Raw genomic sequence first — 72,089 nt, 5'->3', positions numbered from 1 at the left:
GTACCAGCAGGATGTGAAGGATGGGAAAGTTAAACCCAACCATGCAGGTATTTACACTATCTTATCTAATAACTCACCCCATTCATATTTGTTGTGACTTGCAGGGACTAAGAAGAAGTGAGAATGTGGAGCAAGGAAGAATAAACTTGATCATGGGGAATAGGAAAGCTTCACCTGTCACCAAGATTGGAGTTTATACTTTATCGCTAAGTAGTGGGTTTAGTTTAGATTTGAATAAATGTTGTTATTCGCCAAGAATGGCAAGAAATATTATTTCCTTTCATGCTTTGTACAAACAAGGGTTTACCTTTTCATTTAATAATAAAGTTGGTTCTATTGATGCTTTCTTTAATAATGTTTTTTATTTTAGAGCATTACCCTGTGATGGTGTGTATGAAGCTGTATCTGTTGTAGATAATTTAGGAAATAATGTTTTGTGTATTGATTCTACTAATAATAATAACTTGGATAAAGCATCATTATGGCATTGTCGTCTTGGACATATAAGCAAGAAACGCATAGGCCAACTCCAAAAGGATGGAGTCTTGGAGTCGTTTGACCTAAAGTCAAATGATAGTTGCGAATCATGCTTACTTGGAAAAATGACAAAGTCACCCTTCACAGGCTCGTGTGAGAGGGGTGAAGGTTTGTTGGACCTTGTACACACGGATGTGTGTGGACCATTCAAACATGCCACAAGGGATGCTAATCGTTATTATTTGACTTTCACTGATGATTACAGTAGATATGGATATGTCTACTTAATCAAGCATAAGTCAGAGACTTTCGAGAAGTTTAAGGAATTTAAACAGGAAGTCGAGAATCAATTGGGCAGGAACATTAAGATGCTTCGATCCGATCGAGGAGGTGAGTATCTTAGTTCAGAGTTCCTCGACTATCTTAGGGAATGTGGGATTGTCTTACAATTGACACCTCCCAGGACACCACAATTGAATGGTGTGGCTGAGAGGCGTAATCGAACCTTGTTGGATATGGTTCGTTCCATGATGAGTCGAGCTACGCTACCAATCTCATTCTGGGGGTATGCCTTAGAGACTGCCGCCCATATTCTTAATCTAGTCCCTACAAAGAAAGTTGCCAAAACTCCTCACGAGATGTGGACTGGTAAAGTACCTAAGCTAGACCACATCAAGATCTGGGGTTGCGAGGCTTTCGTGAGACGCGAGACTCATGATAAGCTCGAACCTCGAAGCAAGAGGTGTATTTTCATCGGCTACCCACAACAATCCTTTGGTTACCTCTTCTACAGACCTAGTGATAATGTGGTCTTTGTAGCAAGAAGAGGAGTTTTTCGAGAGAGAGAATTTATAAGCCAAGGAGACAGTGGGAGGCAAATTGATCTTGAAGAAATTCAAGAGTCGAGCGGTGAAGGAACTTCAAACACTAGCCCTCAACTTGAGGAGGAAACTCCTGTTGAGCCAGCTGATGTGCCTGTACCTCTTAGGCGTTCCACGAGAGTTAGGAATGCACCTGAGCATTATTATGGCTTCCATATTACTGCAGAAGGTGAGACACTTATTAGTGATGAGACACTAGTAGGTCTGGATGAACCTAACAGCTACACGGAAGCCATGGCAGGCCCTGACGCTGCCAAGTGGAAAGAGGCAATGGATAGCGAGATACAATCCATGTATGACAATCAAGTTTGGAACTTGGTTGAAAATGTACCAGGTCGTAAGACAGTGGGGTGCAAATGGATCTTCAAGAAGAAGACCGACATGGACGGTAATGTACACACTTATAAGGCACGACTGGTAGCAAAAGGTTATTCTCAAACTCTGGGAGTTGATTATGATGAAACCTTTTCACCAGTGGCCAAGATAAAGTCTATTAGGGTTCTGTTAGCCATTGCTGCATTTCATGATTATGAAATATGGCAAATGGATGTCAAAACCGCTTTCCTTAATGGAAAGTTGGCTGAGGATGTTTACATGGTTCAGCCAGAGGGTTTTGTCAGTACAGAGTACCCCAATAGAGTGTGTAAGCTCGAGAAATCCATTTATGGATTGAAACAGGCACCTCGCAGATGGAATCTTTGCTTTGATGAGAAAGTCAAGGAATTTGGCTTTTCAAGGAGTGAAGATGAATCTTGCATCTATATCAAGGCTAATGGGAGCATAGTCAGTTTTTTGGTACTGTATGTGGATGACATACTACTCATAGGAAATGACATCCCAACCTTGCAGGAAGTAAAGTCCTGGCTTGGGAAGTGTTTCGCTATGAAGGATCTTGGTGAAGCTGCCTATATCCTAGGGATAAGGATTTTGAGAAACAGGAGTAAAAGACTAATTGGACTTAGTCAAAGCACCTACGTGGACAAAGTGTTGAAAAGATTCAACATGCATAACTCCAAGAAAGGTGAGTTACCTATTCAGAGTAATGCCAGATTGAGTAAGACACAAAGCCCTAGCACTGAGGCTGAGATAGCAGAAATGAGTCGAATACCTTATGCTTCAGCTGTAGGATCGATCATGTATGCTATGACGTGTACTCGACCTGATGTAGCCTTTGCTTTAAGCATGGTTAGCAGGTATCAGGGGAACCCTGGCAAGGAACACTGGACTGCGGTAAAGAATATCCTCAAGTACCTGCGAAGGACTAAGGACTGGGTCCTTACCCTTGGTGGGAGTGATGACTTGAGAGTTGTAGGGTATAGTGATGCTAGCTTCCAGACTGATAGGGATAATTTCCGCTCTCAGTCGGGCTGGATCTTTACCCTAAACGGAGGAGCAATTTCTTGGAAGAGTTCCAAGCAGGAGACAGTGGCTGATTCCACTTGTGAATCAGAGTATATAGCAGCAAGCGAGGCAGCAAAGGAGGCGATATGGCTAAAGAACTTCATCGGAGACCTTGGAGTTGTACCAGCTATAAAAGAGCCAATGGAGATTTTCTGTGACAGCAATAGTGTAGTTGCCTTAGCCAAGGAACCAAGGGATCATGGGAGATCCAGACACATCGACAGAAAATACCATTTTATCAGACATCGAATCGAAGAAGGACTCCTCGTGGCGAAGAGGGTATCATCGGATGAGAACCCAGCAGATCCCCTCACGAAGGGACTGAGTAGGGTTAAGCATCTCCAGCATGCTCGAAGCATAGGGCTGAAGGATGATATTAAATTTAGTAGTTAGGTAACCTCGAAATTTGTAAAGTGTAATTGACATTAGATGATGAATAAAAAGTGTTTTATTTATGAGTAAAGTGTTGCTATCTCTTGTCGATCGTTTACTATATTTCTTTTGCATGTTTTGACTTCCAGAATAATTATGTTTGGTATATCATATTATTCAAACCTCCACAGTCGGTCAAATGTCGGAAGTAGGTATGAATCAAGACTGTCATGATTGGTTGCAGAGGTCTAAGGTGTTGGACAAGGCTACAACAATCATGAGTGCTCATAAGTTCTGAGCATTGGACTCAACCCACGCTCACTGGAATCACTTCATGGAATTCTATCTCGAGTGATCGTGAGACGGTAATATCATATAAGTCTTCAAACCTAGAGATATGATTTGTTACTTACAAGTTGGTTATGCATTGATTGTACGAAAACGCATTGGTAACTCGATGTTATAAAACGTGCTTTTGTGTGTAATTCAATGAGTGGTAGAACAAACATATGAGTCGAAGTTTATCTGTTCCTCCTTGGATTAGAAGCTGATATCTGGGCCCCTCGATGATTTTGTTTTGACCTATGTACTGGGCCCGGTCAGAACTAAATTGATGTGTTCAGTTGAGTTCTATGTCAAACAAATCGGAAATCGGGAAACAAATGCTGGACAATAAGCAAGACAATGTTCCATGTATTTGTCCGGCTGATATCTAGAACAGAGGATTATATGATCACTTATCTAAATGGCGCGTTCTAGTTCAACAGAGTTTAAAGAGCTACGATTGCTGATCGGTTCCTGAAGTTATACTTGCAAATATAGTTACTAGACTTATCCAAGTAGGAGACTGTTGGATATAGTGTCTAAGCCCATAACTATATTTGGTATGTACTTGACCCGACCCGGCATGGTCCATTTGGGTTGCACTTCACCCGAACAATTTATGGATAATATTTGAGAATAGTACAAGTTATGATTTATTAATATATTATAAGTTCTAATATATTAATATAAGATCATATTATTTAATTAGTAGTGATCTATAATTAATCTAGGATTAATTTAGTGATCAAAGATATTACTAATTAAATATGGGCTTCTATATTTATATTGTGTGGGCTAATGCTTATTTAGAATGGGCTAGGCTTGGATGGAAAAGTCCATGGATACTCCATGGAGCTTTGACCCATGGATCTCATGGAAATGAAGAGACATGGGTATTAGGGTTTACATGGATGTAACCCTAATCCACCACACTATATAAAGGAGGCTTTGGTTCTTGAAATCATGCTAGTTGACACTTGTTGAGGTGAGGCCGATTTCAAGATAGTAGTATTTATTCTCTCAAAGTTCCAAGTTTGTGGTGATTTGTGATTTCCACTTGAGGCATCCACACTATTGGTGCTAGGCTCTAAAACTCCAAGCAATCAACTACAACTTCAAGGTAAGCATTTCTACTAGCTTTATTTGATTCATGTTCCCCATGCCATGCTAGTTAGGATATGAACCTTGGAAAAATAATTATTTGCATGTATCTTAGAAAAACATAGATCCAAGGTTTATTAGGGTTGCAGTACACTTAGGAAGTGTTAGAATGCTCAAAACCCAACAAAAATCTCCATGGACTATCCCTGGACTATCACATTAGTTTAGCCCATCCTAAATAACCATTGATCATTGGCCCACACTAAAAGAATCATCGATTTACATAATCAATCCCCATATATTAATTAGTCTTTTTTATCACAAAATTAATTCCAAATTAATTCTTGATCAATACTAGTTAAATAATATGATTTCATATTAATATATTATACTTGTAATATACTAATAAATCATAAATAACCTTATTCTCAAAAGTCCATCCTATCAAATTGCACTGATGAAGGCAACCCAAAAGGACCATGCTACAATCGTGTCAAGTACATCCGAGTTATAGTTATGGGCTTAGACACCAAATCCAATAACATACCCATCACCACGTCGGGAGTCGCACAAGCCTCCTCATCCGTCAACTGAAAAGCCATGCTCTTCACAACAGGTGCATTTGCCCGGCCCTGGTGGCCGTCAGTCATCTGAAGAGTTGTCGGAGCTGGTGTGACCTCGGTCCTGCTGCAGCCAAACTCAAACAATGGGCCTTCTTGTGGCCACTCTAATTGCAATGAAATCAAATCAAATCAAAGATCGGGGTGGTGGTGGTAGTAGCAGTTCAATCCCTGTTAATAAGACTTGTCTGGCCGCACTTGAAGCAGCTCGAACCACCCTCCCTACACGCTCCCTCGTGCATCTTGCTGCACTATCCACAACAGCTTCGGCCATGTTGGCTTCTCGTCCTAGAATCAGATACATTCGGCCTCTTTCCCGAACCCTCATCACTCGGCACATAATCTAGCCCCGCCCGATAAGCATAAAAGCACATAACATATATAAGAGTCACACATACATCTAGGATCCTAACATAACAAAATCATGGGCTGGAATTGGTTCCTTCGACCTGCTAATCATAGTGAGGATACTCACCTCGCACTGTTGAATCTCACGGATAAATCCCTGGTTGCTAGCCCGCTAAAAATCCCCGCGCTATAATCAAAAAACATCATCCAATTAATAATTGGATCCTGACTCATCCTAAGAGTCCAAACTAGGGTAAAAGACCTTTTCACCCTTCCCTAAACATGGCCTAAGGCCCAAGCCCAATCCAAATTGTCCAAAGGCCCAAGTACTAAAATAATCTCCCAAGGCCCACTATGGCCCAATTTTCCAAATTAGACCCAAACCCCTTCATGGGGCTTAAACCAAGGTCTAAAAATATACTTATCCCAAAACAATATTTTGATGGTCCAAAATAAAGCCCTAGACTTCTAAGGTCCAAAAATATGCCCGATATCGAAAAGCCCAACTTCCAAAGCCCACTGCTTAGTACATGGGGCGTACTCAGCTCGTACGCTAAGCGTACTCGCATGGAGGCTTGTACGTGCAGCATACCAGCTTGTTCGTCCATCGTACTCCTCATCTTTGCCAACCTTTTCTTATTCAGCACTTAATTAGTTAAGACTTCGACCCAAAACCTAGATCTGACTTCTCTAAGGTGGTTTATCACATAAAGTTGCCAACTTTATGTACATGCATGGCTTAATGGGGCTTTAGAGCTCAAAATAACTTAACGAAGGGTCTTACGACATGCATGAGTCCATAAAAACCTCCAAGCTTGCATTTTTATGAACAATGGGACCCTAAAATGCCCCTGGGTGTAACATCACCACGATCGGATCAAAGCATCTTTATCTTCCTGCCTAATTGATACTCCACTTCGTTCTTAAACTCTTTGAACTTTTCAAAGGTTTCCAACTTGTGCTTGATTAAGTAGACATATCCATATCTACTATAATCGTCGGTAAAAGTTACATAGAAGCGGTTAGCATCCCTTGTGGCGGATCTGAAGGGCCCACACACATCGGTGTGTATGATATCCAACAAACCCTCACCTCTTTCACAAGTACCAGTGAAAGGTGACTTGGTCATCTTTCCAAGCAAACAAGATTCGCATGTTTCATCCGATTTTAAGTCAAATGACTCCAACACTCAATCCTTTTGGAGTTGGGCTATGCGCTTCTTGTTGACATGTCCAAGACGACGATGCCACAAGCATGCTTTGTCCAAACCATTGGACGAATCAATATGTAACACATTATTTCCTAAGTTGTCTATAACCATCACAGTTTCATATATACCATTACAAGGCAATGCTTCAAAATAAAATTTATCATTATAAAAAGCATTAATAGAACCAATTTCATTGTTAAATGAAAACCTAAAACCTTGTTTATACAGACCATGAAAAGAAATAATGTTTCTCGCCATATCAGACGAGTAGCAACAATTGTTCAACTCTAACTCTAACCCATTACTAAGCAATAAAGAATAAACTGTTGGATAAGGTGTCTAAGTCCATAACTTATTTGGTATATACTTGACCCGATCGGCATGGTCCATTTGGGTTGCATCTCACCCGAACTATTTATGGATAATTTTATGAGAGTTATTCACATATGTTTCTTAATATATTATAAGTTATAATATATTAATATGAAGTTATGTTATTTAATTAGTCTTAGTCTTAAATTAATTATGAATTAATTTAGAGATTAAAAGGAAGAGTAATTAGATTATGGGCTATTGGTTTTATATGGTGTGGGCTAACACTCATTTGTTAATGGGCTAGGCTTATATGGAAGTCCATGGATGATCCATGGAGCTTTTAACCCATAGATCCTTGGAAAGGAAAGGTCATGGGTTATTAGGGTTTCACCCTAACCATGCACAATATATAAGCATGCTTATGTTGCATGAAATGGCCCCTAAGGGTTACTAGTGTGACTAGTGTAACTAGAAAGTAAGTGTGGTTTTGTGTGTGTGGCCGATTTTCTATGTGTGTATACACTCTCTCAAAGTTTTCCAAGAGTTTGTGGTGATTTGTGATTCCATTTGAGGCATTCACACTATTGGTGCTTGGCCCTCAAACTCCTTAGGAATCAAACTCATCATCAAAAGGTATGTAATCTCATCTAATTCTTTTATGTTTAAAAGTACCCCATGCCATGTTAGATAGGTTATGAACCTTGGAAAAATTATTATTTTGCATGTATTAGACAAACATAGATCCAAGGTTTATTAGGGTTGCATGCACACTTAGGAAGTGTTAGATTGCTCATAACCCAACAGTGGTATCAGAGCCTAGGCTTGCTTGTTTGATACTTGATGCAAAATAGTGAAAAAAGGTTGAAATTGTTGCTGTCTGGCTGATGGACTCGCCGAGTCCATGGGGGGACTCGCCGAGTTCAAGGCAAAATTCATCCTACTCGGCGAGTAGGTTCGTGCACTCGGCGAGTAGAATGATCATAATGCAGAATTTCAATTTTTGCTGCTGGAAATGGACTAGAAACATTACCCTAAATTGTTTTGGTGTTTTAAAACTTGTTTTAGTTGGTGTAATGGTTGTTCTAATCCATTTACAATAGCATATATCAAAATTCCATGATTTTTTATGTGTTCATATAATTCTTGAAATTTTGATGATCATGTTCATGTTCTTATGGATTTAGAAGATGATAGGAATTATTTGCTGAATTGTTTAGAATTAATTCTTGATCATTTATGTGTTTTAATGGAGTCCATAATTTGTCCTCAAGTTATGGATATCCAAAGGTCACTTTTATTTAACACACACTTAAAACACATAAGTTACATGAAAATGAAGAGTCTTCATTTTATGAACCTTTAATTCATAAGTTATGAAATGAAAAGTCTTGGATGGTTACAAAAGATGAAGAGTCTTGTCCTTAAGTTATGGAGGTTCAAGAGTCACTTCATTAATAAATATATAAATAAAGTGTAACCTTAATTAATTCCATAAGTTATAAAAATAAAGAAAAGTAATTCTTTTATTAGTTTAAAGTCTTCCATAACTTGTCCTCAAGTTATGGAACTTGAAGAGTTTTTGGATTAAAACTACTTTAAACACATAAATCATGGAATTAATTAGTTTTGAATAGTTTCAAAACTTGCCCTCAAGTTTTGGAATTTGGAAAAGTTTCACACACTTTAATAAACTTTAATTCCAACACTTAGAATTTTAAAAGTTAAAATTCAACACTTATACTATTTATAACATTAATGGTTAATTATTATATATATGTATAAGAACAAGTCGTTTTACCGTTATTAGGCCTCATTCACGAAGCCAGTCTATAAGGTGGGTATAAGGTTGTTGCCTATAAAATGGCGACTTAATGGGTGTCCACTCTCACCCACCGCTTGCTTGATCGGTGGAGGGTCGTTAGCCGAACGAGTAGGACAATGACTTTAAATTCTCATTAAAAGTATAATGATTATTATAAAGTAACTAAATATTTTTATTTAATTCCCAATCTTAGTTACTTTAGGAAAAATGTGAATTTGGTGCTAGCCCATGGAATTCACACTTTGTACCTTACCAAGTCGTTGGTGGAGCGTGTGTGGTTAACCGGCACACTAACTTGGACTAGTAAGGATCACGAAGGGTGACTTAATGTTTGTCATAGATCAATGGAGCGTGTGTGGTTAACTGGCACATTGATTGGGTGATAATATTAAGGGTGCCAAGTGAATTGGTATGGTTATTCACACCTTGTTTTGTGATCCTCGGCATCCCAGTCACAAAATTTGAGAGGGCACACTCGAGATTGAAACATACCATTGAAAAGTTCAATGAATCTCAAAAGATCTAGGAATTTCAAATCCAATTAAAACCTAATAAATTATTTCGTTTTTCATGGTGGAAATTGGTGAATCGTCATTCGCCTACCTTCAAATATTTTATAGCTTGGATTACGGCATCCCTCTTCCAAATTATAAAATATTGTGTTGGGTCCTAGCCTTAATATTTCATATTGGGTGTTATATTAAGGACTTTGAATCAACTAACTTGATTTTCTCCCATTATAGATGTCTGGTTCAGACAACTATGATCTTCCCAAATCTCTTGAAGATGGTGTCCCTCAACATCATGCTTCACTTCCTCCACCTCCTCCAATTATTCTCCCTCACCCACAAGTTCTTGAAAAGTTTAAAGTCACTCAATCCCTATTGGCAAGCATAGTCTATGTGTGCTCACATCTTGGAGATAAAGTCACATATTGACAAGCCGGGAGAGCTGGGTGTCAAAGTCCCGTGAAAGTTGGATGTTCAATCACTTTCTTAGTAACATAGTGAGTCTCTTTGGGACTACTATGAGACGGACTATGACATGACCCTTAATGATGTTATCTATTTGCTTGGTGTTGTGGAATCAACCATGATTTGGAACACCAGTAAAGCAAATTTGATTAAAAGAACAACTTCCCAAGTCTACATGGACATTGACAATGGTAGCATTGGATATCTAGAAAAGGATTTCTCTTCCCAATGGAAAGGGATCGGCCATAGTCAACTCGGTTGACCAAATGGTAAAGAGAAAGGCTAAGTCTGAGATAGTCTCATGTGCCATTACCAAAGGGTCCATGTGTTTTGTTGCCAAAGGAAGGGGCATTGGTTGCGAAGCTGCCCTATTCACCTGAAAGGTCATAAGGTTGATCAAGTCAAGAGGTTTGACTCTACTTCGGGTAAAGTCCACTGTCTAACTCTATTAAGTTCCTATTTGGAGATTCTTATTACATAATGTGAATGGGTCACATGCTGATGTTTTTAAGAATCAAAGAAAAGATAGGAAGCTTAAAGTAAGTATATGTTGATTCTTATTGCAAAAGTGGGTTTTCGATCGCATGGTTCGACAATCAGAATTTTGAGCTGTTGCTTAAGAGTTATAATATATTGCTTATGAATAGATAACAACAAGGTTTTCATGTGGATTGTAAGGATAAGTTTTTCCGCAAAGTTTTAAAATAAAAGAAAAAAAGGGTTTTAATTTTATTTATTTTAAAAATATCCTTACAATGGCATCTGTGGAAACTTGTTGCTTATATGTTTCCAGTAATAGCAATATTGGAAAGTGGTTTGATTCTTTCATTAGTGGTAGTGTCTGAATTTACCAAATGAAGAAAGTTTTTCCATCACCCAAGTTTCAATTGGATAGAAACTTGGAATCATACAAGTTGTATTGTATGATGAATGAGAATTTTCATCTTTGAAAATTAAGACTAATTCTTTGATCACATGTATATGTGAGTCAATTGAAGGACTAAGGAATTAGGTACACTGGGTGTGCGCTGGTCAAGGTCCACCACAAAGATTGATTTGTCATGATTTACTGAAGATTAGTAAATATGATTATACTTATAAGGTTAAGTATAATTTTGTAACATTGGAAAGGTTACAATGTATGACAAAACAAATGAGAAGAATCAAATTAGGTAGAAAGATAAAAGTTTCTCAAATCTGAAAGGATGGGAGAGTACTTTAGTATCGTATTTCATGATCATCTTAATGATTATGAAACCATATCACAAATTCATACTCTAAGGACGTCTTAGTGCATTGTTATGGCTAAGAAGAAAGATCATGAATTGTTGGATTGGTTAAAATCAAGAAGACGAGTCATACTTCGTTCCAAAACAATTCTTAGAGTCATACTCCAAGATTTTAACCTTGAGTGACATAAAGGAGGATTTATTAACACTAGTCAAATATAAGAGTAAAATGTTTTCTACTCTTGTACATTTGAGATTGGTAAGTTGTGATGTCTTGGATGAGACAAAGACCAACTAAGACCAATTGTGTGAAGTGTTAGTCTTGATAAGAATCCGCATTGTCCCTTGAATATTTGTTTTGTCAAGGAATGATTCTTGACTGGGGAAACTTATATGTCAAGGGGACAGTGGGAGCCTTAAAGATTCTGAAAGAGTTTCAAGATTTAATCAAGAGTAAAACCTGTAATTTATCACTAGCACACGACTTAAGGTTTGCAACCTATCGTGTTGACATAATTCTTATTTCTATACCTACTTCAAATAAGTTGAATTTGCATGTGAGTTATCAGAGTTCAACTTGGAAGCATTGGTGGGCCTTGTGCTACCAAAGTGACAAGAAACTAAGACTGAACAAGTTTAATCCATGTAAGGCTGAATTTGTCACTAACCTTATCTTGTGATTATGGTTTTGACAAATTAACATGGATAGGAACTCATACACTATAAAATCTAAGTGTCATAAGGTTTCTCTCCGATTCATGAAAATGATGGTCAGAAAACGCTTTCACTAAGTAGATTTTACGTAGATATCAATTGTGTTATTTGCATTTTCAAAAGTCGTTAGTGGAGCGCGTATGGTTAACCGGCACACTAACATGGACTTGTGAGAAATGGCAAATGCCTAAGCAATTGAGACTATGATTACGGCATCCCTTTTCATAGTTCTGAAAATTGTTTAGACACACATGTGAGCTATCTAAGAAAGGGTGTATGAATCTAAATTTCAGAAGTCCAGCAGATTTTTGGAAATATGTCAGAGCTAGTGGGAGCATAAGTGTTATGCTAATAATCATCATGTTAGTGGGAGCATGATTATTACGTTTAGTGTTGCAAGTTAGCAATGTTAATTATAGAAAACAAAGTTTCAATTCGTGAAGTTGCAGGGGTTGAAAAGTTGTTTTGCTATAATTAAGGGAGAGGAAATTATACTTCATTTCAATTCTAAAGCTTAGATTGAGATTTTAATCATCTTTAGTCAAGAATATATATATGAATTTTATGTTGGAATGGTTCAACTTGAAGAAATTCTATATATATTGCGTTTTCGAAATTCGATTATGATTACGGCATCCCTCTTCATAGTTAAATTTTGAAAACATGGCAAATAAAAAATATTGTAGCAAAAGACTTGTCTAGTATCATGTCTTTATGTCAAACATCATGAATCGTGTCCCATATGCTTCGGATATAGGATCGATTGCATGTGCTATAATATTCATCTTTTCTAAATTTTCCAAATGCTTAAGGCATTGAGAAGGGAAAAGTCTAGAACTGGATATGACTAAAGTGATTAAGCAATTGTCGAGGACAAATCTGAGGTTCGCCAAAGATTGGTTGCTCAGGGACAGTTGGAAGTATGATGAAAGTTGTCGGAAAGGACCATATTGACATATTCTGAAAAGAAGTAACTCTTGTTCGGAAGTGATAGTCAAAATGGGACTATGGAAATGTCTCCATAGGTGGAAGTTATTCAATCTATGTAAGATTAGAAAACCTTAATGCAAGAAGGATGTTCAAAGCAATGTACTTTGAATATGAGACTTCCGTTCCATAGAACTTGACCTTCTTTGGAATACTCTGTAATGACTGGTGACAAGGTTTTGGTGACTTTGTGCATAATGATTACAAGAGGAACATTGCATAAAAGTTTAAAATCTAACAGATTTTTGGTAAATGATAGGAATCGGGGATTCTCACATTTACAATAAGGATTTGGGATTGTGAAATGAGTATCATTGGAATCATGTTCAATTGATCTACATCACAATGTAAGGATCATAGACAAACATAGTGTGCATACTTGGAGTATGGCATAACTATTGTTTAGAAAAACAAAGTGTACATGCTAGGAGCATGGGACGACTGTTGTTTTTATTCAAGTCTTAAGTTGATTGTTTGAAACATTATACAATGAATAATGTGTAATCAATATGGTGATAAATAAAAGGTGGTTCTATTTATATTCAAAAGGATTCTGAGACCATATTGGATTCGATTATTATTGTGTTTCACTTTGCATGTTTTGACTTCCAAAATAGCTAGGTTATTCTTTCCGAATGACTAAGTTATTTAAACACTCCACAGTCGTTCATATGTTGGAAGTAGGTATGAATCAAGACTGTCATGAATCGAGTTTGTAGATGGCTAAATGGGTTTAGTCATAGCAATGGTTGCTACAACATTCATGAGTGCTCATAAGTTATGAGTATTGGAATAAACCCACGCTCACTTGTATCACTTCATGGAATTTATCTCGAGTGATCGTGAGACGGTAATATCATATAAATCTTCAAACCTAGAGATATGAGTTGTTACCTATGAGTTGGTTGTGCATTGATTGCACGTAAACGCATCAGTAACTTGATGTTATAAAACGTGCCTTTGTGTACAATTCAACAAGTAGTAGAACAAGCATATGAGTCGAAGTTTATCTGTTCCTTCTAGAAATAGAAGCGATATCTGGGCCCCTCGATGATTTTGTTGTGACCTATGTACCGGCCGGTCAGAACTAAATTGATGTGTTCGATTAAGTTCTTTGTCAAACAAATCGAAAATCGGGAAACAAACTGCTGGACAATAAGTACGACGTTGTTCCATGTATTTGTCCGGCTGATATCATGAGAACAGAGGATTATACGATCACTTATCTTAAAATGGCGCTTCATAGTTCAACGGAGTTTTCGAGAGCTACGATTGTTGGTTGGTTCCTGAAGTTATATAGGCAAATACAGTTATTAGACTTATCCAAGTGGGAGTCTGTTGGATAAGGTGTCTAAGTCCATAACTTATTTGGTATATACTTGACCCGATCGACATGGTCCATTTGGGTTGCATCTCACCCGAACTATTTATGGATAATTTTATGAGAGTTATACACATATGTTTCTTAATATATTATAGGTTATAATATATTAATATGAAGTTATGTTATTTAATTAGTCTTAGTCTTAAATTAATTATGAATTAATTTAGAGATTAAAAGGAAGACTAATTAGATTATGGGCTATTGGTTTTATATGGTGTGGGCTAACACTCATTTGTTAATGGGCTAGGCTTATATGGAAGTCCATGGATGATCCATGGAGCTTTTAACCCATAGATCCTTGGAAAGGAAAGGTCATGGGTTATTAGGGTTTCACCCTAACCATGCACAATATATAAGCATGCTTATGTTGCATGAAATGGCCCCTAAGGGTTACTAGTGTGACTAGTGTAACTAGAAAGTAAGTGTGGTTTTGTGTGTGTGGCCGATTTTCTATGTGTGTATACACTCTCTCAAAGTTTTCCAAGAGTTTGTGGTGATTTGTGATTCCATTTGAGGCATTCACACTATTGGTGCTTGGCCCTCAAACTCCTTAGGAATCAAACTCATCATCAAAAGGTATGTAATCTCATCTAATTCTTTTATGTTTAAAAGTACCCTATGCCATGTTAGATAGGTTATGAACCTTGGAAAAATTATTATTTTGCATGTATTAGACAAACATAGATCCAAGGTTTATTAGGGTTGCATGCACACTTAGGAAGTGTTAGATTGCTCAAAACCCAACATAAACTCCAATCTTGGTGACAGGCGACGCTTTCCTATTTCCCATGATCAAGTTCATCTTCCCGTGCTCCACAACCCTACTGGGGAAAATACTTACTAGAGCTCGGTCGATTACGCACATTGCACTCTCCCTTTTTCTTACAAGAATCGATTTTAAAAAGTTTTTAAATTTTGACTTTTGAAAGCAATTTTTACCATTTCCTTAGTTTGAGTCCTCACACACCCGAGAGTGTGCCCGAATCCTCAAACGATGGCTCTGATACCAACTTGTAATAGCTCAATTTTCCAATAAAAAAATTCATTTTTAAATAACCAAAACACATCCATAAGATATAAAATTTCAAACACATTTGTTTCAAAATCCATATTCATCAAATAAATTATTCATAACACCAGAGTGTCCCAAATAAAAACGCCTGAGAGTGCATGTTGCGCCATCACATCGGGCTCTTGCCCTTACATCCCGAAGTACCTAAAACAACCAACAAATTGTAAGCAAATTCTTAGTGAGCTCCCTAGATCATACCCCACACAATCCACATAATCACATAAACCATATTAGTTATATCGGATGGGTTTTGATCACTATAACAATCCTATGGTGCACATACAACCCTAGATGCTTTGGATCAAAGTTTTCTCAAGTTATACATGCAATTTCATTTTATCCAAAGAATATACCCTAGCTAGCATGCAATTGGAGATATACAACATAAAAACTGGTTTGATGAATACCTCTTTGTTGTAGCTTGTAGTTCTTGGCCTTTCAAGAGCTTAGTACCTCAAGTGTGATACCTCTAATGTGTTACAAACACCAAATGCAAGAGGATACTTGTGAGAGAGGTTAGGAAACACCAAAAATCGGCTAGGGTTTCACCTTAGAATAAAGTGGCCGATTTTAGGGAGGCTAGGGGTTCATTTTATAGTGTGGAATCCTTAGGGTTTCTTACATAAAACCCTAATTTACTTAAACCTTTAAGTATTCCAATGATCCATACGAAAGGCCCTTTGGACTAACTCTCACATAGACTTAGTCCATCCCTAATCATGGGTCATTGTTCCAAACTATAAGTATCACTGATTTGCCTAATCAGTCCCTATAAATTTAATCAGTCTCTTTTGATCACTAAATTAATTCCAAATTAATTCTTAATCAATACTAATTAAATAATATGATTTCTCAATTAATATAGTATTCATATAATATATTAATAAATCACAAATAACCTCTTTCTCAAATATCCATCATATCAAATTGCTCCGATGAAGGTAACCCAAAAGGACCATGCTACTATCGGGTCAAGTACATACCAATTATAATTATGGGCTTAGACACCTAATCCAACAATATCAGCTACATATACCACATAATCCATGCATAAAAACATATAAGGATGCCATGGAAACCCTCCAAGGTCTTACACCAGGTGTCACTGGAACCCCCATGTGGTCTTAACCTACTGCCATGGGAACCCCCACATGGTCTTAACTACCTACCATTCGAACCCCCACATGGTCTTCACTAGCTACCATGGAAACCCCCACATGGTCTTAGCTAACCAAAGAAATATCCTGCGAGCTAAACATACAAACATACTAGGATTCCATGGAAACCCTCCAAGGTCTTACACCAAATGCCATGGAACCCCCACATGGTCTTAATCTACTGCCACGGGAACCCCCCGAGGTCTTCCTTGCAAAAGTCATACCAACATAACACATAATCCACTAACAATTCATATATCACATAATGGGTCGGCCTTGGTGCCTTCGACCCATTGGTATGGTGAGGAGACTCACCTTAGTCTGCCGAATACAAAAGTTGCTCGCCTAACAGTCCAAAACCACTCGCTTTGAACAATAATACCATTAACCTAAAACTAGGATTGAATATAATCCAATTAAAGAACTTAAGTACCCAAGCGCAAGTCCTTTCATAATGGCCCAAGAGTCTTCCTTGCTAATAGGCCCAAAGTCCATGTCCAAAACTATTAATGGGCCACATGGCCCAATAAGGCCCAACCATAGCAACCACGGCCCAAAACAGATAAATTGGACCACCAACTCAAAACATGACCAGGCCCAATAACTGATTAAGGCCTAAAGGGATTACAAGCCCAAAACAAGCCCAAACCCATCTGAGTGCGTACGCCTTGCGTACCACTCCTATACACTCAGCATACTGCCTCCTTTAGCCATACGCGCTGCGTACATGCTTCTATGCGCGACGTACGAGTCTGGCATGCACAAATGACCATTAAGCTCTTAATGCTTGGAATAGTAACGTCAAGCTTTAGATCTGAGTCCATTAAGACATTCTAAGGCATAAAGTTTGCAACTTTGTGCCCTTGCATGCTCCATATGTTCCTAACAACCCCTTATAACCCATTAAGACCTTTCCAATGGTCTTAACTCATGCATGAGGTCAAAACACCCATCAAGATTGAATTTTTATGGTACGAATGAACTAAAGGACCTTAGATCTACTCTTCCTAAGCTCTGGAGTTGCTCCAACTCTCAAGAGATGATCCATGAACACAAAAAGGGACTATATAGAAAACCCTAGCTCTAGAAATGAAAATTATGACCAAGGAGAAAGCTTTTTACCTCCTCAAGCTTCCTAAGTTGCTCTAAATTCAAGATCCAGAAGCCCTTCCTCATTCAAGCTTGTTTCCTCCTCTTCCTCATAGCTAACACACCAACAAGATGATGTTAAAGCACTCACAAGCTCAAGAACACACACTCTAATGATTTTAGGGTTTTAAGGACGTTTGAGGGTGAAGGAGGCTGATTAGGGTGATGCTCAAATGAGATAAGGAAGCTTATGTAGGTCTTAATTCCGGTTTTAGGGTTTGAACATTTGTCACATACGCCCCGCGTACCCTTTGGTATGCCCAGCATATATGCTGACCCTCCGCGATCATCCATGCATGGTACGCTAAGCGTACTCCTGAAGTACACCCAGCGTACTTAAGGGATCATTATGCATTACTTATAATTTCAAGGGTTCAAAGGGTAATACCTGATTTGGAGTGTTACACTGGGTTTGTTGGCCTACAGCACAAAGCAGGATCGCCTCAACCCACCCGCATTATGTCGACATATGCAACAGATAAACATAAACATATAACCAACAAGTACTGGTAATCATACAAATCTACCAGTCTAACAATTCAATATAGCATAGAAACAACATATATTCCAGGGTACATGACACAACCTGGTGGATTGACATTGGTGCCTTTAACCCACAAGTACAGTGAGGAAAACTCACCTCAAAGTCTAGAAATTAGCCGAACTTGTCACTAATCCGAATACCGGCTCTATAAGTCACCTAAACATCAAACAGAGATTGGTCCTCAATCTACTGCTCAAATTACCCTATTTGACCCAAAGTTAAACTTGGTCAAAGTCAACGGTCAACGGTCAAAAAGTCAAAAAGTCAACATCAGCTAGGTTACACCATGTGTAACAACTCTACGCCCTGCGTAGAGCATCAGATGGATTTTACGGGACAAAACAATGCTACACGCTGCATAGCCATAAGTATGATGTGTATACTTTTGTTGAAGCTAAAACTTCCATTAAGTGCTTAATACAGAAGGACACCAGGTCCAACTCTCAGATCTAGTATAAATTTATGTTATAAGTGATAAAGTTTCAAACTTTATGCACTTTCATGGCTTACCAAGGCTCAAGAACAAACCCTAATATCATGACAAATTCTATAGGCCAAAAACTCATGCATGGATGGTTAGAAATGGCCAATATCCCATTTTTATGACTTAATACCCTCAAATACATCTGGAAATGCACTTTACAAGATCTAGAATAACTCACACTCAAATGCACTAATTTGTGGGACAAAAAGGACATAAATTTGACATCTAAGCTAGATCAAACAATGGAAGCATAAAGGTACAAACTTTATACCTTCTGGAGATGAATGAGGGGAATTAACTTCCATATTAAAGGCTGACTCAAGCTTTTAAGCAACTCCACCACCTTCTTCTTTCTTCAAAAGCACCCAAAAACATTCTTTAACCTCACAATGCACCAAAATGGAGTTAGGGTTTCAAGGGAGATGTTTGGGGGAATGGAGGCTGGGGATGGAAGGGCTTCATGAATGCTTAAGTCCTTAAATATGGATCAAAACCTAGAAATTACGTTTTGGGCTCCGGCGAAGTACGCACTATGTAATAAGATCTACGTCCTGCATAGATCATTAAAGCCCCGTCTCCAAGATTTCTTATATGCAATGCATAGAAGGCTATCTACACCCTACCTAGATCAAAATTCAACATTTCATTTTAAAAGATCGGGAAAGGAATTTACCTGCAAGGATCAGGTGTTACACATATTTTACTCATATTTTATTATATCGTTATAAACACATAATTACACATAAATCACATAATACTCAAATAATTCTCTTTATTTATTTCATAAAAGGTTATAATTATTGGCCCTAACTATTACATCATCTTATTAATGTCTAGCGAGAAACGCAGGCGTTACATCGTAGAATGTAGAAACGATCATGATTTCAATGTATTTTCATTTGTCTTTGTATTTGCTTGATGAACAAAGGAAGACGAAAAACACTAGAGCACCTTCATAGCCTATTTCTCTTCCAGTGTAACCTAATTCATTTTCTATTTTTTTCAAGCCCATCCCATATCAATTTTTGTTTAACGGAATTACCCTTAAAGAACATGATTAGACAAGAATTGTCCTCACATTCCGTATTTCGAGTCATCACCGAATCTGGGTCCTATATATATATATATATATATATATATATATATATATATATATATATATATATATATATATATATATATATATATATATATATATATATATATATATATATATATATATATATATATATGAAAAAGTGAATATATATTACAGCCCCACCCAAGCTTAGGTATTAAACCTCATGAAAATATGTCGTTTTATTATCTAAAGATATGATTAGTGGATTCATGATTAACACTTGAAGGTGCAGATTCAGGATTGACAAAATAATTGTGATTGGGAAGCAAGAATATTGATTATCGTTGACCTTCATGATGGTGGAAAATAGTAAAGTTCACTGGGGTGAAGTAATAAACGATAATGTAAGAAAGAAAACATGGATGATAAAATGATAATGTAGCAAATAAATATTATCGATGATGGTATATTTACCAAGTGAAAACCAAACGGGGTATATTTATTAAGTTAAAACGACACATTTTAAAGGCTTAGTATCTAAGCTTAGGTGAGGCTGTAATGTATATTCTCTATCTCCATATATACATACTAGTCGTTTACCCGCGCTAAGCGACGAGTATGATTATTTTTTTCAGAAATTAGTTTGTAGATACGATTAGTGTTTTTGCTTGAATAATTCATTACATAATATTTTTATTTTATTTTTGCTTAATAACAATATTATAAAACATTTTCAATTATAGCATGGGTTTTCTTTAAATGAATAATTTTTGAAGGCACAAAGACGTATATATATATATATATATATATATATATATATATATATATATATATATATATATATATATATATATATATATATATATATATATATATATATATATATATATATATATATATATATATATATATATATATAATATTTAGTATTACGTTAATAAAAAATATGAAAAATAACATTTATTGTTTAGAAAATAACATTCAAACGTTATTGTTCTTTTCCTATCGGTTCCAAGATTGTTAAAATAAATGTAACGTTTCGTAACATTAATACAACTTAAATGTTTATTATATATATATATATATATATATATATATATATATATATATATATATATATATATATATATATATATATATATATATATATAGAAAAATAACATTTATTGTTTAGAAAATAACATTCAAACGTTATTATTCTTTTCCTATCGGTTCCAAGATTGTTAAAATAAATGTAACGTTTCGTAACATTAATAAAACTTAAATGTTTATTTATATTAAATACAACTATAACTTAAGTCATATATATATATATATATATATATATATATATATATATATATATATATATATATATATATATATATATATATATATATATATATGACTTAAGTTATAGTTGTATTTAATATAAATAAACATTTAAGTTTTATTAATGTTACGAATCGTTACATTTATTTTAACAATCTTGGAACCGATAGGAAAAGAACAATAACGTTTGAATGTTATTTTCTAAACAATAAATGTTATTTTTCATATTTTTTATTAACGTAATACTAAATATAAACAAAGCTATAAGAACTACATGTAATTGAGAAAATGAAATTTTTAATGCCAAAATCTTAATTGTCAAATTGTGAAATACATACACTTACAGAAACATACAAACATAAATCGACAAAATGGCATTTTTCATATTTCTCATTAATTATTGCTAAACCTCTTTTTCTTCTTCAATGGATAAAACACCCTCACTCTTATTTCACAATCCATCTCGTCATTCAACTTCTCTGAGTTTGTATTTATAGCCTAACTTTGACTCACCATGTGCAGATAAAAGCATTGTACCTCAATACAGTCAAAGATAAAAAGTCAAAGAAAAAAAGATAAAAACAACTTAAAACTTCAAAATTAATTCGAATTTTCTAAAGTATTGTATGTAGCTAACTTTGACTGACCTTGTGCAGATAATGCATTGCACATCTTAACATCAACTAAAGCTAAAGTTCTAACCAAAACCCAAATTAGTTTGGACCGAAATTCAAAGACATTAACTGTTTTGACTGTCTAGTAACAAAGAATCAACAATCATGATAGCAAATGTACCTTTACCTATTTGTTCATTAAAACATCATCCTCACTTATTTGTGTGTTATAATAGGCTTACTAATTTCAAGCTTTAGATGTAAAAGGTTCAATGTAACCAAAACATTCAACATAGTAAAAATAATATCAATAAGGTTAAAAATTAAGAAATTACACAAGAACTTTTATGGAAATTCATAAATGATGGTAAACATGAGAGGATAGAAGAAGCTTTATGAATTCAGGTAACTTAAGGTTGTAAGGCCATAAAAGTCCCCTGAAATTAAAAAAAAATGGTGAAAGGTTTGTTACATTAAACCTTTTACATCTAAAGCTTGAAATTATTAAACCTTTTAAAAAATTCAATATTAGCGAGCAATTCAAAGACAAACTCAAACTCATCTCCTTACCTATAGCAAATTTGAAGGGGTTTGTTATCTGTAACACCATAGCTACAACCTGAAAGAAAAATCAAACATTAAACTTTAACATTCTAGTTCTCTTTGACTTAAAAAAACATATATAGTTCTATGCAGAACCGGGCTTTTTCTTTTCACAAACTTTTAAGAAAAAAAAAAGACAAATTTAATTTAATAAATAGTTACCATCCAAAATCAATCTAGTAATAATGGAAAAAAGACTCATTCATTTACAATCAAAAAAGATTCTCATAAATCCAGATGCCAGTTCACAAAACTGGGTCATGAAAATTTCCTAAAAAACATAAATATCAGGAAAAACTATTGTCATTGGACCTATGAAAAGAAAAATAGAGCACCGTCTTAACAGCAAATGACAATGACTTCTTAATAGTAAATGACAACATCATACACAAAAAGGAATTTATATATGACAACCTCATGGTCGAGATGCCATGGAATAGAGTTCTTTTGCAACATAAAATTGACATAGCAGTATGTGTTGAGGAGGACAAATGGGCAGTTACTCAAATCTTTCAAAAATTAAAGTCTATTCCTACTTAAAACCTCCAAATCAACAACTGTAAATAACAACTGAAATACGCCATCTTATATCCAAAGATTATTTAAATCATAGTAACTTAAAAGGTAACTCACCATTAGAGACTTAACATGTATGTTTTAAACTTTGTTTTCACAGGCTTGACCAAAATCAACAATGTCAAATATGAAAATTTCAGTACTCCTTTGTTGATCCTTCCTCTTTGGCTTCAAAGCATATACTATTTGCATCAAAGTCATCTGTAATGATATTATAATTGTATAAATGATTATTTCTATCTAAAAATAAATTTTAGTGGGTCAGAAACTGAACATGAGATAAGAAACCTGATAAAGAGCATATTTTGGTTCCATCATCTGCAAACTCGGCTTTCTGTTTAATTCGATCCCATACCATATCCCCAAGCATGTCCATTATATCAGCACCAAGAACAAATATTGTAGGATAAAATTGTGCCACAGATGTGTCCATCAGAAGCCTAGCAACCTGCAAGCCAACAAAACTTTGATTCCCAAATTACATATAGTTTTGTTGATAAAGAAAAAAGGGAGATACCTTAATTGACAACTTTAAGGTTGTTACACGATCATCAGAATGCCAAGAACGAATGATATCATCTTTAAGTCCATGCATCCGTTTAATGTACTCCTGCTGGCTAACAATCTTGAATCCTCCTTCCTTCAATTTTTGAGAATCATTCAATTCATCTGACTGGATATTTGATGATAGTTCTCCACTTGCTGATAAAAGTTAGAAAGTGTTACTTCCATGAGTAGGGGTGGTAGAAACGGAGATAAGTTAGTAATACACCATACCCTTGCTGACTTTTATGGTTTTGCTTGAAAATTGTAGTGGAAAAAGATCCAGGTTATAACTTGCAAAAGCTACTAACAGAATTGTTTAACTTTTCATATGTTTTGATTATGACTTGTGTGTATCATGATGTTTACAAGACTTACCGAAGAAACTGAAATCATTTTTGGGACAGGAAATTTCTTCATTAGTAGCTTATTAAAGGATGTCCACTCTTTCTTTGAAGAGAGATGATAGGTTGGTTGGGTAGTAGGAAGCTTTTTTGCAACTGCTGTATTTTCAACTGGCTCCAAGGTTTCTGTTGATAGCCCCCTTAATGGATCAAAGAATTCGGTGCTCCCATGATCCTTTCATAGAAAATTATTAAAACTTTTGCACTGCACAAATATCAAAATGAAACTCCTAGCAATTGGAGATATTTCCAGTCAAATTGCTATAAAAAAGAAGAAGATTTACCCATCATTTGATTTAAGCAATATATCAATGCATGGGATTTACCCAAAAGATTAAGCTCGGACTGTGTCATCCTCACCAACTTGAGACTCAAACATAATATCCGTGTAAAAGCAACAAAAAAAAATCAAACTAAAAACTAATACAATAAAAATACCTCTTGTTTCACTGATATCTATTGAATATGGTAGATAAAGCGGAACCCTAGAAACCAATTTTGGTCCTTGAAACCAGAACAGAATTCTAATAAAAAAGAATTTGTAATAGGGGTGTTTACCCTAGGTTGTACTCCATGAGCATGATTATTCTTCTTCTTGAAGCTAAAAAACACCCAAATCAGGAACATGAAAAAATACCCTAAATTCAGAAATCGTAACTGAATAAACAAGCCATTAAAACTTCAAACAAAAATTTATGGTTTTTACCTCATGGATGGAATAATAGAAATAGGAAGGATCGACTGTGAGCACCGGATGCGCCAGGGGTGGGTCATTGGTGGCGTTGCCGACTGAAGATGATGGTAACGATTGAACGAATTTATTAGGAAAAAGTAGAGAATAGAAGAGAATAGAAATAGAGAAAACGTAAAGACAACAATAAGAATAATAACAAACAACAAATGGGCAAAAGTAAATACACAAAACATTTGAAAGAATACAAAAGTCTTTATGCTTACCAAGTCTGGATCTTTGTCCAGTTGAAATGATGAATAAGATCTGGAACATGATGAATCGTCTAGCTACTCATCAGTTGACCCCCTAATTCCTACTCCTGTCTGTGTACGGGATCATTGATAGCCATTATAGTTGAGGATCGAAGATGCTGAGACCTGAGAGCGTCTGTTAGGGTGAAAATCGAAGGCGGCGGTGTCTTCGTCGTCAGCAGCAGCGACTTCCTCCTCCTCTCTGTGTTCGGGATCATTGATAGCCATTAGTTGAGGATCGAAGATGCTGGGTAGAATTAGTCTCCGTTGCAGATCTAAAAAATCAGAGGTTTGATTGATCTGTTCATCACCTCCTTCCGTATGAAGTTAGGAAAGCGGCATCTTTGGTGGTGTCGATGTGAATAGGTTAGATGGCAGTGTGTTTAGGGATTCCTTGTATTAGGGTGTAGTATATAATCCGTGTAGCGTGTAGTATAGTATGTATAATGCTTAATCTGTTGTACATGAGGTAATATATATTGTACCTCTTAATTTTCAAGAAATGGTAATATCCTTAATAATATAGTAAAGATATTTGAATTTGCTATATATATATATATATATATATATATATATATATATATATATATATATACTAGGTTATAACCCGTGTACCACACGGTTGATAAATTTAAAAAATATTTTTTATTTATTTTTTAGTACATGAATGACGGTTTCTAGAAAATAGAATATAATATATGAATATTTATTTATTTATTTTCCAATGGATTTTCCAAATCTTCAAACACAAAGACCATTTTACAATGTAATATGCTATAAATGATAGTTTTTCTTAAAGTAGAATGTTAAAAAAAATTAATCGTTTTTTAATTTTCCACTCCATGTTTGAAATCCTCTAAAAGATGTAATTTCTTTCAATAATTTGTTAACTTTAGAAGCATGTAATAATCCAAATGAACAAAAAATACATCAACGAATATCATTACTGTTAAAATGAAAGTGTGATACTATAATATACAAAACATAAATAATAACATAAAGTATAATGTCCTAATGAAAAAAAAACTGATTACACAATGCTATAAATGGGTAGAGATTTATCAAGGTACACCGACTAAAAAAAGTACATGGGTATAGTTAGGTAACATTTTCACGGTAAAATGTCCACATAAAGATCATTTAATTTATAATGCTACAGTGGGGAGATGTTTCAAAGTTAAATTGCCTTGAGAAGAAAAAAAAATGAAAGTAAAATTTTATAATTGAGAAACTTTTTAAAATACAATGCCATAAGAGAAAAAAATAATTGGGAGCATTCTAACCACCGTAATTAAGTATTTTTTTTTAAATAGTAATTTGGTGAAATGGATAAAGCTATAAGTTCCTGTACCATTATTAATAACTCAATACCTAATTTCACAAGCATGAAATGTGTATTTTGAGACATACAGAAACGTTAATACAAGGTAACATGTTTCTTTGCTTTTCTTTTCTGGGTATCTGCTTCATTTTCTTCTCATTATCAACTTCATTTAGTTTCTTATAACTTCCTTTACTTATATTAAATCTACAAATAGTAATCGGCAACAACTCATGAAATAAATTAACAATTTGTATATCAATTCAAGAACAATACTCACTGGGACATGAATTCAAATAGTTGTCATGCGATGTGAATAAAACGCAAAATTTTATCTGTTTTGGGAATTTTATAGAATAATGATATATAAAATAACCAATTTTATAAGCTTAATGCACTAATCAGATTGTTGTAACATAAAAGTAACATGAAAGCTTACATATTTAACAAAGCAAATGCCTAAACAATTGTATACCCACTAATAAACTCATATAATCTCTAAGATGAAAAAACAGTAAGAAATAAACATATTAAATGTTTAAAAAAACAGTTAAAGCGTTTACACACGTACCCAAATATGTGAAGAAGAAGGTGTTTAACAGAACTGTCAAGATTGAAGTAAAGTTACAACGTACAAACATCCCTATTCAATCCAAAATCACCAGCAAATGGAAAGAGAACATGTACTAATATGAACTATTAGCAGTGGAAAAAGATAAAAATTAGGTTCTTCTCTTAGGCATTTACACGAACACCTTGTAAGCATTACCTGTAACTAAAAGTAACACTTGTCGAGCCTCTATTTTTGTCTTCCCCATCACGTTTGCCTTTAGAGACAAATCAAACGTTTTTATTGAAATCTTGAAAAGCATTCTTGGACATCGAGATCAAGTGATTTTCTATTGTTTGGTGAACGCAAATCATATGCAAAAGATGGCCCTTTGGATTATCACACAGTCTCCACTTCCATAAAAAATCTCTGTAATAAAGACACGAGTAAAAAGAAATTAGAGAGAGTAATGTATCTCCTTGATTTCAAGATGATTAGCCTAATAGAAATTCATATAGACTACAATATTACAAGTTTGAGCAATTAGATAATGAGAAAAGCAGAGAATAAAAAATTGAGATATGAGTGAAAGCAAAGCACATAAATGCTATCATTGAACCCATTTGTGATCTGCTTAATCCCCATCCAGGTGAGTTGTCCAGACCACTTTCTAACAGAAAACAATAAACTTCACTTTTTAAATCAGAATAAACATCACCAAGAGACCTGAAAGTGAAAACCATAAATAATGTAGTGCTACTTATCATAACCCAGATCATAAATGACGGAGAGAATATACGAACTAACCGTGACAATATCAGATTAAAAAAAAACTTTCAATAGATAAAGAGTTCATAATAAGAAGAAAAAAAAATTAGGGTTCAAGACTTAGACCTATCCATGGATGGATTCCAGATTAGCATTCAGACAAACAAAAAATAATAGAGTTGTAATTTGGCGTTCAAATTTACCTTTTTAGCAACCTACGAGGCAGTATCTCCCCTTTTGCTTTCACCCCATGAAGAACGAATATAATCTTGAGGAGTAAAGAAAAGATTAAATTGAATCCAATATGACATAACGCAAAACTAATTAAAATTAATGAAAATGATGAAGACGATGGACAGGGCGGGGAAAGGAAGTATCAACAATCAGATCGTGACCGGACGCATACTAAGAATAGAAGATTAGAGACACATGAGTGAATCTTAACTGAAATAAGAGAGACGAACGTGAAGGAGATGCTTAGCTTTGTTGGAGATGAACGTGCGTTCGAGTTATATACGAAGTTGGCAAAAGGCCAATTCAAATTTGGAGATTGAATCCTGATTTCTTGCTATTAGTGTGCTGATTTATCGATGATCGTTGATTTCTTGCTATCAGCATTTGAAATTTCAATTTCAGGAAATTAGGAACAAAATCAAAGATAAGAATTTTGAAAATTTTGATTTCATCTTAGCAGCCGGATTATAAAACGTATCTAACGAAATGGGCAATTTCATCTTAGCAGCCGGATTATAAAACGTATCTAATGAAATGGGCGAATTTCAGTTAGAAACTTTGAGCGGGAAAAAAAGCTTGAGATGGGCTGAACAATTGCCACGTGGCATTTTGGTACTGTTTTATTATAATAGGGGATATATATATATATATATATATATATATATATATATATATATATATATATATATATATATATATATATATATATATTGTGATTTAGGAATTTGCTAAAACACATATTAATAGAGTTATGAATATGAAAATATGTGGTCAAATCATAGTTTCATGTATAAAGTTTATTTTATGCTAAAATTTGCTAAACGCTTTAATATATACAAATATAATACACAATTTAACAAAAATGTGGATTTATACATCTACATCATTATAACATGTGTTAAACACGTCTAAAGTTATGTTTTTATATAAAAATTCTTATTAACATAATTTGTCGTTATTTTATATAAAAACTCAAATAAGACAACTTGGGACCACTCTTTGTATAAAACTCATTTTTAAATAAAATCATAACCCTTTTATATAAAATCATGTTTTTATAAATGTACAAATCTTTAAAATACATAAAAACCTCCATTTTTATAAAATATACACGTATTTATACTCTAGACCACATTTCATTTAAAAAAAAAGCATTTATTTATCCATTTTTCATAATAAACCTAAATAAGCATTCTAGGTTGTTATTATATGTCTGACATATGATTTAAAGAATTTATATGTTTAAAACATATATGTAACCCAAAACGATCCAAATAACATTTCAAGAACTTAATCATATGACCATAGCATGAAATGAACACAAATTAACATCAAACTTTAATTTTAACAAAACAAGTATGTATCTCCCTCAAAAATCATAAGAACTTAAAATGGGACGATAAAGACCCACCCTTGATGCGTGATTTCAATTTAGGTTCAAATTTGGTTCGTTTTTATGAAGCTTGACATGAGAAACTATAATTTACACCTTCTTGATCCAAAACAAACTACCGGGACAGTTTAGTAATAATTTAAACTAAAGGGACAAGTTTGTTATAATGTAAACGAGTGGAGGGACTATTTAAGTAATAAGTTAACAAATGGAGGGTTGTTTAGTAACTTAATTCACCAAAAGGGACTATTTTTATTAAACTAAACAAATGGAGGGGCTATTTTGGTTTCTTGACTGATCAGGAAGAACAAACGAAATCAGAAAAGAAAAGAACACGATGGCAACGATCTCCGGTGGTACCCTTCTTAGTTCGCTTGTTTTGTCGTCGACAAAAATCACGCAAGGAGGAGGAACAAAAACAATACAATAGCATGTGGTGGTGTTTCGGTAGTTGTGATCAATGATGGGAAGGAAGAAAAGAAGGAGAGGCGGCAGTTGGTTAAAAGGAAGCAAGGCAACAACAACAGTAGGTAAAATTCAAGGGTGATTGGTTGATGTGGAGTTGGCAAAAGAAGGATAAAAACGAGAGGGGTCTGATGCCCTCTTGGCTAACGGCAAACCCCACCACTTCCGGTGGAGGTTTTCTTGACTGAAACTAAAGAAGGGGTGAATTGTGACATCTCCAATTTCACGGCTAAAAAAGACCAATTTGTTTATGCTTATTTAAAAATCAGAGTATCCTTTTTGAAAAATAATATTGCGGAATTTGTTCTCAAAATATGATAAAGATATTATCAAAGCATTTCTGAAATTTATTTTAATTATATTAAAAACGTTAGGATGTCATCGTCAATACAGTACATAAGCATACACGAAAATAGTACATGTCTTACAAACATCTATTATTCTACTAGCCTGTAATCCATAAATCTCTCATTTGTTTATCACACATGTGCTCTTGTGTCATTACCTATAATACAAGAAACTGAGTGGTTCGTGTTTGGGAGTTTGGTGAGCACATAGGGTTTTCAACCCACAATAATTATATTCTTTTAATTATACATTTTCATCAAATCGTTCAACCCGATTACCCATTCTTGTTATCCTTACTTTCTATCCCTAAAGCTATAATTCAAGGGACTTATCCTAAGGATTATCTTAGGTATAGACAATAATGCTTAGGGGATTCCTTAGCAATATATGTCAGTAAGGCAACCAGGGGGGGGGGGGGGGGGGGGGTTGAAGTACATATAGTGAACACTTAGTTCAAAAACACCTACAGGTAGTGGCGTGAGAAAATGAGGGATTTTGGCCACTTATTTATAGGATGCCAGCATCGATTACGCCCAGCATAATTTTTGGTGTACGCCCAATGTACTTTAGTGTTACGCCCAACGTAGTGGCTTGGGCAACAAGCAAAAACGCAGGTAAAATTTCAATCTTTAAAAATTCATAACTTTCATGTACGTGCTCCATTTTTGACATTCTTTATATTCACACGTAGGTATTTCTGAGTACTACAATTTTCCTTTTGACCCCGTCGGTTAATTCTCGACTGATCTTAAATTTAACACGCTAAGAAGAATACAATGCTAATGACCGTGTAAAATTCATAACTTCTACATACGGACTTCGTTTTCGAATGTATTTTTATCATTGAACTCCTACTAATGATATCTTCAATTCTCGTTTAGATAATATTGTATAAAATCGACCGATTTAAAATTCGATTTTTATGCCCGCACTGCTACGCTGAAACTTCGAAAAATCATAACTTCCTCTACTGAAGTCAGATTTGGACGTTCTCTTTATGCATGCTTTCTGTGTAATAGATACTATGACTTTCTTTTAGATTACTAAGGCTAAAAAATATTTTATCAAAATCTCACTTTTTATGATACACAGAGTCGTGTCAGTTAATTGCGGAACTACAACGGTTCATAACTTCTTTATTATAAGTCAGATTTCAACGTTCTTTCTATGTACATAATCCTTGTGACATATATTATATCTTTGGTTAAGATTTTTATCCTAAATAATCTTTTATCAAAAATTTATTTTTAACGCTTATTATATCTTATTTGACTAGCTCGCATATGTGGGTGTTACAATTATCTCCCCCTTATGATGATTACGTCCCAAAATCATCAATAAAATAGAGATTTTATAATGACTCTGTACATTATCTTTTCATCCTAGGTAATAACCGTAACTCTTATATCCTTTCAAATGAGTATCTAACTCTACAACTTCTTGATTGTTGGCGGTGCTCAATCTTGCATCCACTTTTTATCCTATGGTCGACTTTCAATCGTAACTTTCGAGTTACAAAATTAATTCTTATTGGAGACTCCTTCTCCTTCTTCAATAGACTTAACTTAATATAAGGTCTTTACTGCGATTATCGTAACAGACCGATGGGTTGTGCATCTAATGACTTTTCGTCGTATGATGCATTGGCTAGACTCATGTCTTTTGAGTCAGACTCCAACATGGATGAAATTTTTCTTCATGTTATAATGTGATATAATCACATTATAGCAGGTAGAAATTCTAGCTACAGACTACTTAGCTTTTACAATGGTTGCGACACTTTTATCGGTTGCTTTAATTATCCTTTCCTTTAACCTCCTTATTTGAGTTGTATACTACATCAAACATGGTTCTCTGAACCAATTAACTTATTTTGCAGACTTATTCTCAATTTGAACTCGATTTGATATCATCACTAGGTTTGGAATAACAGTCATCTTCGTATTCATTACCGAAATGACGGTAACAAACTCAACTACTAATTCCTAAGTAACCTTGTGACTTTCCTTGATCCAAGTGTGAGTCTTGTGATTCTAGTAGTATAGGCCTCTACTACCTTTCACATCTACTTATACTCATCCCATGTAAGTCATCATTCAATAAAATCATATAGCAACTTAACACATCAGATAATGTAACATAACTAAGGATTATATTACTTCTTACGAACGATTACATTGTTATTCGCGTTCATCACGCCTTTTACATTAGGCTACATCTTACAATACTTTTTATATGGGTTGACGACTTTATCTATTAGACATCCTGGATAAGAAGCTTCCTTTTATTGACTTCCTGAAGCTACTTCTACTTCCTCATTTACCATCCTGAGAGTCATCTGAGATGCAACAACTTTCTTTGGGCAGTTATTCTTGAAATGCCTCATTTCTCCACACTTGTAACATATGATTTGGGTGTAGTTGCTAGATTAGTGACCAATATTTCCATAGCCGAAGCAGGTCACCTCTTCTTTGCATTATCCATTATGCTTCCTTCTGTATTTTTCACAACATTTTGACTCGTTGCGGTCCCTAGGTTTCTTGTCGTTGGGTTATAAGGATCCTTCATTAAGCCTCTTCTCCCCAACGTTAGCATGGCTGGTGGTTCTTCTTTTGATCATATCTTCAAGAGGTTTGGCAATTCAGATGGTTGCTTCCAAAGTAGTTGCTAATTTCACCATTGGAACGAAATTTGTTGGTAGTCCATTAGAAAATCTTTCTACCTTGGAGGATTCAGTAGCAATCAGCTGAGAAACTAATTTCATTTTCTCAAAATAGATTGCAGCATACTCACTAATGCTCATGTCTCCTTGCTTCAGATTCTGGAATTCCTTGCTTATTTCCGACATGTCTTTTTCGGAGCAGTATTCTCTTTTCAACTACACAAGGAAGTCTTCCCATGCCATCTTCCATGCTTCTCCCTTCAGCATAGTAGTGACCATTCGTTTCCACCATCTTAAAACACCAGTTCATAGTTGTCTGGTTGCGAACATTGTCTTCCATCTGTTGCTACAATAGCAACTCTCAAATGTCATCTCCATTCGTAAATCCAATCCATTACTGCCAGTGGCATTGACCTTCCAGGAAGACTTGGCGGTTGGAATTCCATGAAGACTCCATACATGCATCCATCTCTATCAACCTCTTCTTCGGTGTTGTCCTCCCTACTCCTTCATGGTTCAGCCTGTCTAATGACTCTGCTATAGTTTCCTTCTTCCGGCTGTTCCTTATTTAACTCAGATTGCACAACCGGTGCAGTCAGTTCATCCTTATTCTCCTGAAATAGTCGTTTTGTCTCCTCTATTTATCGGTCTAGCATGGTTCACATCATTGCTTAAACTTATTCCATTGTGATAGGTTTGGGTGCAGGTGCAATGATCGGTGCATGGCAAATCACATGCATAGGCCCAGGATGTCGTCTCACGTTGATATTTCCTAGTCTGTTACAAGTCTTCACCATGACGTTATGTACGTCAAAGCAGGAGTTCAGTGTATCGAGACGAGAATATAGATAGCGAACGGTTAGTCGTGTTATCCTCCTTATTACTCCGAAAAGTTATATGGCAGTTCTAATACTGTAATTAAACATTTAGAAACCTGAAACATAAAATTTCCTATTTCTAGGTCGGCCACAGACCTTAAACCTAATAACATTAATTTAAGCCTAGAAATCCTCAAATATTCCTAGTTCGCTTAAACTAATGATATGATACCAACTGTGACATCCCCAATTTCAGGGCAAGAAAAGACCGATTTGTTTATGCTTATTTAAAAATCAGAGTATCCTTTTTGAAGAATAACATTGCAGAAGTTGTTCCTGAAATATGATAAAGATATTATCAAAGCATTTTCGAAGAAATGTATTTTAATCATATTAAAAACATTAGGATGTCATCATCAATATAGTACATAAGCATAGACTAAAATAGTACAGGCCTTACAAATATCTATTATCCTACTAGCCTATAATCCATAAATCTCTCATTTGTTCATCACACATGTGCTCTTGTGCCACTACCTGTAATACAAGAAACTGAGTGGTTCAGTCTTGGGAACCTGGTGAGCACATAGGGTTTTCATCCCACAATAATTATTTTCTTTTAATTATACATTTTCATCTCATCGTTCAACCCAATTACCCATTCATGTTATCCTCATTTTATGTCCCTAAAGCATCAAATTCAAGGGACTTATCCTAAGGATTATCTTTGGGATAGAAATAATGCTTAGGGGGTTCCTTAGCAATATATGTCAGTAAGGCAACCATGGGGGGATGGAGTACACCTACTGAACACTTAGTTCAAAAACACATACAGGTTGCGAACCTACTAGCATTCCACTGGACTGTCTAGAATAGTCTATGGTCGTCATCTATGCTCCGCTAGACGATAGATCATCTTTAAAGTCAAGGCCTCTCACCATCTATTTCATCATTCATCTCTTATCATCTATATCATCATTCATCTACCCATCTTTACCCAATATGTTTATAGGTATAAAAATACATATACAATTTAAATCAAGTAAAACATGTATAAATTTTTCATCTAGCATAGATATCAGGAACACATATAATAGGCACATATAGCATGAAATTATCTTAAATACTTCATATCTATGTGTGAGATGAAAGTTACTATGCACTTACTTATTAAAGTGATGACTCAAAAGTCGGGCAGTGCTTCGCTTTAGCACTTAGTCTTTCCTTTGATGTGACCTAGGTCCAATTATCACTAAGTCTTAGTTTATTATTTCTTTTGACTAATTATTAGTCTAGATTCATCATTAATTCAAATTCTATTGATCTATAGCTGATAAGGGACAACCAGGTAAGAATATATTGGAGGTGGGTTTCGTTTGGTATACAGAGTATACTGTTTGGAAATCCTACTTTAAAAAACTCATTAAATCTAGCCTTGTCATCATCTCTGTAAGTAGATCAATCAGTATAACGACTTGGAATCGTTGATAAATCTTGTTTATAGGTTCATAATAACGATAATGAACTTAAACATAAGTTACACTTAAAGCGTTAATAAGTGCAGCTTAACTTACAGAAATTTTTAGCGAATACTGAGAAATTGCGCTGGCAGAACTCCGGATCGAGAGCTTCCATTTGTCGGGTTCTTTGATGCCTAGAGCCACCCCTAAGGACTAGAAGAAATTGGACTCAAGAAGAAAGAAGTCTAGGAGCAAATTGGTTTGCAAGATGTGAGAAAATGATGGATTTTAACCACTTATTTATAAGGATGCCAACAGCGATTACGCCCAACGTAGTGGTGTGGGTAGCAAACAAAAACGTAGGTAAAACTTCAATCTTCAAAAATTCATAACTTTTGCATATAAGTTTGATTTTTGTCGTTCTATATATCCACGTGTAGGTATTTCTGAGTACTACAACTTTTCTTTTGACTCCATCAGCTAATTCTCGACCGATCTTAAATTTAACATTCTGAGAAAATTATATTGCTAATGACCGTGTAAAATTTTTAACTTCTACATACGAACTCCGTTTTCGACTGTCTTTTTATCGTTGAAATCCTGTTAACGAGATCTTCATTTCTTTCAGTTAGATCATTTCAGCTAAAATTGATCAATCTAAAATTCAATTTATGTGCCCGCACTGCTATGCGGAAACTTCGAAAATTCCTCTACTAAAGTCAGATTTAGACATTCTCTATATGTACACTCTCGGTCTAACGAATACTATAAATTTCGTTTAGATCATTAAGGCTAAAAAGTATTTTATCAAAATCTCACATTTTACGATACGTAGAGATGTGTCGTTTAATCACGAAACTTCAACAAGTCATAACTTCTTCGTTATAAGTCGGATTTCAGCATTATTTATATGTATGGAATCCTTGTGATTTGATAGTCAATCTAGGAATATAGATCGAATATCGAATGAAAACAATCCAAGACCTATTGATTTGAATTCTATCAAGAAGCCTCATTCAATTGATATTGATAACAAGTCAAGACCTACTGACTTGAAATCAAAGTCACGATTGAGAAACGCATCCCAAACAATGACACAATCTGAATTATACGCAATAATCAAGGTGAAAAAAAAGTTCTTTCAAAATTCAACCACGCAAATTACAAAGACAAGGAGGCTATTTATAGCCTGAAATAATTAACGTTTACAAAAAGAAATAACTACCCACTAAAAGAAATTGCCTCCAAAAGGCTTATTGGAAGCTATAATAATGGAGAAAAAGTCGTGACTAATAGCTAGGAACTCCCTCCCTTAGTCAACGTGAGTTATCATGCAACCCCACGTGTCATCGGTCCCAACAAGTAGCTTTCATTTTCGATGGTAAGGATGCTTCGTTTGGAATCAAACCCAAATACTCGTTCGGAATTAGTAGTCTTCTGAGGTTTCTCGCTTCCGAACCCAATCTTTCCAAAGACATCCGACCCCGACGTGTTCCGAGGGATCAGATTAAGTCACAACGCATCGCAACCATTCCCTTTCGTTCCGACTCTCCCCGCCTCTGATGCGTTCCGATTTGCATTGTCTCCACATGACCCCAATGGATTCCGATTGGTACTGATTCGATCCGAATCCAATGCATTTTGATGGATCGTAACCAGTCGTAACTCGTCTCACCTTCTAGACTAGTATAATCTCAGTCACAATTTCCACCAACCTCACTTCGAGATTCGCAATCAACACTCACTTTGGAATTTGAATGCATTTCAGAACCTGAACTCGTCTCGGAATTGGGACTTAGTTTGGAACTTGAAGGGTCTCCTTTTGCAAACGTATCACGATAGAAAAAGAAAAAGAAAAAAAAAGAGGATGAAGAGTGTTTGGGTGAGTTTGAGTGTAAGATGAAATGTATAAGAAAACTCTAACTTGGCTGCCATTTAATCTCTATCACTGGTGTACCTTCAGATAAAATTGGAAGCAATGTGTATGATTTTCCCCATGTGTTTCTAAGTCAAGGTTTGTTATGTATTAAAAATGAGGTTTTTTTATGCGCCTCCTTATTTCCATTTTTACCCCCCCCCCCCCCCCCCCTTTTTTTTTTGTTTTTTATGTTTTTTTATCATTTTGTTGTTTTTTATTTACCTTTTTACCTTTTTTTGTCTTTTTGTTATTTTTTTGTTTTTAATATTTTTAATAAATACATACTATTATTATTTTTTTGTTTGGACTATACTTGTGTTATTTTTTTTTTTTCATTCAGACTATCCATGTGTTATCTTTTAAGTTCGAACTATCTAGTAGTGTTATTGTTTTCTTGCAAATTTCGTAGCCATTAAATAAAACTCACACACAAACATACATATAATTGTTCGTAATTTTTCTTTTAACACAAGGATAGTTTAGACAAAAAAAAAATAACACAATGATAGTCTAAAAAAAGTTAAAGTTAAAAAGACATCAAATCAAATCAATTATTTTAATAATAATCATTATTATTATTATTATTTAATAATCATAAATTTAGTTTTAATAGAAAACAAAACAAAAAGACAAAATATGTCAAATCAAAGTGGGTTTAAAGACAATAAAATGACAAAAGAGGTACATGGAGTAATTTCATGAAATATGAGGATACAACACCCATTAAAAATATCACAAAATAGTTTTCTTGATTCGCGTGTTCAATTACAGACATCTAAAAACTTTTCTATAGGTGGCAAATGATATTCTCGGGTACAAGGAGTCAAGGGTTCCAAAAACTCAGACGTATCATAAATCCGATATGTAGAACTTTGGGAAAAACCGTTTAAAGTTTCACGATTAATTGGTTTTCGACAGTTTTTGCGACTTTGTTAAATTTACGGGTTAAAATCATTGCAATTATGAAATCAAATATTAGCCCTATGTCTGAGTTCTAGAAATGCACTTGGAATTTCCATATGAGGTGTGCAAGTACCTCAACGAATCAATTCGGTTTTCGAGTATTAAGAAAATCAGTATTATACTGATTTGTTTTTTTAATGGACGTAACTTCTGCATATGACCTCCGTTTTTGACGTTTTTTATATCCCGAAGTCCTGAGAGTATAATCTATTTAATTTGATTATAAATTAGTCCAAGGTATACTCGATGCAAAATTTTATTTTTAGCGTCACAATTATTATCAGTTGTTATAATTTTTGTCTCGATCCTTAACGATAGACAGTTGTTTGAAAATTTTGAGACGATTATAAAGTAATTATGATTATACTATATTTAGTACACTACATAAACATAAAATTACACACAATTGGTCTTTAATACATAAGGGTTCGTGGTGGTTTGACCACCGAACTCTAATCTAATTTTACAAATTGTTACATATATTCTTATTCAGATCTTGTTTCTTGATCTGATTCAGGAGGCTTCTGGAACCCTTCCAATGCCTTTCAAAACCGTCCATAGGGTGGAGGGTTCTAGAATTATCTTATTTGTTTAATGATTAAGCAATTGCAATTCAACCATTACAATTTTTATTAATTCTAATTAACCCAAATTAATTTTAATTAATGCTTAGTTAGTTATTATTGTTTTTAATTAATATATTAATCATATAATATAATATGTTAATAAATCATTTAATCTCTCTCCTATAGTAATTTCTAGTTATTTCTGGTTATGAAAGCAACCCAAAAAAACTTTATTTTTATTCACCAAAATTATATCAATTTAATTAAGACTTTAGACACTTTAATCCAACACTTTTAACAATTCAATATGCATGCAGAAGAATTGATTTTCCTACCGCCTTCTTCATTTTCATGATCGTGCCTTTCTTTATCTTTTTTTTTAATATAATTTTGTATAAATTTTTGAAGATGAATATTGCACACTTCATTCAATTATAATGTGTTTTCTAAGAAATTTTACACTTCGCTCAATTCTTTTGGTTACTTTCAATGGATTTTCGAAACGAAGCTAAACAAGTTGGTTCTAGCAAAAGACACAAATCTACACAAAATGGTTCAAGTCAATATATTCCATTTTCTTCTCCAGGATTTCAAAACTCAAATTATCAACAATACTAAAACTACCAACAAAACCAAAACTATCCACAATAGTATCACCCGGTGCAACAATCTTACAACACATTTAAACTTTCTTAAGATAATCCGGATTATAATCCATGAAATCAGTTTTTTTAAAAGGTTCCAGAAACCCAATTCCAATCTTCTCATCCCAAGAATTTCCCGATGACCCGGCTCCCGAAAGAAACGAAGAAGACGACAAGTTGCAACCCGTTGCTGAGAAAAAACACAACTATACAAAACACCTAAACTCAAAGAAATGGATGGAAAGCTAAGAGATGGATTTGGTTAGGGCATATGTTGATTTTAGTATAATCTAGAGAACTAAAAATGCATTAAATAAAAGGAATGACTTATACACATTAAAACGTGTAAAAGTATTTTTTATATATATATATATAGTGATACATACATACAGACAGACAATTTGTATAAGCAAAGCATGATAAAGCGCACAACATGTAGTGGGAATACAAATACATATGTTAGATCCTTAAATTAAAAGATGATGTCATAATTTGGAATGTTGTCTCCAGGGGCACCCACCTTCGAAAGCATGTTCCAACACATCTTCCATTCTCTTTGCAAGTAGTATCTGCAGCAGGAAACCACCCACTTCCAAGTCAATTTACAATCATTTTACTTGTTAGTCAAAGTGTTAGATTGAAGAAATAGCAACATACTTTTTCTTATTTGTCTATTATAACATCCTAGTTTCATAGCATTTTTATTCTTATAAGGACCTTATACTTTGAAAAATCCAGCCATTATGGCAATGAATATTGTTTTCTATTATTTTTATTTTTATTTTTATTTAAAAAAATTAAATAAAATCTTACCTCCATGCTAGCGAGAACAGCTGGAGGAACTTCAACCAAGTCTTTCAAATTTCTCTCTGGAAGGATAACTCTCTTAAGACCATTACGGTGTGCCGCCAACACCTGCCCGATTGCAAGTTACAAAAAATCATTAAAATTAAAGTTAAAACATTTGTAAAGTTATAATAAATATTGTAAGGATTAAAAGCGAGAAATAACAAGACGGTTATTCCAGCATTGTAGTTTGAAAAATCTACCCAATTATAGCAATGACATTCAAATTATAATGTTATAATTGAGTAGATTATTGAAAAGTAGAATGTGATTTTTTTTTAGAAAAAGAAAAGCTGAAAGTAGAATGCTATGATAGAAGGCAGTGAGAGAAGTAGGAATAAAGAAATATTGTAAAAAAAACATAGCAATAGCAATGCAATGGGTAACCTTGTCCTTGATACCCCCTACGGGTAAAACTAGGCCACGCAGAGTGATTTCTCCGGTCATGGCTGTATCTGATCGCACCCGTCTACGGCTGAAAAGTGAAACGAGTGAGGTCACCAGAGTCACACCAGCTGAGGGTCCATCTTTTGGCACTGCCCCTGCAGGGAAATGTATATGGATGTCCCGCCCTTCAAGCAGATTGCCTTCTCCTTGTGCACAACCCAGATTAAGCTCTGCTGCCCTTGCTCTTACCTAATAATAAAATTAAACACACACACACACACTTATATACAATTTTAGTCCTCTGTTATTTGGCATCACTTCTAAAAATAATGCTCACAGTCCCTCGGTCAAAGGATTTTGTGGATTCCTTTTTCCAATTCCAACAGAATCCGACAAACCAAACCAAACGCCAACACGACCATAATTTTTTTTTTTTTTTTTTGAAGAAGAAGGTTAAAAAGACAGACAGTAAAAGAGGAGATACCCAAGTCAATGCTATCTGTGCTGATTCTTTGATGACATCACCCAATTGGCCAGTGAGATGCAGATCCCCCTTACCCACCATTGATGTAGCCTCAACAAACTGGACTTCTCCACCGAAGGAAGTCCAAACTAAACCAACACAAACCCCAGGAGTTGAAACTCTCTCCGCTGTTTCTTTATCATCATATTTGGGAGGCTGCACAACAAGTAAGAAAATACAGACTCAGGACCCACCCCATATTCACATTCTTTTTCATACGATGCTTAGTGCTTACCCCAAGTACTTTTTCCAGCATCTCATCATCCACAATAAGTGGTGACATAATAACCCTCCGGAATGCACTTGATATTTCATGATTGTTAACACCCATTGCCATTGGTATCACCTCCATCTCTACTCCTCCTCCTTCAGCAAGTCTGCTCTCTAGCAATGGTGAAGAAATCTGTTGCACATCTTTGTTAAGCGCAACTCTGTCCCTGTCCCTGTCTTGCTCTTGCTCCGCCACTCTCACCGCCGCTGCACGGGCTAAGGCCGCCAGGTTTCTCTCCAGGTTCCGCACACCAGCTTCTCTCGTGTATCGTTCAATAATTACTTTCACTATCGCCTGCCACATACATACATCATCGGTCTCAATAATAATCAACAAAAAGGGGGATGCATATTTCACATGTGCTAAATATGTCTTTTTTTCAACCAATATCAACACGCTTTCATTTCATTTATTTGTTTATTATAGCATCTTTACTTTCATTTCTTTCTATTAACTTTTTTTCTTATTAAAACACTCTGCTTTGAAAAATTAACCATTGTATTTATAAAAGTCTACCCAACTATAGCAGTAAACATTGCTTTGTTTTTGAATACATACATATCTATAATTGGGTACAAACTTGTCATAATAAACAAATGAATGAAAGTGAAAGTGAGAGTGAAAGTGGGCTGCTATTTTTTTAGTTTAAGAAAAATAAGAAAAAGGGTATTTACCTCGGGAACTTTAAGATATTCAGAATTAAGGCCATGTTGGTCTAGAACACGTGGGATTAGGTGGCGCATGGCTATTCGAAGCTTCTCTTCAGGTGTATATCCTGGAAGTTCAATGACTTCCATCCTGTCTAAGAGTGGTGGGGGGATTGGTTGTGCCCTATTAGCAGTCGCCACAAATATCACTTTTGATAGGTCATAAGGAACATTCAAATAGCTTTAACCCATGAATTAAGGAGTCAATCATTCAAACAAACTGGGCACTTGAGATGCATAAAGCCAATTAACTTATTTCAATGGAAACTAGTATTTCTAATTAAGCTCACATTCATTCATAGATCATGCAAGCATCCAAGAGGTGGTGGTATCTTTGCAGAAACTTATATAAGTTAGGTGAATGTCAAGCTTTTATAGTCAAACGGGTCCACTCTCAATTTTTTTTTTTTTTCTTAAATAATATTATTTTATCTTGATTTCAAGACTTGTTGCCTTGTCACATTTCCTCTAAATCGTGAAGTAGGATACTGATCATTGAAAGTTTTGTTTTGCTCAGGGTCAAGAACCTCCAGAAGTGCTGAAGCAGGATCACCACGTACATCAGATCCCGTTTTATCAATCTCATCCAGCAACATAACAGGATTGCAAACAGCTACTTTCTGAAATAAAATTAAAAAATAAAAAATGTATAAGTCAAAAACAAACAAATAAACTGTACAACGGAATGAGCAGTTTGGATGTTGGTCTCTAGCAATTAATTTTTCATACGTTATTTTAATTACAATATATAAACTTTATTTACAAAAATAAAAAATCAAATATAATAAAATAAGATTACAAGAAAATATAAAAACGAGGAAAATAAAAAGTAAAGAAATGTGTGGGTCATATGATTTAGGAATGAAAGTTAGGAAATGATAGGAAACAAAGAGAAGGTAATTTGATAAAATAGATATATTGTAGGTTGACCTTTAAGCCATCAATGAGTCGGCCGGGCATGCTTCCGATGTATGTCCTCCTATGGCCCCTAATATCAGCCTCATCTTTGACACCACCAAGAGATATGCGCACAAACTTCCTACCCAAAGCAGCAGCAATGGATGATGCCAATGATGTTTTCCCAACACCTGGTGGCCCCACAAAACATAGCACAGGACCCCTCGCATCTGGCTTCAACTGCAATAAATATTTGTATGGGTCAAAACTCCCTGGCTTACAAGAAAACTGAATTAGACATAATTGGGTCGACCTAACCTTGCGCACGGCTAGATATTCAATGATCCTTTGTTTCACCTTCTCTAATCCATAGTGGTCACTGTCAAGCCGCTCTTTTGCAGCTTTTAAGTCCATCTCCACCTCTTCACTGCTTGTCTGCCATGGCAAATCAGCAAGAAGCTCCAGATAAACACGGGAACTGTTGTACCCAGGTTGCTGTGGTTGCATTTTCTTCAGTCTCCTGCCAACATTCATGTCAAATGTTAAAAATCATACTACATAAATATATATATATATATATATATATATATATATATATATATATATTCCCTCAGGCCTCATCAACATAAAATGTCTGCTACACCTTAGTTCTCTCTGTGCATGCTTCCAGACATTTGGAGGCATTCCAGCGCTTTGCATTTTCCTTTCAAGACCAGCCACGTCATCATCTTCATCGTCATTGTCACCAAGCTCTTCCTTAATAGCCCTCATCTGTTTTATGAATCAAGCATATATAACACTCAAACTGAATTTACATGTTGATGCTGAGATAAACAAAAAACACACCTGCTGACGAAGAAGATATTCCTTTTGTGATTTTGAAAGCTGCCCTTCAACCTTTTTGGTTATCTTCTCTGCCACACGTATCGACTGCTACAAGTAATAACCCCATCACACCAGCCACATCTTTTCATAAAAATGATAATAAATAAGAGCATCCATCATCTATGTTAGCTTTACCTGTAAATGCCTATCGACTAATTCCGTGGCTTTTAAAAGCCTTACTTTCACATCAACAGCATCTAGCATAGATAGCTGCTCTTCAAAACTTATCTCAAAGCTTGCAACAAAGATGTCTGCCAGTTTGTGCAGGGGGACCGTTTCCAGAAGAACTTTGGTTCTCCCACCAGTTTTTTGTTTCTGTATATTAAAAAAAAAAAAAAAAAAACAAGCTTAGAGATACCCAGCTGTTTCTTTTTTGCTTAATGCAGAAACAACGACGAGAAATCCGGGGAAATGAGCCTTTTACAAATTTAACCTCATCTATTTTTTTCCTTCCAGTTCCCAGGAGGATGAGCCGTTATTTTCTAAAATAATTCTAAAGATCATTTATCCAGACCCCACTATATCCAGAGAGCACCTTATGAAAAATAAATGGCCAGTCCCTTTAAAGGTTATATTGAAAATCAGGCTTTTGAGGAGAAAAATTAACATAGATGATAAAACAAACAAAGGGAGGAAGTGCAGAAAGAATACTCCCCCGGTTCCATAAAAACAGATAAATGGCTTCTTTTTTGGTTATCTCCCGATTTTCTTCTCTTTAGGGACACGTGGACCCAGGAAGAGAAGGTAAACACTGCTTTTGACAAATTTATATGCCAACCGGATTTCACAACACTAAAAGAGATCTACCGTAGCTGAATATGGTTTATTTTCATTTTCTGTTCAAGTTATTTGAAGTTTGTTTTTGGTTTTGGAAAACGAGGAAACAATAATTTAGCTTAGTGATAGCTGGGCTCCTCCCCTAGGTGGCAATACCTAGTATATCATGACTTCAAAATCCGCTTTCCTTTTCCTTCACTAGAATTTTTTTCTTTTTTATAATGACTGAATTAGTGCATGACAGCAGCAAAATAAGACAACATAGGAATGAAGAATGTGAAATCAAGTTCATCAAAACACAACTAAAGATGTGAAATCAAGAAGCCAAATCACAATGTCCACAAAGCAAGGAAAGTGAGTGATGTCTAGGCTTGAAGCATAGACCCCATTTACGGATTTTCACCTCCTAACCACTAGTGAAAACATGTGGGGACCATATGGCTATAGAATAACAAGCTTGTATTCGGTCGTTCCATGAGATAAATGCTTAGCAATACATCATCTCAAGGACACTACCAGATGATACCTCATATTTTGTATCAAAGTGAATTAATGAAGCAAAAAGGACAAAAAAATGCTGACATAAAACTAATAATAAAATGGTCTGGGGGTTGCAGATGATACCTCATGTGTTACAAACACAGCCTATGGCATGATGATGTTTAAAAAAAAATAGAAATGAGAGTACCTGCTCGAGAACAGAGATAAGCTCCATGGCAGTTACTTTGAATTGACGAGACAGTGCTATGAAGTCCGGGTCTTGTTCAACTCGCTCCATCTCTAGTCAATATCAGAAAAGGGTAGTAAATCAGGTATTCCACATGTGACTTAACCTTGTCTAAAACAACCCTACAAGATGGTTGACTATAAACTTGAACCAGATTTAACGTCGTATCGTATCCCATATGCAACATGTGACTTTACATTTCTAATACTCCTTATGTGGCACTGGGAACCCCATGGTTCCACAAACTTTCCTATTAAGTTCATATCCAAGACACAAATACATCTTGCAATATATACAACTCAATCATGATTAGTGAGATAAAAAAATAAAAGATATATATTTCTTCTGGCAGAAATTTATATGAAAAAAAAAAAAAAGTAGCCCTGCCCTACAAGAAAAGTTATCACTTAGTTTGCCTAAAATCCATGTACGTGGAAATTTAAGAGAGTATAATTATAATAATAGCGCTATGTATGTAGAAGGAATGTGATGGTGTGGAGTATACCAGCCTTTGTCATATCAAGAGGGGATATTCTTGCAGTAGAGTATGTCCCTTTAGTACTAAGCTCCAGGACACTAAATCTGCATAGACCTTCAAGAACAACTGTGTATGTGACCCTTCCACTTGGTTTTTCAACTCCTCTAGATAGATGTAATGCACGCGCAGCAACGCCCCTAACAATAAAATCAAACACTACAAAATTAAACTTCTTCAACATATATTTAGATTGAGAAATTTGCAATCCCCAATTATATGACAATGACATGCATCCGATGTAACCCAAGGTTTCGCAAAGTAAACAATAATGGCTATCCATGTACCTTGTATGCCAATGAATAGGTTCTTGTTGGCTTTTCCCATCAAGCTTGTGTGAATCCGACAAGCCTGTTTGATTCTTTGAGCTTCCCAAATCAGTACCTACATCTCAACAGGATTAATAAGAGTTGCTTTTTCTAGCAAGTTAACAGACTTTCTTGCACGACAGATCAGAGAGAGAGAGTCCATGTCCCACCTAAATATTTTCAATTTTTGTCATGTATAACAAATGGGGCCTCAAGGTAAATAAAATGCAATGAATGATGTAATCAAAATCACCTTGAGTTAACATGGAACCCACTGACAGTGTCTCTGCAGCATCTCGAACTGGCAAAATACCAATCAACCCTTTCTCCTCCCTCTGCCACAACTCTTGTTCCACCAATTTCACACTGCAGGAATCAGAATAGCAATCACATTAGACTAGACCTAGCCCCCAAACTTTCAGTCATATTGGGGATTCTGAATTTGCTAAGCCCTTGTCTGATTCAGCTGCAGCAGGTATCAATCTTATGCATCTTTCTATTTTCTGGAAACTTGGTCTTGAGGAGGTGAAACCAACTCAGGCACCTCTTCAGTTTGCAGATAGATCCATCATATGTCCATATTGCATAATTGAAGATGTTCTAATCAAAGTCATTAAATTCTACTAGTACACACATCTACTAGAGTATTTTGCAAAATCATACAAAGAAAATAAACATGTCTGCTTAACAACTACTCATGTGTCTCTATACATCTAGCTCACTTTCACAGAGAAAGTTTATCATCAAGAAATTATAATTTATAACTGTATAAAAATAAGATATTTTCAATAACGCCACTAAGATTTACAGTTATAACCACCATATAACACAAAGGGATTTTTACTACAGATAACCAATCAGGCTTGAAACCTATCCTGTTCCTTTTCCTCTATGTTCCTGTAAATTAAAGAAACAGGAAAAGGAGCAACAAAGCACAAATATCGGCCTAAACTATGCAAAGACAACTGTGCAACAAAAATTTCGTGAGGAAACACAAAGTCATCGGGTTTGCTTGGAGAAAATCGACAAATATGGGCGAAAGACAAAACAAAGAATTCACCTGCTCGGAGAAGTGCATCGAATTCGAATAATTGCACCAGGCAACAAGACTTTGTTCCTAAACGGTAGAATTCCAATCCGACTAGGAAGCTCCACCGGTTCCGCCATTATAGAAAAAGTATATGTAATTGTATATAATGAAATTGGTGTATCAATCAACAAACCTGTGCGTGTTTATATAGGATTTGAGGGAAGTAAAACAAATGAAAAGAATCTATTAGAGATTTAGAGGGCAATAAATTGGTGAAGAAGAAGAATGGTCCGTTGGCTGCTTTTACGACGGCTTTCTGTTCATTGAATTTTTTTATATCTTTTCTCATCGATAATCATTGGGATTTTACATCTAAGCCCTTTATGTTTTGTTTTTTTTCCAAAACCAACTACCAAAAGGGTTTAGGGTTGTTTCGTGTTTGATTCAATTTGGTATGTCATTTACTAGATTTAGAGTAATCGGTATGGGCCTCGACGAGAAGCGACGAGACCCACGTGGCAGTCCGCGACGCCATCGTAACGTGGGGAACAACGCCCCCCCTGCATCTCGTCGCCCGGATCTCGTTGCCTTGGAAACGAATTGCAACGCCAAAAAAATTAGTCGTTGCCCCATATTTTACCGTTTAATACCGGTCAATTTCAAAAAAAAAAAAACAAAAAAAACTTAACTTTTTTACCGTGTGTGTGTGTATATATATATATATATATATATATATATATATATATATATATATACACATGTACTTTATTTCAATTTTTGTATACCTTTCTCTCATTCTCTCTATATCTTATACACATTTTTCATTAAAATTTCAAAAAATGGAGCAAAACCCAAACACCCCCCTTCATCATCAAATCCAAACACAACCTCGTCTCTCGGATTTGCGGGGTATGAAAATTATTTTAACCTTTTGTCGTCTCAAGGTTCACCACAAATACCATACCAATGTGCCGCTTTCAATACCGTTTCACCGCCACTGCAATTTCTCAACTCACCTTACGTTCAACAAAATCAATTTGGTCAAAACCCAAATTTACAACAAAATCTTTTCTCTACTTTTGGTTCGATGCAACAAACAACCAATCAACCGTCGCCTACAACACAACCAACAGTTCAAGTGGAAGCGGGAAGTAGTAGGAAAGGGAAAGGGAAAGGAAAATCAAAAGGGAAATCAATAGCGGTGGAATCTGAAAATGCAGACGTTCCACAATGGTGGACACCGGAGGAGGAATACGCTTTGACGGCGGCTTGGTGTGCTACTTCAAAGGACGAACTTCGCGGAAATGGAATGAAAAAAAGGAGCTTATTGGGGGCGGTGCTCGACAGGTTTCATGTTATTTTAAAGAAAAATTTGTATCGCAACAACGACATGTTGAGCAGCAAATGGGGTATGATAACTAAGCGGTGCAGCAAATTCAACGGTATTTACAACCGGATTGCGGCACAACAACAAAGTGGAACCAACGACTTTGATTTGTTCAAAGCTGCTAAGGAACAATATCGGGTCGAAATGGGTCATGTTTTCGACTTTGAAAAATCATGGGAATTGTTGCGAGCGGATCCAAAGTGGAATAAAACGCCTACATCGTCGGAGGTTCAATCCAAAATGTCTCGCAATTCTAGCTCGGTCGACGTGTCGGACGCAGGGACTAACATCGACCTAAACGCCGATGACGATGAGATCCCGGATGATATCCAAGAGATATCCCCACCACGACGACCACCCGGACGCGACAAAGCGAGGCGCGCTGCAAGACATGCGGAGGAGGTGGAGATGAGAGCAAAAGATGCGGCGGAAATGAGAGCGAAATTCGACGAACATAATTTATTAATAAAAGAAAAAAATGAGTTGAAACGTCGTCATTTGGAATTCCTGGAAAGGCAGACACGGGAGAAGCGGAAGCAAAAAGAGAGGGAACTAATGACACAACAGTTGTCAATTCTTCGGACAAGCGAGGAGGGTTTAGCGCCTGTTGATCTAGCGGTGCACAAGCAATGAAGGAACAAATTAGGAAAAAATATTTGGGTTAATTAGGATTTGTGTGTGGTATTTAGTAGTGATTTTAATGGTATTTTAGTTATTAATTTAGGTTTAAAATTATGTTTTTTTAATTGTAATCGGATTTTAGATTTTAAATATTATGTCTTTTTTTTGTTTAAAATTATATGTTTTATAAAAAAAAATATATATTAGTTATTAAAAAACGCAAAAAGAAAAAAAAACGAAAACAAAAAAAGGTAAAAAAAACGAAATAGTAAAAAAAATACAAAAATAAAAATATTTATTTTCAAAAAGTTGGTGTTACATCTTGTTGCATCTTGTTACCCATTTCCTCACTTGGTGTTATAACACCATTTGCTTATATGGCATGTGAGGTGGCACAACTTGGTGTTGCATCTTGTTGCCCACACTCAATGCTTTTAGGGTTGTGTTGTGTTTTATTCGATTTTGTGTTAAACAACTATCAAACAACCGTTAACCACCAAGGTGAATATTAACCCAAGCAAGCTTTATTGTTGTTTAAATTAAATAATATTTTCAAAGAAATTACAATTTTAAGAAATTTTAAGTTTTGATGTGTTTGGTTGGCAAAAATGAAATAAACTACCAAAGGATTTGAAATATAAATAATAACATATCACAAAATTATCTTTTCTAATTTATAAATAAGTGTTGTTTTATTACAAAGACATACATAAAAATAAATTGCAAATATATGATAAAATAATTTTATATATAAAGACATATAATCAACTATATTTTTTTTGTTTCATTTCCAATAAAACTTTCATTAACCCCACATATCTTTTATCTTCGTTTTTATTGTTTTAAAATCTCAAAAATAAGTTTTAACAAGTTGAGATTAGCTTTTAAATATCATTTTTTTCAAAATTGTTGGTGATTTTAGTATCATCAATACATTTAGTATAGTCGGAATTTTGTTCAAGACAAGTTGAGTTCGTTTGGTTATATTCCGAGGCTACAGGTGTTAAGTGCATTGTCGGATAACTAATATGGACTTGGGAACATAGGCGTTCGGAGATAGCACCCTTGGTGGTATTCTGAGGGGCAGAGCTCGAAAAAAAAATGTATAGAGAAAATGGGTCTAACTGAAATTTTTCCATCCAAAAAACAAAGGTTGGTGCCAGTTGCATAAGGGGGTGTCGTTTCCCTTAAAACCAACATCCTCTACACATAAAAAGAAGATTTAAACATTGTAGATAAATCTCTGAAGAAAATTGGTTCTTCTGTCTACAATTATGTCTCTTAACAACACGAAAAAGCAAGGTATTTTGTGTTGGACTCTCAGATTTTGCCTAAAATCCATTGGATTGTCCCAAATCGGATTTCATGATACCCCAGGCAATAAGGTCAAAATCACAAAATTTGGAAAGTGTTTTATATACACGATCCTTGAATTATCCAAGTATATTGATTGATATTTGAAACCCAAAATCTAACAAAATTTTCATTAGAATTAATAAAGTGATCCAGCAACAATGAAGGAAAATTATTAACAATGGGCGATGGTGTAATTTATCATCTGTTGGTGGTGTATATGAAGGAGCTTATGGTGGCGGTGGATACAAATGGGACGGTAGTAGTGAGGCATCAGAAGATGTAACATCTTGATATTGAGGTGATTCCACTTTTAACCCTTAAAATGAGAATTTATTGCATTTTGGCCCTTAGTGGCATTTTCGTAACTTTGGAAGTGGAGTGTGTACTTTGGGAGTAACCTCAGGTACGCTGGGTGTATGTGTTGAAAACCTAAAACCCTAATATTTAGGGTTTGGACCCTATTTAAGCAACCTTAACCCCCAAGTCCTTCTTCTCTCATCAGCCTCCAGCCCTAGCTTCAACCTTTACAAACCCTAATTCATTTTTGAGCATTCTTGTAACATCCTGATGTTAAGGTAATTCCAAATTTAACCCTAAGTATGAAGATTATTTCATTTTAGCCCTTGTGTATGATGAATGTTGCAAAATAGCCCATAGTGGCATTTTTGTAAATAATGGGTGTGAACATGTAAGTTGGGCGTACATGGTAAGATCCGAAACCCTAATTTTTAGGGTTTAGGCCCTATTTAAACATCATAAGGATTCCAAGTCTCTTCTCTTGTCGACCTCCATCACCTCATTCGATCTTAGCGAACCCTAGTCCCTTGTTCGAGCATTCTTGACCTTTGGTGTTCATTTTGGTGACCTTGAAGGAGAAATAGGGAAGTAGAATCACCTCTGGAGCTTGAAGAAGCTTTGGATCTGGAATCCTCATCTACCTAGTAACCTCCAATAGGTATAAATTTTTGAACTTGGCTTGCATTTCTTTATATCTTGTTAGTTCTTGATTCATAAAGCATTTTGGTCCCACGTCTTAACCGTTATGAGTATGGCATGGTCCAACCCATATAAGTTGCGCTTTCAGATGTTTTAAGATGTCTAGAAGCATAAAATACGATCTTGGCTGACCTTTTTCAGATTCGGTATTACAAAATCGATATATTAAAAAAAGGAGTTGAGCCGACCTTGATGAGCTGACCTTTTTCATTCTCAGCACCATATCCCACAAATTTATCACAAAAAGCGAAGCCGATGTCTGTTGAGAGAAAAACCTGAGACACACTTGAACAAACGTTAGAACAAGTATAGTTGCGGAATTAGCTAATCTCAAAGGATCTAAAATGTAACAACCCGTTATTTCAGGTCAATGTAATGTCTAAAAGTCGAGTCTTGTAATCTTTTTGTGAACTAATAAGAATATCATCGAAAATGAAATGTTCAAAAAGCTCCATTTGAGTACATTATGTGTTAGATATCGTGATAAGGTTTCCAAAAATATAAAGAACACTAAAGTCCAAGTTATAACGAAGGAGTTATGACCAATCAAAGATTCGTAACACTGCCGGTAAAGCGTTGTTAAACATAAAACGAGAAATTTCAATAAAATACTTTTTAGTCTTAGGTATCTAAATGAAAGTCATAGATATCATTAAACCGCGAACATACATAAAAAGAACGCCCAAATCTGACTTCGTATGAGGAAGTTATGATTTTTCGAAGTTTCTGACCTAGAAGTAGACAGCTAAAAACTCGAATTAGAGATCGAATGATCTTTAGCTAACATAACCTAAACAAAAGTTGAAGACCCTGGCCATAGGAATACAACGGTAAAAGACAGATAAAATCGGATGCCGGATGAAGAATTTATGGATTTTTAACGGACATTTCCAGTCCTGGCTTGCTAAAAAGGTATTATTAAATATAAAGTCAAAACTAGTCGACGGAGTCTAAATGAGAGTTGTAGAGTACAGTCTCACCTACGCGTGGATATAAAGAATGCCAAAAACGGAGCTCGTACGCGAGAGTTACGGAATTTATAAGTTCTGTAAAACGAGTTACGCCCCGCGTAAAGGGGTACACCCAGCGTACCATGCGATAAGGGCGTAGTCCCATCGGCCACAGGCTCTCCCATCGGACAGAAGCCCTCCCATCCGAAGTGCGTAAGCAATGACGTCCCATTACGCCCCGCGTAACCCCGTACGCCCAACGTATCGAGGCGGTTCAACCTCCTTATAAAATGGATGCGAGGATTACGAGCAAAATTGCTCATTTCCTCTCTTTCTCCTGTGTTTTTACTCTGTTTTGCGTGCAAGCAATATCCTGAAGCCCCGGTTTTCATACCCAAGTCCCAAAGGAAGTTTTACACTCCCGAGATTCCTGAGAATCCTGAGAAACTCGTTTTCTCCTGTCGAAGTTCTGCTCGGTTTTCATCTCACCATCTTCACTCTATGAAGTGAGTTCATACCCCTTTTATACACCTTCAAATACTTTATAATATACTTTTAATACATTTCGAGGGAGAATACAAGTAAACACACGGTTGATCCCGAGTTAAAACGTGGAAACTCTTATTATACTTTGCATGCATTAGATTTATACAAAATGCATAGTATCCAGGGTAGCCATCCTTGATAAACCTTCTTATGCATTCAAAGAACTTATGATTTATGCTTTGTCAAACATTGTGAAAGAGGATAAACATTACATACAAAACTATTATTTTAATACAGACTTAGTTGAGAATCCGTGAGACGATTACGTCTTCAATGCTACCTTTTTGTTAAAAGGTACTACCTAAAGTCCTGTCTATTATAACCAGAGTCTCCCATTTGGAGAGCGTGTCAAATGTGTATAGATCTATACGGGAAGTCATGATCCCGCGACCTGACTGTTAGCTACAGTCCTTTGGGTGACAGTTTGTCATAATGTTTCGACGCCTGAAGACCGTCGCCATAGGCATATTATGTTTAGTATGGTTATAAAACTCACCGAATAAACGATTATTATGGTATTCTGCTTTTATTAATGGGTAGCTATTAGAACTATTCTTCATCTAACGAGTGCGATCTTCTTATAACTTTATTATATAAAACTATGCCTCAACCTTTAAGCATGTCAGTTGCTTGCGAATTTTCGGTCTTGGACATTAGAGACTGCCTGTTACTTTAGGAAAATAAGGGATTTTCCTGTATTCAAAACAATCAATTAATAGGAAAATAAGGGATTTTCCTGGTACAACTATTTACAATTCACAACACGAACATTCATATGCATTTCATACTTTTATAAGGAAATAAGGGATTTTCTTGGAAAACGCACGAACTTTGGAATGGTATACATTTTCTCAAAACCGCTTATGAACTCACCAACTTAATTGTTGACACTTTTTCTTTGAAATAACTTGTATTCTCAGGGAACCGCTAAGCAGGTTTGGAAACCAACTTTTGGGGATTAACACTCTGACGTTAATTACTTTTTTTGAAAGATGTTTATGTATTTATCTTTTGAACATGTAACAAATACAATTATGTAAACTTTTTGAAACCTTTATATGTATGGTGGTGTGTACTTTCCTTACTATGAACTGTTATGATACTGAATATGACGTCCTCCGCTCCCGAACGTTTCCGCCGTTCTGGTTTGGGGGTGTGACATAAAAGCTCAACAATAATAAGTTAATATGTTAGATAGTTAGATAGTTAGTTGCGGAAATGTAAGGAAACATAAATGATATCAGGTGATATATCAAGTAAACACATAAGTTGATTCATAACATTGAATGCATTCAAACCAAGTTAGTGAGTGAGATCAATCTTAGTGATAAAGTCACGAATGACTTGCTCCGAAGAGAAGTATTAATCAGTTATGTTCAAGAAGATTTTAGAGAGTAAGAAAGATATGAGATTCATAAGGAAAACTCGAAGATAATTCAGATTTAGAGATGAGTAAAGAGAGAGTTGTGTTGATTGATAAAGTGTGAGCTCTATTTATAGAGACTCAAGAAATACAAGTGATTCACTCTCTAAGAGTAGTCATGCAAGTCATACTGGACAATAGAGAGTATTACAGAAAGATAGATAAAAATAAACTAAATACAGAAAGAAGATTGTGGTCTTCTAGAAGACTTCGAATGTGGCTGTTGATGAAAGCTTGATTGCAGATGCTTGTAGGCTGTAGTAGGCAAAATTAAGAGGGTCACTTCATGTATCAACAATTTCCCCCTAAGTGACCTCTAATTTTCTTTACTTATCAAGTTTAAGAAACTTGATCAGGATCCACCGTTGGATTAATGTCTAAGTCCATAACTATAATTGGTAATACTTGACCCGACCCGACATGGTCCATTTGGGTTGCATGGCATCATGCATTTTGATAGACTATAATGAGAGAAATAACACTTAAGGTTGGTTAATATATTATAAGTTCTAATATATTAATAAGATTATTTAATTAGTATTGATCAAGAATTAATCTAGGATTAATTAAGTGATCAAAAGAAGACTAATTAAATATATGGGTTGATTGTGTAAATCATCCATACTTATATAGTGGGCTATTGCTCCATGGATTATCTAGTTGGGCTAAAATCCATATGATGCTCCATGGTGTATTTGTACCCATGGATCATGGAAATGAAAGGCCATGACAATTAGGGTTTACATGGTGTAACCCTAACTATATATGCATCTTATTCTTGACCAAAATTGGACACTAGAGAAAGTAAGAAAGGGCTAGCCGATTTTCATGAAGTGTGAAGTTCTCTCAAGTCATTCCATTTGTATTTGGTGTTGTGTGAACCATTTGAGGTGTCACACTTGAGGCACTAGGCACTCAAGCTTCATGAAGACTTTATACATCAAAGAGGTATGTATTCTATCTTGTTATATTCATTGTTTTGTATGCTCGATTAGGATAATACCTTGGATGTTCATATTTGCATGTATAATAGAGAAAACATAGATCCAAGGTATTTAGGGTTGCATGCACACTTAGGAGTGTTAGAATGCTCAAAACCCAACAGTGGTATCAGAGTCTAGGCTTGTTTTCTTGTTATACCTGCAAAAGTAGCTGAAAAATCGAGTTTTGATGTTGTCTGCCCAGCAGACTCGCCGAGTCCAAGGCAAAATGCATCCAACTCACCGAGTTGGTTCGTGCACTCGACGAGTTGGAACCCCAGACAGCATAAATTCGACTTTTTTGGCTGGAATTGGACTAGGAACATTACCCTAAGATGTTTTTGAACTTATAAACTTTTTTTTTGATGTGGTAATGTTCATGCTAATTCAATTTCAAAGATAATTGTCAATAGATTCATGTTTTTGTATTAGTTTAAGTTTTAGACTAATTACATGAAAAAGTTTGATTTGAATTATCTTGCTCTTATGAGTTGCTTAGATTAATAGAAAAGTTGAGTGAAATAGTTGTTTTCAATCCAAATTAATCTAAGAGTAGATTCTAAAATGCGTTTTTGTAACTTGTCCTCAAGTTATATGAAAAGTCACATTTAAGTTTCATAAAACTCATAAAAGTTGGCAAATGTTACAAAAAATGAAGAGTCTAGTTCTAATTAAATGGTTTTATGACTCCATAACTTGTCCTCAAGTTATGGAGGACCAAGAGTCTCTTCATTAAATAATAAATTAAAAAAAGGTGTAACCTTAATTAATTCCATAAGTTATAAAATAAAGAAAAAGTTAATTCTTTTATTAGTTTAAAGTCTTCCATAACTTGTCCTCAAGTTATGGAACTTGAAGAGTTTTTGGATTAAAACTACTTTAAACACATAAGTTATGGAATTAATTAGTTTTGAATAGTTTCAAAACTTGCCCTCAAGTTTTGGAATTTGAAAAGTTTTCTCTTATGAATACTATAATTCCAAGTTAGCCCTTAGAATTTTAAAAGTTAAAATTCAACCCTTATACTTTATAATATTATAAGTTAATAATATATATATATATATAAGAGTAAAGTCGGTCTTACCGTTAGTAGGCCTCATTCAAGAAGCCGGTCTATAAGGGGGTATAAGGTTACTGCCTATAAAATGGCAGTTTAATGGGTGTCCACTCTCACCCACCGCTTCCTTGACTGGTGGAGGGTCGTTAGCCGAACGGGTAGGACGAGGACTATAATTCTCCCTTCATTAAAAGTATTAATGATAAATACTAAGTAACTAAACTCTTAATAATACCCAATCTTAGTTACTTAGGAAAATGTGAATAAGGTGCTAATCCATGAAATTACACTTTGCACTTTGTTTAAGTCGGTTAGTGGAGCATGTGTGGTTAACCGGCACACTAACTCGTATTTAACAAGGTAGGCAAAGGATAACTTAATGTTTATCATAGTATCGATGGAGCGTGTGTGGTTAACCGGCACATCGATTGAGGGGTAAACACTTAAGGGTACCAAGTAATTTGCATGGTTACTTCACACCTTGTTTTGTGATCCTCAACATTCCAGTCACAAAACCTGAAGGGCACACTCGAGATTGAAACATGCCATTGAACAGTTCAATGAATCTCAAAGATCTAGGAGTTTCATAACTAATTAAAACCTAATAATACATTTCGTTTATCTTGGTGGAAATTGGTGAATCGTCATTCACCTACCTTCAAAATATTTTATAGCTTGGATTACGACATCCCTCTTCTAAGTTATAAAATAGTTTGTTGGGTCCTAGCCTTAATATTTCATATTAGGTGTCATATTAAGGACTTAAGATCAACTATCTTGAATATCTCCCAAAAGATGTCTAGTTTAGACATTTATGATCTTCCCAAATCTCTTGAAACAAGCTTTCCTAAATGAAGATGATGTCCCATGGAAATCATACTTCTTTCACCTCCTCCAATTATTCTCCCTAACCCACAAGTTCTTGAAAAGTTTAAGGTCACTCAAGCCCTATTGGCAAGTAAAGGTCTATGTATGGTCATATCTTGGAGACGTAGTCACATATTGACAAGCCAGGAGGGTTGGGTGTCAAAGTCTTGAGAAAGTTGGTGGTTCAATCACTTTCTAAGTCACATAGTGAATTCCTTTGGGACTCCTATGAAACAGACTAAGACAAGACCCTTAATGATCTTATCCATTTGCTAAGATTAACTTCCTAAAACTTTATGGACATTGACAATGATGACATTGAATATCCAGTAAAACTCTCTCTTCCCAATGGAAAAGGATCGGCCATAGTCAACTCGGTTGACCAAATGGTAAAGAGAGAGGCTAAGTCTGAGATAGTCTCATTATCAAGGGTCCATTGCCAAAGGAAGGGGCATTAATTGTGAAGCTGCCAAATTTACCTAAGGATGTTAAAGTCAATAAGTTTGACTCTACTTCAGGTAAAGTCCACTATCTAACTCTGCTAAGTTTCTATTCTAAGATTCTTGATACATGATGTGACTGGGTCACATGTTGATGTTTTAAGAATTAAAGAAAAGTGAAGAAACTTAAAGAAAGAATATGTTGAATCTGATCGTATAGATGGATTTCTATCGCATAGTTTGAAGATTGGATTCTTGACCTACCTCTTAGGAGTTATGAGATATTGCCAATATTGCTTAGGAATAGATAACAACAAGTTTTCATATGGATTGTAAGGACAAGTTCTTCCGCAAAGTTTTTTAAAATAAAAGGAAAATTTTGATTTTATTTATTTAAAAGATCCTTACAATGGCATATGTGGAAATTTTTGTTGCTTATAAGATTCCATTAAGAGCAAGAGTGAAAATATGAATTTGATTCTTTCATTTGTGGTAGTGTCTAGATTTACCAAATAAGGAAAACTTCTCATCACCCAAGTTTCAATTGGACCGGAACTTGGAATCATGCAAGTTGTATAGCATGATGAATCAGAACTTTCAAGTATTGGAAACTAATTACTTGTTCACATGGATGTGTGAGTCAAGTAAAGGACTAAGGGATTGAGTACACATTCTTGTGCACTGGTAAAGTCCACCACAAAAGATCGATAAGACTATTCGTCATAGTTTACTAAAGCTCGGTAAATATGATTATACTTACAAGCTTAAGTGTAACTCTAAGACATTGGAAAAGGTTCCAATGTAAGGCAGAGCGAATAAGAAGAATCAACTTAGGTAGAAAGATAAAAGTTTCTCAAATCTGAAAAGATGGGTGAGTAATTTAGTATTAGTTGTGTGATCATCTTAATGATTAAGAAACTGTAGCACAATTATTTCTCTAAGGGAATCTTGGTGCATTCTTATGACTAAGAAGAGGAATCTTGAATTGTTGAAATGGTTAAATCAAGAAGACGAGTCATACTTCGTTCCAATATAAGTCTTAGAGTCATACTCCAAGATTGTAGCTTGAGTGACATGTCTTAGAGAAGGTTTAAAACACTTGTCAAATGTAAGAGTAAAAGTTTTCTACTCTTGTACATTTGAAATTGGTAAGTTGTGATGTTTTGGATAAAACAAAGACCAACTAAGGCCAATTGTGTGAAGTGTTTGTCTTGATTAGAATCCACACTATCTCTTGAATATTTGAAAAGGAAGTCTTATATGTCAAGAGGACAGTGGGAGTCTTAAAGGTATTGAAAGTCTCAAGAACTAATCAAGAATAAAACCTAAAGTTCTTCACTAGCACACGACTTGAGGTTTATAACCTATTGTGTTGACATATTTTGTGCCCATTCCAGTTAAAGTTGGTTTTGCATATGAGTTCTTAGAGTTCTCAATTGGTTGCACAACAACTTGGAAGCAATGGAAGGCCCTTGAGCTGCCAGGTGGCAAGAAATTAAGATTGAGTTCAGTCCATATGAGTTTGGATTTGTCATTATCCTTGTCTTGTGACTATGGTTTTGACAGTTCACATGGATAAGAACACATACACCATTAAATCAAGTGTCATGAGGTTTCTCTCCGATTCATGAAAATGATGGTGAGGAAACACTTTCACTAAATAGATTTTAGCTAGATAGCAATTGCGATATTTGCATTCTCAAAGTCGTTAGTGGAGTGTGTGTGGTTAACCGGCACACTAACCTGGACTTGTGAGAAGTGGCAAAAAGGTCTAACCATTATGATTACGGCATCCCTCTTCATAGTTGTTTAGACACACCTATGAGCTATCTAAGGGAAGGTGTATGATTTTGATAAAATTTTATCAAAACAATCTAGTATCAGAAATCTGAACTTTGGTAAGAAAGTCAGTTGATTTCTGAGTACATGTCAAAGCTAGTGGGAGCATAAGTGTCATGTTAATAATCATCATGTTAGTGGGAGCATGATAATTATGATAAATATTGCAAGATAGCAATGTTAATTATAGAAAACAAAAGTTTCAATTGGGAAAGAGTTGTTTTGCTATAATTAAGGGAGAGGAAATTATACTTCATCTCAAATCTAATAGCTTAGATTGAGGTTTTAATCGTACTTAGTCAAGGATATATATATATATATATATATATATATATATATATATATATATATATATATATATATATATATATGAATTTCATGTTGGAATGGATCAACATAAGGAAATTCTGTATATGGCTCCATTATTTGCGTTCTAAAATTCAGATTATGACATCATGAATCGTGTCCCATATGCTTCGGATATAGGATCGATTACATGTGCTATATTCATCCGTTCTAAAATTTTCCAAATGCCTGGGGCATTAAGAAGGGAAAAGGTCTAAAATTGGATATGACTAAAAGGATTAAACAATTGTCGAGGACAATCTAAGGTTTACCAAAGATTGGTTGCTCAAGGACAGTTGGAAGTATAGTGATAATTCTGGAAGGACCATATTGACATAATCTGTAAGGAGGCAACTCTTGTTCAGAAGTGATAGTCAAAATGGAATCCGGAAATGTTTCAAAGTTAGAAATTATTCAATCTGTGTAAGATTAGGAAACTTAATGCAAGAAGGATGTTTCCAAGGAGCTGTTCTCCTTTGGAATGCTCTGTAATGGTTGCTGTCAAGTCTTTCTGACTTTGTGCATAATCATTACAAGAAGATCAATGCATATAAGTTTAGAATCTAACAGATTTCAGTAAATGGCATGAATTTGGAATTCTTACATTTGCAGTAAGGATTTGGGACTGTGAATGAGGATCATTGGAGTTATGTTCAATTGATCTAATTCACAAAGTGAAGATCATAGACAAACATAGTATGCATACTTGGTGTGTGGCATGACTAGTGTTTAGAAAACATAGTGTACATGCTTGGAGCATGGGACTACTATTGTTTTAAATTCAAGAATAAAGTTGATAGCTGAAACAATATACAATGAATAATGTGTAATCATATGGTGATAAATAAAAGGTGTTTTATTTATATTCATAGGTTTTGATACCATATTGGATTCAATTATTCTTGTGTTTCATTTTGCATGTTTTGACTTCCAGAATAAACTAGATTATTCTTCCGGAATGATTAAGTTATTCAAACCATCCATAGTCGGTCATATGTTGGAAGTAGATATGAATTAAGACTGTCATGGGTTGGCTTGTAGAGGTCTAAGGTGTTGGACAAAGGGCTACAACACTCATGAGTGCTCATAAGTTCTGAGTATTGGATTCAACCCGCGCTCATTGGAATCACTTCATGGATTTTATCACGAGTGATCATGAGACGATAATATCTTATATTCTTCAAACCTAGAGATATGAGTTATGAGTTGGTTGTACATTGATTGCACGAAAATGCATTCGGTAACTCGGTGTTATAAAATGTGCCTTTGTGTATGATTCAACAATTAGTAGAACAAGCTATATGAGTCGAAGTTTATCCATTCCTTTTACCTTTGGGATAAAAGCGATATCTGTGGGCCCCTCGATGATTTGATGATGACAAATGGAAGTGCTCGGCCGGGCTAGGACTGATTTGATTTGTTCAATTAGTCAGTTATCATAAATCGGAAATCGGGAAACAACAAATGGACAGAGAGAATGATTATAATCCATGTCTCAGTCCATATGATATCTAGAATGGAGGAATATATGATCCCTTATCTAATGGACAAGTCATTGACAAAGGTCAGAGTACATCTACAAGGTCAGAGTTCGACAGAAGCTTTTGAGAGCTACGATTGCCAGTTGGTTCTTGAAGTCATACGCAATAATAGTTTTTAGACTTATCCAAGTGGGAGACTATTGGATTAATGTCTAAGTCCATAACTATAATTGGTAATACATGAGCCGACCCAACATGGTCCATTTTGGTTGCATGGCATCATGCATTTGGATAGACTATAATGAGAGAAATAACACTTAAGGTTGGTTAATATATTATAAGTTCTAATATATTAATAAGATTATTTAATTAGTATTGATCAAGAATTAATCTAGGATTAATTAAGTGATCAAAAGAAGACTAATTAAATATATGGGTTGATTGTGTAGATCATCCATACTTATATAGTGGGCTATTGCTCCATGGATTATCTAGTTGGGCTAAAATCCATATGATGCTCCATGGTGTATTTGTACCCATGGATCATGGAAATGAAAGGCCATGACAATTAGGGTTTACATGGTGTAACCCTAACTATATATGCATCTTATTCTTGACCAAAATTGGACACTAGAGAAAGTAAGAAAGGGCTAGCCGATTTTCATGAAGTGTGAAGTTCTCTCAAGTCATTCCATTTGTATTTGGTGTTGTGTGAACCATTTGAGGTGTCACACTTGGGGCACTAGGCACTCAAGCTTCATGAAGACTTTCTACATCAAAGAGGTATGTATTCTATCTTGTTATATTCATTGTTTTGTATGCTAGATTAGGATAATACCTTGGATGTTCATATTTTCATGTATAATAGAGAAAACATAGATCCAAGGTATTTAGGGTTGCATGCACACTTAGGAGTGTTAGAATGCTCAAAACCCAACAAAAACTTCCTGACATTTTCCAACCAAGTGATCCTCCTTAAAATCTCGAACTTGACTTTGGCAGTTGTATGTTTCGATTTTTCCACTATGGTTCGACAGATTTCAAGTTGTTTCTTTGTGAGGCGGTTCATGTAGGCCATGGAGATGAAGTACTTGACTTGATCAGTCTTTCTTTTGAAGATGACTCCAAGTTCAGGAAAGTTTGTTGCACCAAGGGATCTTTCTTCATAACCTTCAGTTGGCATCGGTGCGGGATCAAGAGGAGGTAGATCAAAAATTTTGGCAATGACTGGGTGGATATCCGCATCGATCTTTGCGAAGTCACAAACAGTTTCTTTCAGGTAAGTACTTGCCCTTTCAAGTGCCATCTTCATCTTCAGATGCTTTTCACACTTGTTATGGAACACCTTTGCTATCAGGAAAACTTCTTATGGGTTCATACAGGGGAAGTCAGCTTGGGTGTGGACATAGTCCTGATTCCTTCTAGTGAGTGTGTATTGCATAAAGTCAGCCTTCATGAATTTGCGAGGTTTGAAGTTCTTGACTGCTGATGGTCTGTCGTTGGACCAGATCTTCTTAATGGGAGAGGCATGCTTTGCATAGAATCGGTTTAGTCTCTCAAACTCCATTGGCAGTCTTTTGTGATCAGGAAGGTTGCGTTCAAACTGCTCAAATACTGTGAAGTATTTAGCATTTGGGGAGATAGGAACATCCCAGTAGCCATCCGAAGGGGGTTCAGCATACGTGAGGTATGGTTTGTAGTCATCATCTAGAAGTCTGCGGTGGCGATTGATCTAGGAATTTATCAAGGAATCATTCATCACAGTGTCAAAAACCGCATTCTCTCCATATAAGCTATGCAAGTTTAGCTGCTTTCCAATCAGCTTTCTTCTGTTTAGTGACAGGGGAGTCATTTGAGCTTGGAGAAGACATGTGATCCACCAGATTCTTGAAATGGGGGGGGGGGAGTTCAGGTTGTTCAGGGGAAGGAACGATTTTTTGTTGCGGTGGTGGAGATTGATGTGGAGGAGATTGATGTTGCGGTGAGGGATGCGGTGAAGGGATTTTCTTAGAAGCACTGTTGGAATGATGATCTTCTTCACAATCTTCTTCTCGATGGTCTTCTTCACTTCCCCCTCTTGAGGAGTTCAGACCCGGAGACTCCTCAAGCCATTGTTTGAGGCCATCGACTTTAACACACACCTCTTGGGCTTTGAGAACCACAACCAGTTGCTGATTGTCAGGAATGGTGGTGTTGAAGAGCAGCCGATGAATCTCCTTTGTTAGTTGGAGAATTTCAGGGCCATGGAAGTTTGATAATAAGGAACGTTGGAGTTTGTTGATGGTTGCATGGGGGACTAAAATAGTGGACTCATATGCAGTATGAGTCTCAGCTATCAGTTTCTGGGACAGAGTAAATTGGTCTGCAATAGCTGCCTGCAGGTTGTCTTTGATTGCGGATACCTCAGATATGAGGCGCTCCGCAGCAACCATAAATTCCTTGTGATCCGATTAACGGTTGTTATCAAGGGACCTAATTCCCATTTCAACCTTGAGAGAAATTCTCTCATCAGCCAATCGTTCCCTTGTTTCCAGTCATTCAATCCTTTCGATCAAGGACTGCGGCACAAGATTGTCCTCAGATTGCGGTTGGGTAGACTTGACTGCGGCCAGAATTTGGTCAACCTTGAATTGAAGATTGAGGAATTCTTTTCTTGAGACGACCATCTTTTTTTTCTTCTTCTTCTCCTTAGGCTTAGAGGTTGAGTGTTGAGAGCCACTAGATTCCTCTTCTTCAACGTACATCATGAGGTCATCATCTGAAGGACTGTGCTGATTGACCTCTTGTAGATCAACATCGTCAAAACCGAAGGTGGGAGCAGAGCTAACTTCGATTTCGGTGCCTGCATCTTGTGAGTCTTTGGCAGTTGGAGATGGAGGAGGCTTTGAAGGAGTCGAATCAGCAGTCGCCTCTTGAGCCTTGCGGATGGTATCAGCCATGTTATCCATCAGGGAATGGACCTTGTAGAAAGTAGCTACGGTATTGGCATTGTTGATGGCGTCTGCCCAATACTTAGCTACAGATTGAATTTCTTGTTGTTTCTGCTGAAGCTGCTTTGTTTGTCTTGCCTTTCTTGCTTGGAATGCCCTACGGAAAGCAGCATATTTCTTAGCTTCAGCTTCATTGGATGGTTGATACTTACTCCATGAGTCATTCATATCTATATCATCAATTCCTTGGTATCGCACCGAAGTGTCCCATGGGTTCACGGATCCTTGCACATTTGTGCTCACCGTGCCTAAACCACCTGTTACTGATGTAAGCAGAGTAGGATTTCTGAAGCTTCCTTGGTCTCCTTGACCTAAAGTCAAGTCTGGCCTTGGCTCAGTTCTGGCAAAGGCTGAAGAGTCGCCTTGCGGTTGGGATGGTGTTTGAAGTGTTTGGGTGACAAACAAAAGAATGGAGCGCAAATCCTCAGGGGAAAAGAAATGAAGACGGGAAGCCCTGGAGACCTTAGGGCGGGAGCCTGATCCATCCTCTTGGGATTGACCTAGGGGGAGTCTCCACGTTGCGGTGAATCAGACGCACCACTTGCGCCTGAGTGGTATAGGATGGTTGTTTCGAATGGATGTGCAGCCATCCCAAGGACTACCGGAGCCTATTGAGAGGCTGAGGTATCAGTCCGGTCACGCATATGGCTTGTGGGATTGTTTTTTTGTTTCTTGAGGATTGCAATAGGTTGATCATCCTCATTAGAATCACTACTGGAGGGATGTTTGCTTGGTTCGACTAGTGTTATCACAGGTGGAGTGTTTTTCCTTTTCTTGGAGGGATTAGTTTTCTTGGAAGCATCCTTTTTGGGAGTTCCTGGTTTCTTGGTGTTGTGGGGGCCTTGACGAGCAGTGACTAGCTGCTTGCGTCTTTAGGATAATGATATGTTGGAAAGAGTTATGGAAGATGGGACTGTAGTACTAGCTGGGTCAATGATTGCGGATGGGGTTTGAAGAGGCGGGGTAGGAAGGTATGGGGCAATACCTTCCGTAGCCTCAATGTGATCCGAGACGTCAGCAATCTAAAGACCGAGGGTAAAAAGAATGTGGGTTGGTAGTCTTCTAATTGGTCCAAAAATAGTCTGATCAGATGAGGGATTGTACCTTTTAAGATCCTTGGTGACAAAGAAGTTGATGCCGTTGCCCATGCTGATTCCTGCATTCGCATGGAGGTCTGAGATACAGAGAGACCAAAACCTGCAAAAGTGAGTTTGGTAGGGTTCTCTCTTAGGCTTTCTTTTGGAATGTATTGCAGAAAATCATCCCATAGAATATGACCGTAGTTGACGTCATGACTTGTGAAGATGCTCCATACGAGTTCTAAGAGCTTGAGTCCTATGTTGTTTGTGCCTCTGGTTCTACCGGATAAACTACAAATAATGAAATGACAAACGAATTGCCAGACCGCAGGCAATTGGTTTTTCTTGAATTCCCCAATTCCTTTGATTTTCTTCTGGTATCCCATTTGGTAGAGCACAGAAAGTATGTCCGCCATTGATGGAGTAAAGATCTTGATGGATAGATGAACAAGGAAGTTAATGGCAGTGAGAAATTTCTCTTCTGTCAGAATGACCAAAGAATCGTTGACTAGGTTAAGATGTGCTTCTTGAAGATTCTCGAGTGGTCGATAGGCTGAAAAAGCACACTTGAAGAGGGTTGAGAGAGGAACAACATTTGTGAACGAATCGAAGGGTCCAAACAGTGGGTGATTGGACAGGAACTTGATCATCAGTTTTGTAGGGGCATTGTAGGAGGAATGCTCTTTGAACACAGCTCTGAAGTTGCTTGATGCAATCGTCGACGTGGGATGTCTTGAGGCAGAGTTTGAACTAGTGGGGTTCACTGATCCAGATGCCTTGGAGGGTTTCTTGGATACACCTGATTTCACCATTGTTAACTTTTCAAAGAAGTTTTGAAGGAAGGAAAATAGAATGCAAGAGAAAGGTTTATGGTTTAGAGAGCGTAAACTTTTCCTTGGGAAGAAGAAAGGAGTTTTGTAGTGGCTTGAGGGAGCGGGAAACGTTTTGTGCCCTAAGTGAATCTAGGTAAACGTTTGGGTGTTTATTTCGAATTAAGAGCGTTAATCTCAGCCACAGATTAAGAAAAGAATTAAATCTGAGTTTTGAGATTTACCAAAAAGAGGTTTGCATTTAATGAAATGTCAGATTTATGACCATGTTTGGAGAACGTGTGGTGAGGGTGAGATCAATTCGCTGGGTAAAGGGAAGTTGTAACAGATTTGATGTTTTAGGGTAATAGGAAGAGACAGATTAAAAAGGATTTGATTTGGAAAATCTTTCTTTTTGTCATCATACCTAAAATAGGTCCGACACGAGGTTTATTCAAAAGAATGAGACAAATGCACAAAGAATGCTTTTCTTTAATGTTTTCTCTATTTAATGAAGGATCATTAAGTAACACACCATGTTTTTATGTTTTTCAAAAGAATGTAACAGTCTGAAAATCAATTAAAGTGACTGCGGATTAAAGCTTCATTGTGGATGGATCATATGCAGTCGGATGGATGACTGCGGTACATAAACTGAGATGAACACTTGAACAAAGATTAGTAATAACAAACAATAAAGACCATTGAAGTATAATTATGATATATGGTTGCGGTACATAGGATACATCAAAACCATCTAACATAAATAACTTTAACTAGGACCGCAACGGAGTCCAAGGATGGTCTGCGGTACCTATCAATTCAAAAAGAATTGTGGGTCCGGATTCATCATTCCTAACATTTGTAAGAAGGTGTTGAGTTTTGTAGAGTCAAGTGCCTTTGTGAATACATCAACAATCTCTTCATGAGTGTGGACAAAAATTAGTTCAATGTTACCTTTCAGGATGTGGTCTTTGATGAAGTGATACCGTAGTTCAATATGCTTGGTCTTGGAGTGCTGAATAGGATTGTGAGAAATCGCTATGGCACTTTTAGAGTCACAATAGATTGGTATCCGCACCATTCTGTATCCGTAGTCTAGTAGTTGTGTTTTCATCCATAATACTTGAGAACAACAGTTGGCTGAGGCCATATATTCAACTTTTGCGGTAGACAATGATACACAATTTTGTTTCCTTGAGGACCAGCTGACTAGTCTTCCACCTAGAAATTTTTGCGATCAAGTTTGCATCCGGCATGATCCGCATCTGTGAATGCTTGAAGACTGAAATCATTTCCTGCGGGGTACCATAATCCAAGAGTTTTGCTTCCCTTTAAGTACCATATGATTTGTTTAGTTGCGGTCATATGAGACACTTTTGGGTCAGCCTGGTACCTTGCGCATACACCCGTTGCAAAGACTATATCCGGTTGGCTTGCAGTGAGGTACATCAATGAACCGATAATACCTCTATAAGACTTGTGATCAACAGATTCACCAGAAGGATCAACAAATATCTTATAATCGAAGGCCATGGGGACCTTAGCCGAAGAACAATTGTCCATTGAATATTTCTTCAATAGTTATGAGGTGTATTTTTCTTTATGAATGAATATCCCTTGAGGGACTTGTTTCACTTGAAGTCCTAGAAAGAAGTTAATCTCTCTATTCATGCTCATTTGGAACTTGTTGGTCATGAGCTTAGCAAATTCATCCACCATCTTTTGATCAGTTGAGCCAAAAATGATATCATCCACATATATTTGTACAAGCATTAGATGATCACCATTTGCTTTTCGAAATAAAGTGGGATTAATCACTCCTCATTTGTAACCGAAAGAGACAAGAAATTCAGATAGAGTCTCATACCATGCTCTAGGGGCTTGTTTTAGACCGCATACTGCTTTTTCAAGCTTGTAGCAGTGGTCTGGGAATTCAATGCTTTCGAAACCCAGAGGTTGCTGAAGATAAACCTCTTCTTTGTATTCGCCATTGAGAAAATCACTCTTCATATCCATTTGATGAACCTTGATGTTTTTGTGCGCTACGTATGCTAAGAAAATCCGGATGGCTTCTATTTGTGCTACCGGAGCATACGTTTCATCATAGTCAATGCCTTCAAGTTGACTATATCCCTTGGCAACTAGTCTTTCCTTGTTTCTGACAACCACACCAGATTCATCTAACTTATTCTTGTACACCCATCTAGTGCCAACAATGGTGTGTGTCACACCCCAAAACCGGAACGGCAGAAACGTTCTGGGGTGGATGATGTGTCTATGTAGTGTGAACATCTTCAACAACTACTCTCCCGAAGGTTCTGAGTTTTTCTCGGTCTAGGTCAAATCTAGTGAGTATAGGGTTCCATTACTCGGAACTTTAATCTCCTCATCCACTCTTCTCGGAGTTTAGCATCATCGCAGCTTTTGGATTTTCGGGATATCCGCTGAGATGCTTAATTAAGGGGATTAAGCATGAATGGATGGTCGTAGTCAATGTCCTTGACTCTTACGACTCAGATTTCTTCACCAACCGAGGGTGTTTAGCTACTATATTGGCTTAACCGGGATGACAACAAACTTCGGATCTATGGTCATTATAGTAGCTCAACCTGCAAGGGTTCTTTTGTCTCTAGCTCCCGTTCCATGGGATAGGATGAAGGGTCTTTCTGGGGGACCTACGGAGTATGCTTCGGGTGGTTATCATCTTCTGGAATACCTGCAGTGTCTTTCGTTTCGGTCTCTATCTGTCTAAGGAGGGTTGGTTAACAGCGCGCGGTGCCCCTCTCCTGGGTACTTTGGAAGGTTTGAGATAAGAGTGACGACTGACAGATCACATTAGTTTTTATTATTCTTATTTTGTTTAGGTTCGGAAGAGCCTTTATTTGCCGAATGGCTATGGAGAAAGTTCTCTTTTACACATCACTTAAGGATTTACACATGGTCGCATGAAGTCGAACCATGATTGATAGAGGCGTCGAAGTTGGCATACATCGACATGACATAGAATGAGGATCGATAGGGTCATGTGCCGAACAGGCACACAAGTTCTAGGTGTCTCGGGTTTCGTCCTGTGTATCACTGTCGCGGATACTTGGACCGATAGAGTCGATGCGGAACTATAGAGAGTCCTAAGTGTTTCTGATTAAAGTATCTTTTCATGAATGGATTTTCACGAGGCATTTCTATAATCGCCTCACATATACTAGTCATGTATAATTAAGGTGGGGATGACTGTTGACTGAGCGACTCCGCCTTAAATCCACAACCAAACGAGGAACAGGAAATGAGGCGGCCTTCACTCACTCTAGGTCTATCCATCTCAATTATACATGGCCGTAACGTATATGTTTAGCCATTATAGTTTTACCTGATGAAAATTTTAAATTTTATAACAATGCTGCGACTTTCGCCTTAGCGGGGAAATAATTACATTTAGAATTAGCCTTTTTATGTTCTCGGTTAGTTATCTGAGATCGAGAGACGTACCAAAATCTACCGGTTTCCTTGATGCTTCTCCCTAAGCATTATAGTTAGACTCCTCCTGTGTCCTTGTCTTTTCCTTCGGTTGGGCAGTCCTTCTTGAAGTGTCCAATCTCACCACATAGACGGCAAACTGGATTGGCCGCCACATTGGTGGTTGATGTAATAAACTCAACTGGGGTTCTGCAGACGCGAGCCGTATGTCCCTTCATGTTACACCTAGCACAATAGATTTCCCAACAGACACCATGATGATGGTAGTTGCACTTGCTGCAGTGGGGAAGGTTTCCTAGGTATGGTCTTCTTGAAGTCGGGAGGGAAGGATTGATAGGGGCATTGACTGCCTCAGCTCGTTGCCTTTCGGAAGGTCCTTGAGTCGAGGTACCTCCCTCCTCAATCTTAAGTTTTCTCTTCAGTGGATTCGGTTGGAGTTCTTGGGTAGCTGGGTATGCAGGAGTTGGTTGCTGTTGTCCATTGCTAGGATCGGAATTTCCGATAGGGCCCTTGCTAACATTGGCGTTGTTAGCATTCAGGTGAGCCATGACAGCTGCTATGGCTGCCGAGACTGCAGCTTGGAACGTAGCTTCATCGAACAGGAGAGTAGGTTTCTTGCTTGCGGACTGATTACGCTTCTTTGGAGGCATGGTTTTCCTACACGGAAAGGAACACAAGATAATGAGAGACGATGGCTAACCATGGACATATTTGTCCTTACTGTATTAGGCATAAATTTCCCGTGCCTCGGATATTGGCTGTCTGAGTGTCGACCTACATCCCTATAATGTAGCCCTGGTATTCAAGGTAGGAGTGTGAGTATCGGAAAAAGCCATAAGATGGGAGTCGTTCCTACTAAGTTACCTTTATACTAGGAAAGGTTTCACTCTCCGACCTGGAAAGATTTGAGAACAGTTCGGAACGAACACCGCAGGAAGAGAGGCTCATGAAGACTTATGGCTAAACACTCTCAATAGAGGTGTTGGGATCCGCTCTAATCGTGTTACTGGCAACGGGAAAAGGCGATTTATTTAACACATAGCGTGAGTAGTGTGACCACTAACTCACTAAATTGTATTATTTTATGGGTGTATTAGCGTGACAAACACGAGGAAAAGACACTTCTCGGGTTCCATGTACTGGCTCCCTCTGTCTTTCTCGTATCCCTGACCGGGACCGGCGTTGGTTTTCTTCGGGTAGTTACCTAGGGTTCTTTCCTCGCGAAGACATATTGAATTTCTACTCCGCCTTACTTCCGAATCCAACTCTGGGTGTCATCCCTTCATGATGGATGACTGGAAATCTCGGAAGTTTAGGTGAATTTCTCACCGATGTCCCTAAGAAGATATAGGCACTCGGTGGTTTCAATAGTCTCGACCTAGTTTGTCACACCCCAAAACCGATAACGGCGGAATACGTTTCGGGGTGGATGACGTAGTGAACAGTATCATCACAATTGCATAATAGTAGAAACAAGAATCATACAACCATAGTATTACGTAGTGAATTTAATTACATGCGTGTTTTGTAATGTTTAACAATCACTCAAAAGTAATTCAAAAATAAGAGATGGGTCTTGTGTGCTCCACCTTCTCCAAAAATGTTGCGTCTGTACCTGTCTATCTTTGACCTGAAGATACAAGTTATTTTGAAAACGATTATCAGCATAAAGTTGGTGAGTTCATACCCCTTTAATGAACCTTTCAAGTGTTTTACATGTTTTAGGGGGGAGATACAAGTTGCTTATAAATGTTTATGTAAAGTTTTGCAGAACGATTTCCGAGTTACAAGGACTAATCACATGTGATTCACTACTCTTAGTTCAAATCACATGTGATTTGCCCCTATGCCTTAAAAACGGGTTTTACCCTTTTCAAACTATTTTCAGCAGTGAATCAGAATTTAAATGTTCTTTTGGAAAAATACTTTTATTTAATCAATTTGCTTATAAAATGTAACCACTCTGATATATTTATATAAATAAGACTTGAAGGACTTAGGACCGATAGCTCGCCTTATTTCCTGTTCTTGTTTGATTGTGGGCTTAGGGTAGTAGTTATCCGTCCGACTGCCATTGATTTCTTACTTATATAAAATCAGTATATCAGTATGGGATACGAATATTACTGCTTTCACTTAATGCTAAAGTCACTAATGTGTTAAGAAACATCCCCACTAAGATAACCATAATAGGTATGGTTAGGGTCGCTACCGCTATTACTCGCTAAAGTTATTACTATCTACACTATAATACTCACTATTACTAGACGATACACTAGTAAGAGAATACACTATGATCAATACTAAAAGATTACTACACTATAACCATAGAGAAAACACTAAACAAACAATAATACACTAACCCGCTACGAGATACTCTATTCGCTATTCACTACGCCCGGAGTGTTCCAGCAGGAGACGACTCTACATGTATAGATCTATACGGGGCAGACGCTATTACATCCCGACTGTTAATCTCAGTCCGCGCCGTGCAGGCCCAGGGATGCCACTACTCACTATACTGTGCATGACCGGGAAGGTCATGGGATCCTCTATTATCCTCACTATTAGTAATATACAAGGAATACGCTACAACTACTCTAAAATACCACCCTAAATGCTAAACTACATCCCGAAGTAAGTAAGTATCTATCACTAAAGGAAGCTTGCACCTCTATCAATGATTACAGGCTCAACCTATTCCATCACACTTGTTATTTGGAGATTTGCCAACATGTTTTTACAATAATCTGTTTCAAAGAAATGAAGAATGTATATTTTTC

At 36.2% G+C, this 72,089-nt stretch overlaps 2 protein-coding genes and 1 long non-coding RNA gene across 4 annotated transcripts; 1 reads left to right on the top strand and 2 right to left on the bottom strand.

Annotated features, from left to right (window-relative positions):
• Nucleotides 1-26,341: 26,341 nt before the first annotated feature.
• LOC122194602 (uncharacterized) lies at nt 26,342-28,003 on the bottom strand. Its single transcript, XR_006183941.2, has 2 exons — nt 27,503-28,003; nt 26,342-26,960 (listed from the first exon to the last, which is right to left on the bottom strand). It is a non-coding gene; the product is annotated as an uncharacterized LOC122194602 (long non-coding RNA).
• Nucleotides 28,004-39,114: 11,111 nt separating this feature from the next.
• LOC111890280 (lon protease homolog 2, peroxisomal) lies at nt 39,115-46,977 on the bottom strand. 2 transcript variants are annotated; one of them, XM_023886424.3, is made up of 17 exons: nt 46,694-46,977; nt 45,887-45,999; nt 45,613-45,709; nt 45,296-45,465; nt 44,752-44,843; nt 43,422-43,601; nt 43,248-43,334; nt 43,045-43,172; nt 42,720-42,921; nt 42,435-42,641; nt 41,994-42,124; nt 41,472-41,685; nt 40,762-41,091; nt 40,488-40,682; nt 40,004-40,252; nt 39,584-39,685; nt 39,115-39,339 (listed from the first exon to the last, which is right to left on the bottom strand). In XM_023886424.3, the coding sequence occupies exons 1-17, from the start codon at nt 46,798-46,800 to the stop codon at nt 39,256-39,258; spliced, it is 2,688 nt and encodes an 895-aa protein (XP_023742192.1). In that variant the 5' UTR covers nt 46,801-46,977; the 3' UTR covers nt 39,115-39,255. The 2 variants fall into 2 exon arrangements, with proteins under 2 accessions (XP_023742192.1, XP_023742193.1); XM_023886425.3 differs by having other exon boundaries at nt 43,248-43,331.
• Nucleotides 46,978-47,750: 773 nt separating this feature from the next.
• On the top strand, nt 47,751-48,683 carry LOC111890279 (uncharacterized). Its single transcript, XM_023886423.2, has one exon. It carries the CDS (start codon nt 47,751-47,753, stop codon nt 48,681-48,683), a length of 933 nt encoding a protein of 310 aa, XP_023742191.2.
• Nucleotides 48,684-72,089: the final 23,406 nt, after the last annotated feature.

The sequence above is a fragment of the Lactuca sativa genome, chromosome 6 (assembly GCF_002870075.4).
Source record: "Lactuca sativa cultivar Salinas chromosome 6, Lsat_Salinas_v11, whole genome shotgun sequence".
Taxonomy (NCBI): domain Eukaryota; kingdom Viridiplantae; phylum Streptophyta; class Magnoliopsida; order Asterales; family Asteraceae; genus Lactuca; species Lactuca sativa.
This window is presented reverse-complemented; position numbering and strand designations above follow the sequence as displayed.

What these genes read in the sequence shown, in the direction of transcription:
- LOC111890280 (XM_023886424.3), bottom strand. Translation starts at nt 46,800, where the DNA reads ATGGCGGAACCGGTGGAGCTTCCTAGTCGGATTGGAATTCTACCGTTT. An exon ending in TCTTGATATGACAAAGGCTG is followed by an intron (nt 44,844 to 45,295) that starts GTATACTCCACA and finishes GATATTGACTAG; the next exon opens with AGATGGAGCGAGTTGAACAA. An exon ending in TAGTCGATAGGCATTTACAG is followed by an intron (nt 43,335 to 43,421) that starts GTAAAGCTAACA and finishes TATTACTTGTAG; the next exon opens with CAGTCGATACGTGTGGCAGA.
- LOC111890279 (XM_023886423.2), top strand. Translation starts at nt 47,751, where the DNA reads ATGCAACAAACAACCAATCAACCGTCGCCTACAACACAACCAACAGTT.